General features: G+C 44.0%; 1 protein-coding gene across 3 annotated transcripts; it reads left to right on the plus strand.

The window, feature by feature from the left end:
* The first annotated feature begins 5,991 nt into the window (after positions 1-5,991).
* On the plus strand, positions 5,992-51,482 carry MRAS (muscle RAS oncogene homolog). Of its 3 annotated transcripts, none has more exons than XM_028742756.2 (6): positions 5,992-6,148; positions 32,836-33,046; positions 39,292-39,445; positions 40,847-40,946; positions 42,242-42,321; positions 50,565-51,482. In XM_028742756.2, the coding sequence occupies exons 2-6, from the start codon at positions 32,854-32,856 to the stop codon at positions 50,662-50,664; spliced, it is 627 nt and encodes a 208-aa protein (XP_028598589.2). In that variant the 5' UTR covers positions 5,992-6,148; positions 32,836-32,853; the 3' UTR covers positions 50,665-51,482. The 3 variants fall into 3 exon arrangements, with proteins under 3 accessions (XP_028598589.2, XP_028598608.1, XP_077790734.1); XM_077934608.1 differs by lacking the exon at positions 5,992-6,148 and adding an exon at positions 23,425-23,472; XM_028742775.2 differs by lacking the exon at positions 32,836-33,046 and having other exon boundaries at positions 6,029-6,148.
* The last annotated feature ends 20,607 nt before the right edge of the window (positions 51,483-72,089 follow it).

A 72,089-nucleotide genomic window follows, 5' to 3' on the forward strand; every position in this document is an offset into this window, starting at 1 on the left:
TGTCACGTTCTGTTCTTTGTGTGTTTCATTGTCATTTAACTCCAGCCTTTATACTTGTTGTCCCTTATACCCGTGCATTCAGAGCAATGCATCTTCATGCACTGACTCTAGACCTCGAAGGCTTTTGCCACAATAAATTTGTCCGTGTTTATGCTGCCACAAGACAGTTGGTTCTCCTCTTCTACAAGGAGCCTATCTAGGTGACCGACAGACTCTGTATGGACCTGAGAAGAACCTGCTGGATCAGGCTAATGGCCCATCTAGTCCAGAATCCTGTTCTCACAGCAGCCAACCAGATGCCTGTGGGAAACCAGCAAGCAGGATTCGAGCACAAGAGCAGCACTCTCCCCTCTTGTGGTCCACAGCAGCTGGTGTTCAGAAGCATTACTGCTTCTAACAATGGAGGCAGAACACAGCCATCATGTCTAGTATGCAAGAAACTCAAGCTCAGGTGCCTAACAGAGTGGTGAAATCTGTGTCTTCGCATTGGCCCCTTCATCATCAATGTGTTTCTGGTAGAAGAAAATGAGCCTGTCTGTCTATCATCCACCATTTCACTTGAAAGCACATTTCTGTGCTTAGAACTCCCCTATTGCCACAACAAGGGCTGCTGATGCTCCTGCCCATCCCATAATCTACATTAAAGGCATGTGCTGCCCACAATGTTCCAACATTGCTTGAACTCTACAGTGGTACCTCGGATTAGCTACTTAATTTGTTCTGGAGGTCCATTCTTAACCTGAAACTGTTCTTAACCTGAAGCACCACTTTAGCTAATGGGGCCTCCCACTGCTGCCGCGCTGCTGGAGCACAATTTCTGTTCTCATCCTGAAGCAAAGTTCTTAACCTGAAGCACTATTTCTGGGTTAGCGGAGTCTGTAACCTGAAGCGTATGTAACCCGAGGTATCACTGTATTTTATTCTTCATATCGCTGCTCCTTGTACAAGGCATTTTCTGTTACATCTGACGGCCACTAGGTGTCGCTGACTTCTTCTCCACTGGCTTTCACGACTCTCGATGGCAACACAAAAGGAGCGTTCGTGCTCGCCTTAATATTTCTATTCCACGTATGACACTGCGTAGGCCACGGTCAAATGCCACATCTAGTTGTTCAGCAACGTGCCAGGCTCAATCGTAAAGGCAAAAAGCAGGTTCGCTGTTCGTTTCCCCCTGGGACTGTTTGCGGAGGCAGTTTTTCTAAAATGAATCACGACATCCCCTTTTCACATGGGCATCTCTCTGTGTGTGTGACTGCTAATGTGATGCAGAGAAAAGAAAACCAGAAGTATTTGTGCAAAGCCATCCAAAGACAAGCACTGCGTAAAAATCGTGACTGTAATGCAGAGCTAAAGGTAAAGGGACCCCCGACCATTAGGTCCAGTCGCTGATGACTCTGGGGTTGCGGCACTCATCTCGCTTTATTGGACGAGGGAGCCGGCGTACAGCTTCCGGGTCATGTGGCCAGCATGACTAAGCTGCTTCTGGCGAACCAGAGCAGCGCATGGAAACGCCGTTTACCTTCCCGCCAGAGCAGTACCTATTTATCTACTTGCACTTTGACATGCTTTTGAACTGCTAGGTTGGCAGGAACAGGGACCGAGCAATGGGAGCTCACCCTGTCGCGGGGATTCGAACTGCCAACCTTCTAATCGGCAAGCCCTAGGCTCTGTGGTTTAACCCACAGCACCATCCGCGTCCCCTAATGCAGAGTTACATCGGCGTTAATAATCCTAAGCCAACCACCAGATCTGAGCAGATCTGATCCCTCCCCATGCAAGTACAGAGGGGCATGTGTAGAAGAAGTGATGCGGGGGTCAGAAGAAGCTCCCATTCTTCCCCCAGCACAATCATGGGCTGAAATGCTGCACACATCAAGGTGAATAGGAAGAACAGGACACCAAGTGAACCCTGTGTTGACTCATCCAGAAATGCTCCCAGACAGATTATATGCAAAGCTGAAAGAAATCCAATCAATGGGGCAAGACATTTAGAAAAGTCTAAATATCTAAGCTGTTAAATAAAATATACAGCAGTAAAGCTAGCCAGAATGAAGCAAGAAACTGGAAGAAGTCAGCTTCCACTTCTGTTAATGGCCAGTGTGACGCAACGGTTAGAGAGTCCGACTTGGAGTAGAAAACCCCGGGTACAAATCCCCACTTAGCTGTTAAGTTCACTTGGGCCAGTCACAATCTGTTAGCCTAACATACCTCCTCACAGGGTTGTTGCAAGGACAAACATGGTGTTATGTACTGAAGTTCTCACCCTGGGCCAGCAGGGGGATACTGTAGATAGTTATGCAAATAAGGGATTGAAAGTGACGTTCAGTGATTGGATAGTTTTAGAAAGTTGTTACAGTAACGTTGTATTGGAGCTCTATATAAGCAGGCTGACTGAACCCTTCAGTTCAGTTCTGTCCTGGCCTGTGAATAAACAAGAGCTGTTTGAAGAATTGCTGTGTCGTCTGATATGTTCACCCACAACTTAACACATGGGATGTTGCATTATTCCGCCAGTAACAAAGAATTCCCACTTCTGACATGGCTAGACTGAAGTTTTCCAAAATAGGGATTGTCATGGACATGAGCAACCAGCTGCCTGTCGAACATCATGATAAATCAGATATTATTTTGCACCAAAGTTTGGATACGTTTTCTTGATCCTTGTCCTTCTAGTCTTCTTACTATTTTTAATGTAATCAAGTATGAACTGAAGGAGTGAGTGAATGTTTAAATGGATGTTAGCCATCAATAGCTTTCAGCAGTTTAGCTATCTCAAATAAACAGGACTTTGCCTCTGAAAAGATGAGCTACTTTCCTTGCAAGTTACGAAACAGCAAGGCATGAATTGGTGTCAATCGAGGCAGTAGTCTTACAAAAGCATCCTGATAGGGCCAGAGAGCCCTGTAATCATGATGCCAACTTGTCTCATCAGAGTAAGCAGAGAAAGAGGCTTGGAGCAAATGGGGGGGGGGGTTGCTATCCCTGCCAAACATGTGTGCATGGATGAGAACTCTTGAACAGATAGAACTAAGAAATTATTGAAAACAGGTACCGTTGCCTGGGTCCCCTTCCAAACCCAGGCTACATTCATGACATGCCGAGAAGGACAGTGTTTTTGGTTTTTGTATGTGAAAGCACCTTTGCTATGGCTGCAAGTTGGTGTATAAGTTCAACAATGGATACAAGCATTGGAGCCCTGAAGGCATATTTACACTGCAAATGTACATCATATTGTACCATCGTAATTGTCATGGCTTCCCTCAAACAATTCCAAGATTGTGTTCCTTAATGATGGTGTTGAGAATTCTCTGTCACCATCCCTCCTGCACACCCGCAGAGAACTACAAGTTCCCAGATATTCCCCGCTGTGCAGATATGCCAAGTGGCAGGAAAGTGAGTTGGCGCAACATCTACTCATCCTGATGCCAAAGGCACAAGTTACGCAGCCAAGGAAAAGCATCCCGTTGGGAGGTTCCCATGTTGTGGTCCACAACATGTTTTGAAAAGTTAATTTTGGATAGAACAAGCACAGGATTTTTGCATTTAAATGAGTACAACTCTGTTAGCACATGACATCTCACGTTCCAAAGACTAACTTGACCCAACAATCTCTCCCTCCCCTCTCCATGCAAACAAATCTCACTGCAGCCAACTAAAGACAACCAACCATGCTTTGTCCACCCCGCCCCCGCCCCCCGCCAAGGAAATATGATGAATGAATAGAAAGAGAATCTACCTAAGTGACGCTCACTGACACAAAACCTCACACATACACTATGTAAAAGAATGCAAGTTTGCCACCCACCTCTCTTCTCCCCCAACCTTATACTGTATACAACATCAATGTCTCACATAGGACAAAACTGATTTGTAGAAAAGATACTATGACCTGAAAATAGACAATGCACACACTTTTGTAACCCCAAAAAACTTGAATAAAAATGTTGTGTGTGTGTGTGTGTGTGTGTGTGTGTGACTGTATTAACACTCCAACAGATCTCACCTCTCGATTAAGTTCCCGGGGTGCCCCACAAACCATAGCTTTGGATTCAGCCCACCAAGAAAGTCAGCTATGAGCTCCCAGCATCAGCAAAACTCACCCACATACGCTATCCCTCCTGGCTATGGCTCTCCTTCCTAGGGTGGTAAGGCATCCATCCAGGTGGGGTGGGAAAAGGCCCACCCCACTCCTCCTGGGAGCATCTCCTGTTAATCTCTATAACAACATGGTCATACCTCCAGTTACAGAGATAAGGATATTTAACTGGCCATCAATTTGACAAAGAAACTAGCTTAACCAGTTCAGCAGTTCCTCGATCCTATGACAATATTTTCTCATTTAAAGCTGGATTTACTTTTTCCATGGAAAATCTGGTATTTATTTTTTTAATAAAAAAAAAAACCCCAATAACTAGAAATCGTAAATCCAGATGAAGGATGCAATCCTAACCCTGGTTTCAACTAGCCAACAAGGAGGACATGAGCACAACTGGCTTCTCCATCTTGTGACCCCCAGCAACTGATAATGGTTCTGGAGATACTACATAGCCATCATAACTAGAAGCCACTAATGAGCTGGCCTCTGTGATAGATCTAGTAGTATTAATGCTCTGGGGGGTGGGCGCTGAGGCTGAGAATTCCTGGCCTAGTTAGGTCAACCTAATGATAATGTGGCAGAAACGGTATTTAAACCAGGTACCTTCTCAGTTTATTGTTTCAGTTGCTTTCAGCCAGGGCCGGATTTAGGTTTGATGAGGCCCTTTGTATGTCCAGCTGTCCTTTGTCAACAACCAATTGTCACTGTTTTACAATATATGCTATATGGTAATTTATGGACCTAATAGGTATCTAAAGCCATTTGCACATAACAAAATATGTACATCATAGGAGCCTACACAACACAAAACACTGTTGCTGTATGTAGGTTTTATTTTTGTTTTTTTATCTTATATTTTGGAAATGTACATCCATGTGTTTTTTTCCTTAATTTTTTTGTGGGGAGCCCCAAGAGAGTGGATCCCTAAGCTATAGCTTGTTTAGCTTATACATAAATCCAGCACTGCTTTCAGCCTATAGCAGTATCTCTGGCTTTCTTGTTTTTTAGTGCAAGGGCTATGTCCCCCCTCCACTCTCAGAGGCAGAGGCAGAATACGTCTGAATACCAGGTGCTGGGCCCTGCCAAGTGTCTTAGGCTTCCCAGCGGCATCTGGCCGGCCAGGTGTGAACAGGATGCTGCACTGACTAGGTGGGACCCGGCACGGCTCTTCTGGAGTCCTGACGCGCAATGCTAGCCCGCAACAAAGATGCACTAAAGGCAAGAAGCGTTAAGTGGGCGGAATGGATCTTTTCCTCCCATTAAGGAGGAAAAAAAGATGGAGCGAAGGGTGGCCAGGATCAAATAGCAGCGCGTACACAGGGCAGGGATCTGGAATGCGCCGAGCTGGGAGCGGCGCGTGCCGTTCTTTGGCACCGATGATGGCTAGGGAAGCGCTAGCTTGGCTTTATTTGCGGAATAAAACCGCCGCCCCTCCCTTCTCAACCGTTGCTGGACGATCCCTCCAGCAAGCCCACGTGCAAACGGCCAGAGATCCCAAGCGACTGAAGGAGCAGCGCGTCTAATGCTCCCTTAAGGTGCCGCCGCCGCCACCCCCCTCAACGCCTGCACCTTGTAAGTCCACCTTAAAAGCCAATTCATGGAGGGAAACTGGGGAAGGACCGGACCATTTTCCTGAAGGAGGTGGGTCCGAACTTGCTGACCCTGATGCCAAAAAGACCGTCTCCGTCTCTGTCAGTCTTAAGCAAACCCGTTCAGAAAAATAAAGCCTGCCAATCGCTTTCTTCCCTCCCCGCCGCCTTCCTGCGCGCGTTTGAGGCGATTGCATTTATAATCGTCCCGGTCGGCCTTTAAAGAACCCCACAGGGAGGTCGCTGTAGCTTTAAGGGGGTAGAGCTTGGCTGATTGGACGCGGACGGGGAGGGGGCAGGAGAAGGCGTGACTGACGGGGAGGGGGCGGTTTCATGACCATCTTCTCCTCGGAGTGCTTTTCCAAAGGGATGGCTTTACTTTGAAGAGAAAGAAGCGCCAACTGGAGCCAGAGAGCAGCTTGTCCTGGGACGGGCGAGGCTTGGGCCAAGCCGGGTGCTGGCGGTGAGTGACTTCTGGGCTGCATAAAGCGCAATCTTTTTTGTTTTGTTTTCCCCCACCGAGAGGCGATGCATGTGAATCTTGAGCAGAGTTCTGCTATCAAAGCTTGCGATTGTCAAACGCTGCACACCCTGTAACTTGGAGATCTCTCATTTCCAGAAATGTAGATCTCTCTTCGCATTAACTAGCCTGGCCAGAGTTATAATTCTACCCCTTCGAAGAGGTGCCAGTGAAGAACTTCGCCTGTGTAGTTCGCCTCTTTCCTGCAAACTATTTTCTGTTCTTTAAATGACTAAATATAGTTCTGTTCGGATGACCTAATTTGTTGGGCGATATAGGGAGAAGCCTCTTTTTTGGTAACTGTTTAGCAGTACAGTTATTCGTGAGCAATAATAATTTATGCAGCATACTTAGGAATGCTTCCCCCCCCCCCCGCGTCGGTTCTGTGTTTACTCAGAAGCATGTCCCATTGTACTAAGTGCGGTTTGTTTCCAAGCTAAATTTATACAGAACTGCAGCCTCAGTTGATCATAGTATATTTCACATGCCTGACCTTTATGCTTGGACTCTTCTCTGGCTGCTTTTGGAGATTCCTTTCAAGAATATACTTTTTTTTAAAAAAAGGAAAATGCATACACCTCTCTTTTCTAAAAGATCCGTTGGCTCAAAAACCGAAAGCCTCAGAACTGAAGCTACTGGCCTGAAAAGGTACATAATAAAGAGCTGGAAACAAAAACAAAAAGCTGCTTCACAGCAGGGGAAGATGAAGGAAATGAATGAATAGCAAGCTTATACCACAGTAGCATGCACGTTTACTCAGAAATAAGTCTCACTTTGTTCAATGGGACTTGTTCCCAAGTAAGTAGTTCTAGGGTTGCAGCCTTAACGAAGCTTTTTTTTTTTGTACACAAAGTATAACTAGCATACAGAATCTAATGTTCTGACTGAAAATCTGGTCTCTAGCTAGGTATGAAACAGATTTCATGTGGAAAAACCCAGTCAGTAGTTAAGCCAATTCATATAAGCAACATAAGGCTGATCTACCAGATTGATTCTGTGTTGTGTAGTGTTGGGTTTGTCCAGAATCTGGCACTGTGGACTTGGCTAAGTGAAAATATGAATAGTTGGAAAGTGGATTACCCCATCTTTGCCCAATTTCTTGTAGGAGTTTACAGCCGAAGCCTCTATTCTTCTACTCTTAAAGCAAGCCCCTGTCAGTCTTATTCTCAGGAAAGTATGCATAGGATTGCAGCCTTAAGAAAGTAACTGATACTGGTCATTGTTAAGAGTTCAGAAGGTGTATCTGTGCTTGACAATGTCAAAACAAGACAAGAATAGTTTTTCAGTGCATCAGATGGAATGGACTCTCATCCTCAGAAGCTTTTGTCACAGTAAACTTTTCAGCCTTTTTAAGGAGCTACTTCTTTTGTGTCACACACAAAGTAATAGACTAATATGGTTATCCCTCTGAGGGTCGAAATGTGAAATGGATGAGGTAAAATAACCTTGTGATGAACTGCTTCTCTCAAAAAGTTGCATGTGACTTGACTCTTTGGCATGTAGCCATGTGACAGCATTGCCACACAGCCAGCTTGCAACATTTAGGGCTTCTTTACACGTGATTTTCCTGCACAAATATGACTTGTAGGTGGGGGGCGGGGGGAATTAGCACAATGTGTTATGCCTAGTCTGTGCATTTGCGTCTCCTGCAGTGGCGTGCATGGAAACCGTCACCCCTTTGTCACAACAACGCTTCAGCCACATTGCAAGTGGAGCTGCAAACTTGAGCCTGTAAGAGGGGAAACTGTATGACTGCATATGCCACATCACAGGCATAGCCAGGATTTGAGGGGGGGGACAGAACCGAGTTATCTGCGACACAATATTTTATTTATTTACATGGTTTAGGGGAGCAGCTGCCCTCCCTGCACCCCCATTCACCACATGCCATGTTTCTGCCCGGATTCACTACTTCCATATTCTCAGCTGGATCAATTCAGAATGCAAATTATTGCTAGCCCATTTTGTCACAGGACTAAAAGGCACTTTTGAAACTCATATTTGTGCCTTGCATGAATGTTTCTGATGCATGATGGAATATAGAAGAGATATGGAAGGTTTGCAAGCATGTTTCCTTTTGTGAAAAGACTAGAGAGGAGATGGATGGGAGGAACTATAGCCACCTCATCAAACTTGCAGACAGTTCTTGGACCAGTCACTATCCTTAGTTCCACAGTAGCCACTGGTACCCTCCAGGTGTGAGCTCCACTCCCATCAGCTAGCATGGCCAATAGTTGGGAATGATAGAAGTTGCCATTGGCAACATCTGGAGGGCACCATGTTGCTTACCCTTGTTTTAGATTAATCTTTCTCACGCGACTATTGTAAAGTGGATTTGGATTTGGAAGAATGGCATAGAATAAGTAAATGAACTTTTAAACCAAGGCTTATTCATAATTTTAAATGCATTGCCTGTTTGTAGCTGGGGGTTTTTTGTGTTGTTGTTTTTTGTCTAGGAGTTTACATCACTTTCACAAGAAAGTAAAAGTATTATTTTGTGGTGGGGAGAGATTTCTCTGCAGTGATGTGGAATGCCCTCCACTAAGTGGAGCAACTTGAGCCAACACTGATTTAGTCCAAGGTTTTATGACATATTTGTCTGCTCTGAGTATTCAGTCCGGATTCTTTAACCTGCTCTGCGATTGGCAGATTTTAGCTGCCTTAATTTGCTGTTGCTACATTTAGTAACTCTGTTGTATGGTTGCCTTATTTGTTAACTTAGTATCCATTGAGAGGAATGTGGGTATAAGTATTTTCAATAAATAAAACGCAAAGACTTTAACACACTGGAGGATCAGAAGATACATATATCAAGTTGTTTGTATGCCACGTTTCCACAGTTTATCCATGTTCAGGGTGGCTTGTAACATGAAAATAATAATAATTACTGCAACATAACAAAAGCAGTCATAATCAGTAAACCAAACATCAAAAATACGCAGCCAAACTGAACAAGTTCCACATAACTCACAACAAGATCTAAAATAAAGATACAAGAAACCAACAAGAGTGCAACAGCCTCTGGTTTTGTCATTGGAGTCACTCAGGGCTCTGCCATCCCAGACCAGGTGGGGAAAGGCCTGCAAGGCAAGGAGCAGGTCTTCCCGGACTCACAGCCAAAATGCCTCACACATGCACACAAGAGTATCAAGTCTTGGTGAAGAGTCGATTGATACAACTAAATAGATGGTTCATTTTCCCCAAAGACAAGAGATGTATGAAGGAATCCATTGTGAATGCAGTGTGTGACAATCAAGTCAAGCGTGCTGTAGTGGATAGAGTGCTTGACTGCGTTCAACTGCTGATTCAGCCACTAAGCCATACAGTATTTCACTAACCTGGGTCCTCCCAATGTTTTGGACTACAGTGGTACCTCACGAGACGAATGCCTCGCAAGACAAAAAACTCGCTAGACGAAAGGGTTTTTTGTTTTTTGAGCTGCTTCGCAAGACGATTTTCCCTATGGGCTTGCTTCGCAAGACGGAAACGTCTTGCAAGTTTGTTTCCTTTTTCTTAACACCGTTAATACAGTTGCGACTTGACTTCGAGGAGCAACTCATAGAACGTGGTGTGGTAGCCTTTTTTGAGGTTTTTAAAGACTTTGGTATTTTTGAAGCTTTTCCAAAACTTTCCCGACACCGTCCTTCGCAAGACGAAAAAAATCGCAAGACGACAAAACTCGCGGAACGAATTAATTTCATCTTGCGAGGCACCACTGTACAACTCCCATCATCCTTAATCATTGCCCATGCTTCCTGGGACTGATGGGAGTTGTAGTCCAAAATACCTGGTGGTCGCGAAAGGTTGCACTAAACTCCTTGGACGGTCTTGGCCCATTTACTGTGTCCTAGCCTAACCAACTCACTGGGTTGCTGGGCGGATGAATGAGGATAACCTTCCATGGGCTGCCCTGATCTCCCTAAAGGTTAAATAGGACCATATGCCTCACATGAGTCTTTCTGTTCTAAGCTTCCTGTGTTCCTATTACACCCCCCCACACACACACACCTTTATCATTGGAACACTCTTGCATGGTAGGTTATTGTTAAGCAAGACCTCCTAGTGAGATTCATGACTTATATAGCTATTAGCTTTCTTGTTTTCACAGGCATTTATGCCTTCGTAGTATTGTATGGTGTGTGCTTTTATGTTTTCCTTTTTGGCAGCTTGTATTCTGCATGTTGCCACCTTTTATTGTTCATTGTGCTATGCCAAAAGCTGTAATCAAGTTTGTAATCTTCTAAGATCTATTGCACTGCCCCACCAAACCAGTTGGACAAAATGTTTCAGATTAAGATATGAGCCCACTTGCCAAATGAGGTCCCCTGATCTCCTCCTGCAGGGTTGGGGACCCTGTGAACCTCCAGATCTTGTTGGATCCTTACAAACTATGGATCTTCTTCCCTGAAGTTAGGACAACTCTTTGCTCTAAATATTTCCATCCTGCCTTTCTGTGAATTCTTTCCATCTGTTTGGAGGTGGTGTAAGACCCTCCTCATCCATTTAGCTCTGGATTTTTTAAAAAACTGTTTTCTATAGTTCTTTAAGAAATTCTGTAGTAATGTACTTATGTTGTTGTGTTTTCAGTTTTAATTGGGGTTTTTTTAAAGACATTCACTATGAACAACTCTGAATTGCTGTGAAAGTGGTATAGAAGTATTTTAATTTTTAAAAATGCATTAATGAAACGTATTTCCCTATTAGGAATCAGTCCCTTGATAATAATAATTTAAAAAATGCATGTGTAGTGTTAGGGGGACTCTGTCAGCATCAAAAAGAAGAATTTATACCCTAAATATATTCAATACAACATGAAAGGTCCTGACCCTGAAACTGAATCTTCCCATAACATTTGCTGGAAATCGATGGACATTTTAAATGGCTGCAAAAATCCATTTGTGCGGGGCTGGGTTTTAGGATGGATGCAATTAAGAGAAATTAGCAAGGGAAAAGTTAACTGGCAAAGAAGTCCAATTTGCCCACGGCAGTGAAATACTTCTGGCTGCCAGAACTCTCAGTATGGAATAAGGTGTGCTCTACAACTGCAGCATCTGCTTGGGACTAATGAGTCAGGCAACTAATGAATAGTTACCATGGGTACACGCACAAAAAGTTGCTGCCCCCTATTATAGGGGGTCATATCCATCAGCCCGGAGTTGAGACCAGGGAGGTGCCAGACCATTGTAATGGAGTGGATGAGGACCTATAAGCTGAAGCTGAATCTCAACAAGATGGAGATGCTGTGGCTAGGTGCTTCTCTGGTCTGGGAATTAGGTAGCCCGGCTCTGAACATGGTTACACACACATACACATACACATACACACACATATGTAGTTCAGGAGCACTTTAGATCCTGCTTTGACCCTGGGTGCCCAGTGGTTAGCCAGCTATGGCCACCACTCTGATAATCCACACTCTGGTAATCTCTTGGTTAGATTACTGCAATGCACTGTAGGTGGGGCTGCCCTTGAAAATGATTCAGCAGCTACTGCAGGTATGTTAGTATAGGAATGATCTCTCCATCTTCCTGTCAGATTCATGCCTCTTTTGTCCTGCCTGCTGACCTATGGAGAAAGAGCATCTCATCAGAATTGGCCCCCAGAACACTCTGCCTGCTGAAGGGGTGGCCTGCCAACCAATCTTAAATTTTGGAAAATACAGATAGGAGCTTATGAAATATATACTTTGTGGGTGTTCTAAATACTGAAGGTAGAATTCAACTCCATGCTGTTCCAGTCATTCATGCCTGCAGAAGCATTCCAGCTTGCCAGACAGAACAATGCTCCCCCCCCCCATGTGCTCTTCTGGGCTTCTCCCAACAGCTGCCCCCAGGGCCAATTGCAGGGGGGAGGAAAGCCCCATGATGCAAGTAGAGGTCATTGCACAGGGCTTCTGCTGATGGGGCTGGTTAGGTGAATCTTGCCCTCATATTCTTTAGATATTACTAATTTGCCTGTCTCCTAGCTTTGGGTATTTTATTTTTCAATTCTGCTAAAGCACACAAGAGTTGTCGGTTTTGCTATGTCTAGACAAAGAGGGTTGTGTCTTCAGCTTTGGCATGGTGTGACTTTTGCTGGTGGAGCTGCATTTGTTATAACCGTAAAAATGGAGAGGAACAGAAGGAAGTTCACTCCCTCAGATCTGGGTTCCGACCCACTGACTCATACTCTTAACAGCAAGGTCAGAGGTTATCATGCAGCCTATAGAAAGAAGATGGGAGTCTTGTATTACTAGGTTCACAAAGCAACCCTATGCATGCTTAGGTGGAACAAAGCTCTATAGCTACGGACTGGGGTGCTTGACTATGTGATTTGATCACCCCTGCTTGATCAAGGTAGGCCCTACCCTATCAAGACAAGTTTCGCCCCTCAAGTCTGCTTACACTCCAAGTCCTCCTCTGCCTGCTAGCCTAGGTCCCTTTCCCCAAAGAGGGATAACTCTGCACAGTTTTCCTCTCATTGCAAGTAGCAGGCATAAGGGAGGGCTGTATTTGGGATTACAGGACAGGGAGAGGGGGACAAAGGGTTAAAGCCCCCTACCCCAGTGCCATGCACCCCAATCTGCTCTGTGTGCAGGCTATAAACGATGCAAAGGCAAGCTACATGTAGTTTGACCTTAAGTAATAATGACTCTGATTGAACTTCCGTGTAATCTGTTGCAGAGTGAGATCTTGTCATTCTTATCATATCAAGAATAGCTTTGGTGACCACACACACACACTCACGACTTTATTTGTCCAGGAAGGATGTGAAACCCAATTTCTGTTTACTAGCAGACTTGCGGGCTGATTTCACTTACTCACAGTTTTACAGAGGAAGTGAACATTGCATAAATAAAAAGCCTTTCCCCTTTTTTTCCTTACGAGAGAGAGAGAGAGAGAGAGAGAGAGAGAGAGAGAGATATTCTTAAACTGGGTGGAACATCCCAAGAAAGTGAAAGGGGATAGATGAACAACTGATCTGCAATCTGAAACAGCAAAGGGGTTTTGCTTTTTGCTTCTTCTGCCTTTATCGGCCCGAGAAATGTTAACAGTGTGAGGGTGGGGCTGCCAAAGAGACACTAGAGAGACATGAACAAAAATCAAACCTGATGGGTTCCGTCTGCCCAAGCAGCTGGACGCCAGCCCCGGCCATACGCAGGCTTGTGCTTTTAATTGGCAGCAGTGCATCGTGATGTAAGTGGAGAGCATGGAGATGATGAATCACGCTCGTAACTGGCACAGCGCCTCGCGTGTGCTTCCTAGCAGAAGATGCAGCAACAGGAGGCTAGGACTGCATGGAGCAAGAACTGCTCTGTGTGTGCATCGGAAACTTTGTGCTATTCCGTGTGGAACAAATAAGTCATTATTGAGTGTGTTGATGGCTGAATGTGGGGGTAGGGTGGGGAATGAGGTGGTCAGCCATGTGACCACTCCCTACCTGAGTTCTTGCAAATAGAATTGAGGCAGGCAAGTATGTATGTATGTATGTGCATAATTATTTTCCATCTATATATGTAGTGCAAGAAGAAGCATCCATCACGCACCATATATCAAAGGGGGCATCCATTAATAATATGATCAACTCATTATTCTGAGTTCCTCAGTATTGTAGTTAAAATATGGAACTCACTTCCACAGGAGGCAGTGATGACCTCCAGTTTGGATGGTTTTATAAAAAAAAAGGCGAGACAAAATCGTGGAGGATAAGTCTATCAGTGGCTGCTAGCCATTCTGGAGACTGTGCTCCGCTTCCACGGCTGGAGGTGAAATCCTTCTGAACACCAGTTGCTGGAAATCATACTCTTGTTCTCAGGTGCTGCTTGCTGTTTTCCATTTGGGGCATCTGTGAAAACAGGAAGGGGCACGATGATGGGCCACTGGCTGATCCAGTAGACTCTTGTGTTCTTATCATTCCGTCTGTATATATCCTTACTCAGATTTTAATTCTAGACTACTGCATCTTAAGGGATGCAGGTGGCGCTGTGGGTTAAACCACAGAGCCTAGGGCTTGCCGATCAGAAGGTCAGCGGTTCGAATCCCCATGACGGGGTGAGCTCCCGTTGCTCGGTCCCTGCGTTCGAATCCCCATGACGGGGTGAGCTCCCGTTGCTCGGTCCCTGCTCCTGCCAACTTAGCAGTTCGAAAGCACGTCAAAGTGCAAGTAGATAAATAGGCACCGCTCCGGCGGGAAGGTAAACGGCGTTTCCGTGCGCTGCTCTGGTTCGCCAGAAGTGGTTTAGTCATACTGGCCACATGACCCGGAAGCTGTACGCCGGCTCCCTCAGCCAATAAAGTGAGATGAGCGCCGCAACCCCAGAATCGGTCATGACTGGACCTAATGGTCAGGGGTCCCTTTACCTTTACCTTACTGCATCTTAAAATACCATACCATAGCACCAAATACAATAAAGCCCTTCTCCTTATTTAAAATTGATTCATTTTTCAAAATTCAAATTCTGTCTGTACTGGAGGAGTTCCCTGCTGGATCAGACCCAAATCCCAAACTGGTCCCGCACAATCCTGTTTGTCTTTCACTTATATGGCAACATATAGAAAGCAGCTTATTAGACTCTAGAGTCTTCCTCTGAGTTGGTCATAGGCTGGATGGACCATAGGTATATTGCAAAGCTAGAAGGACCCCAAGATGTCATCTGGCCAACTCTCCATCCCAAGGCAGAAGTCTCCACATACCAGCCAGACGCATACTTCCCACAGTCCGGTATAACAAATCCAGCTTTCCAACATTTCAGACACAAGTATTTCCCATCCCTGTTATCTGAGATCCCTGCAGCAACACTGATAGTAATATGTCATGGCAGCAAAGTGCAGGATCTGCTCCACAATGGTGTTCAGTGGGGCTTACACAGGTTTGCAGACTGAAGGCGCTTGAGAAGGGTAGATGATTCCTGCTCTTCCAAAGCTGTGTAAAAATGACAAGCTGCCTTAGCGTGAATGCCCTTTCAAGTTACTTAAAACAGTCATTTGTGACATTTCGGTGTGACACAACTCTGTGGAAATCTAAATGAGAAAAAAGGAAAAGAAAAAAAAAGAACAGCTGAGTTTTCCTTGTGCAGAGTTTTGGAATCCAATGTATTTGTACTTGATTTCTGAAGATTGGTATGAGCTGTGGAAATAATAAGAGTAGAAGGGTAAGCGAAAGTGTTTTTCTAATCTGTGCTATAATAACACACGTGTGTGTGTGTGTGTGTGTGTGTGTGTGTGTAAGGCAAATCTGATAAGTAATTCACTTTCAAGGCTACAAGGGGATCATATTATCCACAAGCTTGAGAAGGAACTTGAAAGGTTAAGGAAACACCACTCAGAACTATTGCTTTAAAGATCAAAGAGGCCGGACTCCTGTGAAATGCTGAGAAAGTAATGAACACGAGGGACTGAGTCCCAATTTGAAACAGAACTTGTGCAAAAGCAAGAGATAAGAGAGCAGGCAAAAGCGGGATGGGTTTTGGGACAGCATTTGTTGCGGCGGTTTAGACTTGCTGTGGAAATCTGGCAGGCAATGGGAGAGGAGGGGGGAAAGATCAATCACGCAAAACATGTTCTGTGTCTTCCTTCCGGAGTATCTGCTATAGACTCTTGCAGAAAGACCAACATATCCAGGACCATATTTCAAGAAGTAAAAATGCGGACACGAAAAGTTGTTGAGATTTTTTTGGGCAATCACTGCCAGAGCCCGGGTTGCCAGAGCCTGAACCCAACCACCCATGCACACACAAACAAAAAAAATGGAAACCCAAAGTCCAGGGCATTTGCTTTAAAATGTAAAATTTCCTCCAAATTGGCACGTAGGACCCCCAAAAGAGGACATGTCCAGGAATTCCCAGACGTATGGCAACCCTACTTGGAGTCTTACCTATTTGTGACCTATCTATGCTGCCTGTTTTGTGGAAGGCAGCATGACAGTTGAGGCCTTCTAAGCTGGACACATTGCGTTCCTAAATATGACTGGTAGAGATGCTACCTCTGATATTACCAGCAGCTACTGGCCATGATAGCTATGTTTTACCTGCACTGTCAGAGGTATTATGTCTCTGAATACCAATTGCTGGGAATCTCAGGTGGGCAGAGTGCTGTTGTGCAGATTGCAGGCTTCTCACAGACATCTCATCAGCCACTGTGAGAATAGGATTCTGGACTTGATGGACCACTGGCCTGTTCCAGCAAGCTCTGTTTTCCCCTATTCAGCTCCTTAGAATCATTGAGTTGGAAGGGACCTCGGTGGTCATCTAGTCCAAATCCACCCCCCACACAATGCAGGATCTGCATTGCAGGATGGAATCAGAGCTTCCCTAGCAGATGGTTGCCTGCCTTTGCTTTAGTACTCCAGTAATGTGGAGCCTGCCACTCACTGAGCAGTCTGTCCCACTCTCTAACAGTTTTTACCATTAGAAATTTTCTCCTGATGTTTAGATGAAGTCTGTTTTCCTAGTATTGTTGTTGTTGTTGTTTAGTCGTTTAGTTGTCTCCGACTCTTCATGACCCCATGGACCAGAGCACGCCAGGCACTTCTGTCTTCCACTGCCTCCCGCAGTTTAGTCAAATTCATGCTGGTAGCTTCGAGAACACTGTCCAACCATCTCGTCCTCTGTCGTCCCCTTCTCCTTGTGCCCTCCATCTTTCCCAACATCAGGGTCTTTTCCAGGGAGTCTTCTCTTCTCATGAGGTGGCCAAAGTATTGGCGGCTCAGCTTCAGGATCTGTCCTTCCAGTGAGCACTCAGGGCTGATTTCCTTCAGAATGGAGAGGTTTGATCTTCTTGCAGTCCATGGAACTCTCAAGGGTTTCCTCCAGCACCATAATTCAAAAGCATCTATTCTTCGGCGATCAGCCTTCTTTATGGTCCAGCTCTCACTTCCATACATTCCATTCCTATTATTGATTGATTGATTGATTGATTGATTGATTGAATTTATATTCTGCTTATACCTGGAGGTCTCAGGACAGTTCACAGAAAAGATCAACATAAAACCCACAAGATATATAATCAAAATAAAAACAACAACCCAATAACCCCCCCCCCATTTTAAAAAGGAATAGGATGCCAATCAGATCAACCCAAGGCCTGGTTAAAAAGGAATGTTTTTGCCTGGCGCCTAAAGGTGTACAATGAAGGCACCAGGTGAACTTCCCTGGGGAGAGCATTCCACAGATGGGGAGCCACTGCAGAGAAGGCCCGTTCTTGTGTTGCCACCCTCCGGACCTCTCAAGGAGGAGGCACATCAAGGAGGGCCTCAGAAAATGATCTCAGGGTCCGAGTAGGTTCATATGGAAAGAGGCGGTCCTTGAGGTACTGTGGTCCTGAGCCATTTAAGACTTTATAGGTCAAAACCAGTACTTGAATTGGGCCCAGAAACTAATTGGTAGCCAGTGCAGTCCTGCTCTCTACAACATGGGTAGGCAAACTAAGGCCCGGGGGCTGGATCCGGCCAAATCGCCTTCTAAATCTGGCCCGAGGACGGTCAGGGAATCAACGTGTTTTTACATGAGTAGAATATGTCCTTTTATTTAAAATGCATCTCTGGGTTATTTGTGGGGCATAGGAATTTGTTCTTTTATTTTTTTTCCAAAATAGAGTCCTGCCCCCCACAAGGTCTGAGGGACAGACCTTGCTGAAAAAGGTTGCTGACCCCTGCTCTACAACATCTTAAGTCTGTTCCATCTTCTCCATTACAGCAGATCAGATATTTGAAGACTGTTGTCACATCTCCCGGCTAAGCCCGCCCAACTCTTTCAACCACTCCTCATTCAGCTGCTTCCAGAACCCTGCCCTGGTCTTCCTCTGGACATGCTCCCATGTCTGTAAGGATGTGGCTCCCAGATTTGAGCAAGGTGCGCCATATGCAGCAACATGCAGCATGAATCTGCAACCTCCTTTTCTTGGGATGCCCAGAGAGTTCAGCTGCAGCTGAACTGTTCAACATTCCCTGATATCCAGGCTTGAAACCCTGAGAGGTCTGGGTTTTTTAAAAAAATAAATAAATCCTAATAGTTGCGGTGTAACTCAATACAACATTGTAATACAATTTCTCCCTGCCCTCCCCATCAAACTGTGGCAGGATGGGGGTGGGATTTGCTGCAAATTCTTCACAGATGGCATACTTATGTGGGTGTCTGCATTTCAAATATGTTCATGTTCCAGGCTGTTTTAAAAAAAGAAATAGAAAAAAGTGGAGAGTTTTTCTCTCTGTGGAAAATAGATCTGACTTTAAAATGCCTCTTCTCTTCCCCCCACACCCACACCCATTCCAATTAAAACAACCATCCCCTTTAATTTCTTGCAATACTTAGCTCTAATCTATACTATAGCTATTCCGAAAGGCTGTGTTATAATGCCACTGCCAGATTCAGCTCAGAAATGGTACCTGGTGGAAGGCCAGTTCAAAAACCTTTTCGTGCTTCTTTCAAGAGGTCCAAGTGCACCCATGGGTGCTAGAATGGGGAGGGGTGCTGAAAGTGCTGCTAAGTTAGTCACTAGATGGACTCGGAAGTTTCTTCTTGCTCTTCTTGTTTAGGAGATACAATAATGTTCTTGTCTGTTTTCCCGAGTCGAGCATCCTCTAAGCCTTACATGACAGGAGGAAGGAACTTTGACTTGGTGTGCATCGTCTCCTCCCAGTAATGAAAATGCATTATTATTTTTATTCATTAAATTTGTGTACTGCCCTTCATCCGCGGATCTCAGGGCGGTTCACAACATAAAATTGCAATATAAAACCCACAAAATACATAGGAAAATTAAAAGCAACAGCAAACCAATAATTCCCCTCCCTCACAACGTATTTAATTTTTTTTTATATAAAATATTTATTGAGATTTTTTAAACAACCAAATAACAAAATAACAGATAGAAACAGAAAGAAAAAAGTCAGAATAAGATTATATAAAAGAAAAAGATAGAGAAATAGAAAGAAAGTAAGAATAGAGTACATATATTAATAAATCCACTTTCCATCAAACTTTGGACTTCCTCACATCACCCTTCCCTGCGTTCCCAACCAAACAGTTATGTGCAGCAATTTGTTACCTTACTTCCATTTCTTGTTTTATAAATCACCAATACTCAATTTCAACTTTAAAATCTGTTGGTCTTAAATTAAACTGCTTATAAAGAGCATAATATTACTTCAAGTTTCAACATTACCTTAAACATCACATATTCTCATATATCTTACAATAATTTTACTGCTGCCATGTTTCTTTCATTCGTGCATTCTCCTAACATTCATACAATTTGTAGTGTTTTTGTAAATAGTCATCACAACGTATTTAAAAGGGCATTGGATACCAATCATCCAAAGGTCTGGTTGAAGAGGAACAATTTTTCCTTGTGCCTAAAGTTCTATAATCTATAGCTGAACCTCCCTGAGGAGAGCATTCCAGAAATGGAGAGCCACTGCCACCCTCTGGACTTCATGTGGAGGAGGCACACAAAGAAGGGCCTCTGAGGATGATCTCAGGGCCTGAGTAGGTTCATATGGGGAGAGGTGGTCCTTGAGGTATTGCTGTCCTGAGCCATTTAAGGATTTATAGGTCAAAACCAGCACTTTGAATTGGGCCCGGAAACTAACTGGCAGCCACTGCAGTTGGGCCAGGATTGATGTAATATGCTCAAACTGTCTTGACCCGGTGAGCAACCTGGCTCCCGAATTCTGCCCTAGTTGAAGTTTCTGAACCATCTTCAGAGGCAGCCCTACATATAACACATTTCAGTAATCTAACCTAGAATATTAGAAGAGCCCTGCTGGATCAAGCCAGCATCCTATTCTCACAGTGGCCAGCCAGCTGTCTTCCCATCTCATCCTTTCAAACTCAGGGCTTTCTTTTTGTTGATGTTCATCGCCGTGTGTGTGTGAGAGTGTGTGTTTGCTGCCTGTGGTAGCTGTTTAGTTCTAGCATTCATTGCACTTTTATCAAGCTAGGAGTATCAGCACCTTCTCTTTTTTTCAACCAACCCTCCAACTCATACCCTTCACCAGAACTTCCCAGAGTAGGCTACAGAATAAGAAAACAATGCAGTAGAACACAACTCATAAACAGTCAAAAGCAGTTTCTGGAAAGGAGGAGAGTGCTATTGCCCTCATTTCCCATCTGTGGTCTTCCCAGAGACATCTGGGCTGCATAGACCTTTCCATCTGATCCCCCAGGAAACCACTTATGTGCTATTGGCCACACAACTCTTCTGTGAAATGTGCACTCTTGAGAGACTGTTCCATGAATGTCTATATAGTATATAATTTTAGATGCTGTTGTCTACAGTCAATAAGCCAAACTTATTAATGAGCAGCATATTGTGTAGAAGGCAGCATGGCAGACCCCAGACATTGGCCGTTTTCCAAGCTACCTGAAAGAATGGTGCAAATAGGCAACAAAGCAGCAGTAATCCTGTTCAAATTTATATTCTCCACAGGAAAAATAGGATGTGGGCTGGTGGAGAAGCAATTTACATTAATCATCATCCTAGAATTATTCTACTGAAGGGTCTTTACAGCTTATGCTATTCTGGCTGTGAATTTTAACTTGGCACCGTGTTGTCTGAAGTATAAACTAAGGGTGCAGAAAGGTGCCACAAGAATACCAAGTGAGGAGTATTTTATTACACTCTTATTTTCCCTGAGAGGCCCCCCACATTCCCTCTCCCCAAATAATGCTCTGTGTTGTGTTGTAAAAAGAGGGAGGCAACTCTTTGGTGCCAGTCAGCGGAGCCCATGAAGGAAGATGTGGTTTCTTACTCACTTTTTTCCCCATCTAGCAAAACTGTTTTTAATTAAGCATTTGGGATTTGAATTATTAAATAACAGAGCAGTTTCTGTCTGCTTTTGTTCCCTAGCTAATGCGCCTGCCAGACCATTATTGACCTATTTTTTAAGAGATTGGATAATGAAAGCAAAATGGGGATGTTTTACAAACATGTGGCAGAGCAACCCTATCCCATTCCGTATTTTAAAAAACTGCATGTGCCGGTTGTTTCAGTCAGACCTCCCCACTCCATCTCAATTTCAGCAGGGATATAAATTGCACACTACTCAAGGGACAGCTCTGGTTGCTATAATCTTTTGCCGTGACTATCAACAAGCTATTATCCCAAATTTCTGAGGAATATTTAAACCCCCGTTTTCTTTAGGAATTCGCTAGGATGTCACTTTAGAATGTTCAGATGTTCACTTCTTATGTGGGTTAAGGTCCCCATGAGATATTAAAGGTAAAGGTACCCCTGCCCATACGGGCCAGTCGTGTCCGACTCTAGGGTTGTGCGCCCATCTCGCTTGAGAGGCCGGGAGCCAGCGCTGTCCGAAGACACTTCCGGGTCACATGGCCAGCGTGACGAAGCTGCTCTGGCGAGCCAGCACCAGCGCAGCACACGGAAACGCCGTTTACCTTCCCGCTATAAAGCGGTATCTATTTATTTACTTGCACTTAGGGGTGCTTTCGAACTGCTAGGTGGGCAGGAGCTGGGACCGAATGATGGGAGCTCACCCCACCGCGGGGATTCGAACCGCCAACCATATGATCGGCAAGTCCTAGGCACTGAGGTTTTACCCACAGCGCCAGGAGATATCACTACATCACAAAACTTAATGTGGGAATAATGCCTTTAAATGGTTGAGATGGAGTTGAACGCTAGAACCTGTGTGATAGCTGCACCAATCAACATTGAATTTTTTGGGCTTTCCTCCAGATCAAAAGCAAGCTAAATCTTCTATAGTGCATGGCTTTGAGAAAAATCACACATTTGCCTCTGTTTTTCTAAGTTGTTCTACCAACTCTTATGGCTTTGCCAAATACTTGCCACTCACAGTGTGGTTGTGTTCTCTTTGTTTTGTGGGTCATTTCCCTCATATTGATGAGTCCATATTTGTAAGATGTATACACAGTGCATACCGCTTCCTAGTTCCTGTGTGCCAAATGTATCTTTTACATGCCAGCAAAATAACAGCTTAACTTCCAATCCAATAAAGATGAAAGGAATTAAATGAACTAATAAGATTGAATTAAATAAAACTGAGCTGTTTTTAATTGGGTTACTACACTCAGAGCCCAGCATTCCTCCAAGGGAGCTTAGGGTGATATATATACCACCACCACCATCATCATCCATGGTTCTTCCTTCAGCACCCATCCATTTAATCCATACAACAACCTGTGAGGTAGGATAAACTGGGATAGCATCTGGCCCAGTGTCACCTTGTGACAGAGTGGGGACTTGAACCTGGTGTCCCAAGTCTCTTTGCTGTATTCGCTACACTACCCTGTCATTACACCTCTTGTAACTGTCGTGTTACAAGAAGGGTTGAAAAGTACTTGCACAAGCAATTCCACTTTTCACACTTTTGTCTTCAAAATATATCAAAATGGTGTGTCTTTTATTACAGGAAATGCAGTTTCTCCTTAGTCACTGAAGGTCCATGTTGTGTTATGGAATGCCTTTTACTGTACCTTGGGTTTAAGTTAGGGATGGGCAAAGATGTCAATTTCCATTTCTCCCGGTTTTTCCAACCTTAAGTTCAGTTCTCCACATTTCCAAATCAGTTTGTGATTTTTCAAAAGTCCTTATGAAAATTCATCAGCATTTTGTTGAGAATTCATTCCTGACATACACATTTTTGCCTAATATACACAATTTTACAAAATAATTTCCACTAATACAATGCATTTCTGTATATTCTTTCCACCAATATATGTGTCTTTATGCATGCTCTGCCCTTCTATACACAGTTTTGTACACATTACTTGACTGGAGAAGTGCATTTCAAACTTTGGAGGAGGGATGTCCGTTTCAGTTTGCTTATTGTGTTGGAAAGTTCAACTTTTTGAATTTCTCCTCCACCCCTAGTAACTTTGGATCCTTTTCTTTTCTTTTCTTTTCTTTTCCTTCCCTTGTTTACTATATAATTTTCACAATCAGCCTCCAGGGACTGGAGTCCTTCCACAAATATAAAATTGTGTTTTTATTTCCATGGGTTAAAATAAATGTGTAGATAATGTTGTTCACTTGGTTTGACAGTGAATACTTGGAGGTACAAAAACTGCTGAATGTGACTAGTGGCTAAATGAAAACATGTTGTGGTAGGCCAAGAGCAATTCCTGTCTTAATCATCCCCCAAGGAGGTTTTGTATAATTTCATGTGTTTGTTTTAAAGGAACTCTGTTTTAAAAGCAGTGGCACGCGTCTCTGTTTCCTTTTGTGCTTTTTTTTCAGCAGAGAGGATTTTCTATCCAGGAGCTTGTCAAGAAAATGTCAAGAGTGGGCCTTCTTGGGTTGGTGGTCAAGGTAAAATACATTACACTGTCGACATCCATTAAGGCCGGGAGAAAATAAACCTCTGGAGGCAGATCTTAGCTGTGTTCTTGAAGTTTAGAAGTCTGCTGAAGCACAAAAAATTGAATATATGCAGTTTTAGAGTGGGAGGAGAAGTGGATGTCCTTTATACACCTTCATGTGTGCACAATTGTTGAAACAGTTCCACATGCTGGTCCTAAAGGAACCAAAGATTAGGATCTTTTGATGTGAAGAGTTGGCCCAAAACATTTGGCTGCCTGAAGTGGATGAACACACCCATTCCAAGTTTAGAAGCTGACTGGACTAGGAGTTGAGTTTGTTTTCCACGCTGGTACGATCAGCAAGTAGCACACCTGAGGATAGTAGGTTTGCTTAGGAGTTGGGTATGCTGCTTTAGACCAAATCAGACCACTGGTCCATCTAACTCAGTACCGTCCACACTGACTGGCAACAACTCCCCAGCGTTTCAGACAGGGAACATTCCCAGCCTAGATGTAGGGGACTGAACCTGGGCTTTTCTGCATACAAGGCAGGTGCTCTGGCTGTCAGCCTGGCTGTCAAGGTGGTGACCTGGCTGTCATCCTTCCCCATCCAGCTTTGGAGAGATGTAGGGCAGTCTGTGTGACACGCAAAGAATCAACACCTTGCTGCTGCCCCTCGTCTCTCTGCCAAATGGTGGCCCAGTCCTCTTTTAGCCCCAGAAGCTGCTAATGCTTGTCTGCTCAGGAACACACACACACACATTTTTGCAGCCTCAGATCGACAGCAAAACAGAAAGCAAAGGTTTATTGAGCTCTTGTGGGTCACAAGTTGCAGAGGCCTGCCTTCAGTACAGCAGTCTCTGCTTTCCCTTTAAATGATGGTTCTTAATATTTAATGTGACTCTCTGAGGGCATGTAAGCGGCCTGAAGCCACTTTTCTTTTGTGAACCAACCCCTCTTGCCAATTGGCAGAGGGACCTTGCATTCATAACAATAACAACTTACTGTTACAAAGTATATCCACTGGCAGTGTGCATGAACTTGTGATGCGAAAATGTTTTTCCTCTATACGGAACCTTCCGTGCTCATCCTCAACATGCTGCTTTGAGTCTAGATCCTTTCTACCACTGTGGTGGCTACATGACACTTATGTGAAAACCCACCACATACCGTATTTTTCTGTGTATAAGATTTTTTTACCAAAAAAAAAAAAAAAGGTTTAAAATTGTGGCTCATCTTATACATGGCTAGTGCTAAGGGGTGTTTTCTTAATTTGAAGTCCCCAAAAATAGGGGGCATCTTATACATGGGGGCGTCTTACACGCGGGAAAATATGGTAATTAGGTTATCCATGCCTTTTTTGTCCCTGCACATCCCCCAGGTGAATGAAGAAGGAGGAAAGTAATTGTGAACTTGAGGCAGGATTCAGCTCATGAGTCCCATCAGTGGAATCCCTCCATGGTGCGATTTCACCTTTCCTCCTCCATGCCCATCTGAAATTGACAATGTGGGGGTCAGGAAAACTGCCAGAGTTGGGGATCTGGTGAGCTAACATGCATGCCCAGACAGAACAATCAACAGCACGATGTTGAAGTTCTCCCTTGGTATTTGCACCCACCCACAACATGGGTGTGGGGATGCACCCCCCGTTGCTGGAAGCACATCTACCCCTTCAGACACAATGGATTGTAATGTAGAATCAACCTGCTCTGATATTTTATTTCTGGATTGAAACTAATTTCTGAAAAAGCTCTTTTTGGGGACGTAAAATATGCAGTAGCTCTAGATTGTTTGTGTGCGCGAAGCAACAAAATCAAGATGGCAGTGTACACTGAATGTTGAATATAATGTTGTGTGTGTGCAGCCCTGTGCTCCAACACCTAACAATAGAACAACAAGCAATCTGTAGTTCTGTTATCTGTGTTTACAGGTGGCTTTTGTTTTACGAAATGCAGCTGCTTAGATTGCAATTTCACAGGAAGGTGGCAATGGTGGACAAGTCCATATAGGCCTTTCTGACAACTTGGTGATTTGCTGTTTTTGTTTGCTTGTAGTCGACTAAAGCTAAAATGAATTGAAACTTCCTTTGCAAGAAGTGTGAGATGCCCTTGAGAGTCTGAGAACAGATGAAAGCAGGGAGTCTTGAGCTTAAATAAGAATTACTGCTCTCAGAGCTGAAGGCACCTTTCTCAGCTACAGTTTATGTAAGTGATCAAGCCCGGAGCTGTTGCTAGGCTTTGAAACCTTCCAAGCAGAGTACAGAATTTCAGAGCTTTAGGTGTATGCACATAAGGAGCTTTGCAGCGTTAAAAATGATTACGCCTTGTCCCAAAGTAGTGTCTAAATGTGCTCACCTACTATGTTAAAATCCATAATGCAGATCCCCTGCCAAACCACAAAGGGCTAATGAAAGTGTTAATAGATGCACATTTGAGAGCCTGAGTTCAGCTACCAGTCTGTCCGTGGGATCCTGGAGCCATTCCTGTGGAATGAAAGGGTAGCTTGGAGGAGGTGGGGAGGGAGTTTACATTTCTGAATCACCTTCCCCGCTTCACATCAAAAACTTCCTGCATGCAGTAAAGCTGGCACACCAGGGAAAGGCCTGTACTCAGCAATAATAAATAAAATAAAATAAATTCAAAAATACATTTTCCCTTCGCAGGTACAGCCTGGGGTGGGGGGATGAGTTCAGCAAAGTGGAATAGAAGTTGTCTGTGCATGGCACTGATTGGCTGGTGTCTGTGATGTCATTAATTTCCCCATCCGGGAAGAAGTTTGCATGGGGAAGGGAAGTTGTGTTATTCGGTGAATGCATGACAAGTTAATTGATAAGCCTTTGTGTGGCATTAAAAAATATGTGAAATAATAGATGCCTGAATCGTATGGGAGAAGCTCTTAGCCGCTGCTCAGTTTGCTTCTTTGGATGCCTGTCATTTTGGTTGTGACACCAGGTCTTGCTGCATGAGCTCTTTTTAAAATATTGCATCTTTACACCCTCCTCCCATAAAGTCCAATAGACATACTACACATATAAAGTCTTCTTTTTTGTGCAACATCCAAAAGAAATGTCCAAAATAGTGACATTTGTAACAGTGATCAAAGGCAATTAAGACGTTTCCCCTTGATTTCCTGGTGTTTTGAGGAAGTTTGATCTGGAACAGCCAAGGGTGGTGAACAGGAGGGATTACTAATTCATTTACTAGAAAGCTGTGATTTCCAAGAGGGAACTTGCCCATTTCCAGGGATTGTGCTAAAAGGAAGGGCAGGGGTATTTTGGAATTCCAAGCAATTTCCTCCTTGTGTGGATTAGCTTTCTTTCTGTTACGTCTACATAGGCAGGCATATGGACTTCTCGAGTATCTGATTTCTTTCTCCTGCCTAGTTAATTCAAATCCACTGTGTCGGTGATTACTACTGAAATGAGAATCGCTTCCTTGGCATTAAGTACTTTCATTGAAGGCGGTATCTTTTATTGTTTAAAAAAGGAACAATAATAATTTTCTCCAGGAGCAAAATGGAGAATAATATTTTTTTAAAAAATAATAATAATAAAGGAAGAAAGAATAGGGCACAGTGCAGCCAAAGTTAAGCCCTTTTATGTGTCATTTATTTCTGCTGGGGGAGGTCTAAGTGCAAATTTCACCGTCTCATTGAGATGTAAGGAGATTTAAAAAGTGCTTAATGAGAAAAGCAATGTGCTGCAATGGCCTGAGTTCTGGACCTGCACGCAGGGAACAGTGGGCGCCTTCAGGGAAGGACTTTGGGGCAGAGGTCTAGGGCCACACTCAACAGGTGGGCCCTGAAATAAGGCAGGGCTGCCTTTTGAAAGTTACCATCTAAAAGCTGGGGCAGTGTGGAGGGAATATAAATGCCTACAGGCAATTACCCATTTATTCATGTTTACATGTGACTGCGGGACGCGGGTGGCACTGTGGTCTAAACCACTGAGCCTAGGGCTTGCTGATCAGAAAGTCAGCGGTTCGAATCCCTGAGATGGGGTGAGCTCCTGTTGTTCGGTCCCTGCTCCTGCCAACCTAGCAGTTCTAAAGTACGTCAAAGTGCAAGTAGATAAATAGGTACCGCTCCGGCGGGAAGGTAAACGATGTTTCCGTGCGCTTCTCTGGTTTTGCCAAAAGCGGCTTAGTCTGCGGACAAACATTGGCTCCCTCGGCCAGTAAAGCAGAATGAGCGCCGCAACCCCAGAGTCGTTTGCGACTGGACTTAACTGTCAGGGGTCCTTTACCTTTACCTTTTTACATGCGACTGCACACATCACTGCAAAACTGGAAGTGGCATGAAAAAGGGAAAAGAAGAGCATGAAAATGGCATCTAGCCATCCCACAAGCTTTTGCAAGTGCAATCCCAGGAGCCTCTTCTGTCCTCACACTGCAGGTCTCCTGAGAAATCTACAGACACTTTTTAGTTTTGCTAATTAACCTGTAAGCAGGAGGGGTGTGTGAAATTGCACTCTCCACTCAGCCCTTTAGCTGCCTGTCTTCTTGGAAAGTTTGCAGCGCCGTGACACTCTGATTCTGCCTACCACAGTAATTTACAGTGACGTGGGTTTTATTGCCGAAGCTATAATTTTGTGTTTCCCGAAATAACTGTTAAATGTTCATCAAGGAGCAAAGGCCTTTGGCTGTTCCTTTGTGCAATTCCAGGACTGTGTTTCTTCTTAAACGCACTCCACATAGATGGCGAAGCAAGCAAGTGCTGCTCTTTCAGCAAAGATGGAAAGGGCATCAGGTGAGGAGCTCTGGTTCCCTTATGTGAGATTTGGGGGGTAGCGGGGAGAGAACAGCTGGCAACCGTAAAATGAGGTTAAGAATTGCCAGCATCATATGAATCAGCCTTGAAGGGTCATTCACTCTTCACAGGAAAATGTACAGAAGTGTTCTCATTTCAGCCACCAAGTTGACTTGTGAGGATTTTAGAAATGGCGGCAGTGAGAGAGTGGGGGCAGGAGTCATTGCCCTTGTTTTGAAAGTGGAAGGATAAACACATGCTCATTAGAGTTCTCCCCCCGCACCCTTTCCCTCATATGCACCCAGGGCTTTGGGGAAAACAAAAGAACAGATTTAGGGAGAAGAGAGGGGGGAAGTTTGGGCGCACAAGTGTAAATTCTTGCACTAATGGAATAGGGGACTTGGCACTGCTTTGGATATAAGCCATAGGTTTTTTTTAAAATAAACCAGCCGAACTTGAATAGTCATTCAAGCCATAGTTAGGGACGAACAGACCATGTCAGTTTTACACATGTTCACATGTCCATTCTGTCCCATTTTTGCAGTAATTTGTGATTACTTTTTTAAAAAAGTGAAAACTTGCAGTTAGATATATATTCCTCACAATCTTAAAAACATATTTTTCTCTCTCGATGTACACAATTAGAAACAGATGTAATCCTAAAATATGTGTTTTAATGCACTTTGCCACCTCTTTGAGCCAAGATCTGCATCTCAAAATTCAGAGGAATCCAAAGGATTGTTGCATTCCACCAATGTATTAGTCTAAGACATTTGAATTTGGTTGGTTCATTTAAATGCAGCCTGAACGAAGTTTTCCACTGTACTTAGCAATGGTTTTCAAACCTTTTGTCCTCCAGGTACATTTTCCACATAGATCTGTCTACCGTGGGTACCTTTATGTACTTACCTTGAAACCGCTATGGATTACACGGCAAGTTCTGGGGTGCATCTAGGACACATACTCAGTTAACAAATGGGTGTCATTGTCCATTCTTATTCTGAAAGGCAACTCTAAAGTGCCCATTTTCTTATTTCCCATTTATCACTGATATCATCCCTGTAGTTCCACTGATTGCTTTATCCTAGACATGTGTTGAGCTGCTGGCAATAACTATAGAAGTAGATAGAGACTGTGCCTCTAGGTCTAATGAACAGCTTTCTCATTCACTCCAGCATTCATCCCTGGGTCTGAAACCCTTCATTAATAAGGCTGAAACACCCAGGGAAGCAAAAACCAATATTGATAGTCCATCACTTGGCCTCCCCTTTGCCCACCAGTCTGCTGCAGATGCACATTGCAAGGGCAGATTGACAATGGGAGAGAGAGAGCAAGCTCCGTCTTTCGAGGAAGCTTGCCCCTCTCCATTATTTGTTGTTATTTATTTATTAAATGTATAGTTTAGCCTGACTTTTGTTGTATGATCCCAGGGAGAGTTTCAATGCAATTTAACAAAAAAATCAAAAAACATTCTAAACAATTAAGAACATTTTTTTTATAAAAAAAAATCCACTAACATTCATTCATATAAACTAGTGTTGTGCCAAAAAATAGCCCTTTTTTTAATAATAATTAAAAAAAACAATTTCCCATCTATTAATGAGAAACAAGATTTAATCTGAAAATTCTCAAAGGGTGCAGAGAAAATGCCAGTGACATTCTCATGGATGGGATGCAGAGCTGTGTTGAGCTGACCCTACTTTCAAGGTGGCTGAGGGAGGTCTCTGGGTGTTGTTTTGTTCTGCAAATAATCTCTCCAGGGGTCTGTACTCTGCAGCATTCTTAAGTGCTCACCTTCCCTGAAGACCTCAGCTGGATGGTACACCTGACAGCTTTTTGTTGGTTGTTTTAAAATGAAGTTGTTGGGGTTTTTTACTTTTAAAGAAATGCACGTGGAACATTTTTTTGGGTACGTAAAATGCAAAGGGAAAGACTTCCATTAAACAGTATTAGTGAGTGCACCAATCTTAGGCGTTTGGTAGCCATCCTCCTTGGCTTTCCACACTTCCATTAACGCTCAGGAGAAGATGCCACAAAGTAACTCCTCCCATGGTGATTTTTGAGATCAAGAAGGCTGCTGAAGTACACACACACACAAAAAAAAATCTCAAGTGGAGAGCATGCGCACCCCACCTTTGGCCACCGTGCAACAAGGCATAATAAAAAACCCTCATACCCAGTGAATTCTAAAGTACCACTAGAACGAGACCAAAAAACAGAAGCCACTTTTGAACTGAAATAAATCTTTTGATAAACTGGAGGGCAGGTTTCAGCCCAGCAACTAATAAAAATGCTCCTTACAGCTCCCAGTGGCAGCTGCAGCTAATGTCCCATAAATGCCCAGGCAAACAGGCAGGCCTTTTCCTGGTGCCAATATGTTGTAAGCTCTGGCACCAGAACTGCTTCCAGGAGAACAATCCACAATGGGGCACCACCACAGAGAAGACCCTACCCTGTGTCACCACCAGGCGAATCTCCATCAATGGTGTGATAACAAGAAAGGCCTCCCTCTGCCATACCAGCTATAAGGGGTAGGCTGTTATGGGGAGAGACACCTGTTCAGCCATCTGGGCCTCAAGTCATGACTGACCCTCACCAGTTTTGCTTCCATCTCTGAGTTCTCCTGATCTCCTCTGGAACTTCCTGCTCCTGTATAAGCTCCCAACCTGAGCTGGAGCAACAAGATTTCCTAGGGCTCCAAGCAAAGTTGCCTTGAGCTAGGGAAATGGGCAATGGCTGGTAGGTGAGAACCAACCAGAATACGCTGGAGACTACAGAATTGTGGACTAGACGAACGTAGGTCTCATTTAGGAAGGAGACCAGCCCCAGGGACCCTGGCAATTCCAAAACAGGGGCAGGAAGGTGATGGCTTCTCCTGATTGGTTTAACTCCGATGTTCAGAGGCTTAGTACAAACAAGGTTGCTCTAAATGGCTCACTGGTGATAATTTATCATTTCCATCTCCTGTGCAGTTGGGCTGGGACAGAGAGCAGGTTGGGAGACACAGGTTTGCAATGATTGGGTGCACTGGGTGAGCTCCATGTCCCTAAGGAAAGCCATGCGCAGACCCACCACCACTGTTGTATTGTTCAGGGATTTGGTGCCTAGTCTGTAACACTGGACATTTCTCTCTCTTTTTATTATCGGCTTCATAGCCACAATTAAACAGCAATAGCATCCTGTAGCTGTTGCTAAATATGAAAGCTACAGATTTTGAGAGAACCATCTGGAAGAGAGAAGGAGGAACACCGAGGCAGCTCCAGCTGCTGTTGTTGTATCTAAGTGTTCCCCCCCTTTGCAGGTTTCATAACAGGATTAGGCAATTTCAACGTCACACAGGTTACCATGGATACTGTAAATCATTGTCATGAGCAGTTTCTCGGCCGAGGAGTTTATACATACTCAGAAAGGCTCCCCCCCCCCCCCGATAACTTTTTATTTCTTTTTTCGGCAAGATGAGATGTTTTGGTTCTGAGCTTCATGCTCTCTTCTAAAAGGCATGGACTATGTATTGACTTTGACCAGAAGGGAAAAGAAGAATTGAGGTCTCCTGCCATCTTTTGTCTCCTGTCTCCCCCACTTACAGACCTTGAATCAGGCTTGTCTTTCAAATGAAGCCAGGCTAAACCAAACCTGGGTTAGACGCTGAAAATTTAGGGGTAGTGCTAAATCCTGGATGTGGTAATGGGTTCGTCCTGCCCCGAGTGAGTGGGGTTCCAGCTGTTCTGAAGGAGATTGTGGAGTTATACTTCCCTTATAAGGATCAGGTTTGGAGTTTGCAGATGACAATGAGACACATGTGGTCTCTCTGGAATGGAGAACTCTCTTAGCAACCTAGGATGGGGTGCCAACTATGACCTTTCCTGGCTTCAGTTGTGTATCCAAGTCCTGGTACCTCCAAGCTGGATTACAACAGTACATGATGCTGCATTGAAAAGGATCTGGAAACATCAGTTAGCCTAGAATGGAAGTGGCTAACCTGGTGTCTTCCAGATGTCCTTGGACTACAACTCCCATCAGGTGAAGTTGACGCATCCAGTGGCCAGGGATTATGGGAGTTGTGGTCAAAGAACTTCTGGAGAGAACCACATGGGCTACTCCTGGCCTAGAATAAGGCTGTGAGATCACTAACTGGGACTGGATGATACAATACAACCCTATTAACACCAGTGCTTTATCAGGCAGGTTACTACAACATGTACCTACTCAGACCTGAAGAGCATCTTGCCAGAGTCTTAAGACATAACATGGGAGGAGGTAACAGACATGTAAATGAGGCTTTGTAGGATGATAGGTGGGAGTGAATTGCACCATGGACTTTTGGAAAGAAGAAACATGTAGTGGCCATTTTCTCATCTCTGACTTTTACGCCATCCTTAGGGAGACATATGGCTTCCTTGATTCCTTCATAGTACCTGCAAAGTCTCATCTGCATGACTGCTACCTACTTCTGTGTTTCATATTAGGCTCTTATGAGAGCCAGGTCCATAGCTTTACTACCAGCTGCCTTTTTTCAATACTCACCCCCAAGTTTCTTTGTTTACCATCATCTTGACAAAGAGTTTTGGAGAACTCGAAAGCTTGCATGCTGTTTTGTTGTGACACAAGAATTCTCTCTCTTTTCCAGTTCTAACCTATCGGTACCATGGCTACAAGTGCTGTTCCAAGTGAAAACCTTCCCACATACAAGTTGGTGGTGGTCGGAGATGGGGGTGTGGGGAAGAGTGCCCTCACCATTCAGTTTTTCCAGAAGATCTTTGTGCCAGACTATGATCCAACTATTGAAGACTCTTACCTGAAGCATACGGAGATAGATGGGCAGTGGGCCATTCTAGATGGTGAGCCACCTATTTTGAATTGATGGGCTTTCATCTGACGCTGCTCAACTTTTGTGTGTGCATAAATTCCATATATCTTATTGATTGCATATGTTATATCTCAGTGTAGATAAATGAGATGCAAGAATCAAGTGGAGCTATTCCGATTTGCCCTTTATTCCATGCAGAGTAAATTTATCAAACTGCCTTGGTATTTCTTCTCCAAATGAAAGTTATTTTAATGATAATGATTTAAATCACTGAAGTTTTGGTTTGGGGGGTCATGGCCAGAACACACAGGCGTTTGGGTCTTTAATGGAGTGTTTTGCCCAGGTATTCAAAAATATGTTTATCTTGCTAGGCAGTGTGCTACAGAGAAAATATAAAAACCACTGAGAGAAAGAGAAAGCAATACAACAGACAAAAAGGCATTAGACAGAAGTCAAGCCAAGAACACACACAAAAAGAATGAAACACTTGGATAGAAGTAGATTTTGCTAGAGACACAGGGCGCAGTGGTGGCCACCAACTTTGATGACTTTAAATAAGGATTGGACAAATTCATGGAGGAGAAGGCTATCAATGGCTACTAGGCAAGATGGCTATGCTTTGCCTTCCTGGCTGGAAGCAGTGAAACTTCTGTGCTACACCCTCCCCTAGTTCAAATAAAGAAACTCAGAAGTTCTCTCCTACCTGTTGTTCCAGGAGCGAATTTCAGTACATTAGCACTGTACTGTATTTCTCTCAGTACTGGCTCCAAGACTGAGCAGTGGTATGAAGGTGAGATTGATGGTATTTATTTATTTGTTTGCCATGCTGAGTTCCTGGTTTTTCTTCAAGGACCTGAGAGGGGCATATATGGGATTCAGTTCTCACAACTATGCTATGGAACAGGTGAGGCGAAGAGAGAAGGAGAGAATGTGGCTTGTTCTAGGTTACTCCATGAGCTTTATGAAGTGAAGATTTGAACCCACGTCTCCTCAAACACCCTCTTTATCAATCCATTGCACCAGCCCTTCAAAGTGTTCCCAAATTTACACAAACAAACTGAAGCCATTCCTGAAATCGACTCAGCTACAGATTCACATTTTGCATTGTTGTTGTCATTGCTGTTTTTGCTTCAGATGGCATGTGCACTTGAAAAGCACTCTTATGGGTCTGAAAAGAAATCCGACCCCCTCTTGAACTTTTACTTTTACTAGAGAACAATGTAGGAAAATAAAGGTAACCAAGGCAGGCGCTATTCATAAACTTGTGAATTATTATGCAAGGGATGTTTTTTGATAACCGCTACCACTTTCTCTGCACGTAGCTATTTTCATCATTTCTCTCCTGGGGCTGCTTGTCCAGTTGCTCACAAACTCAGTGCATTTGTATACATGCAATGTTTATGCACACACGGCTGGAATCCAAGAATTAATCTTGCTACACTAAATTAATTCCACCTTTGTTCTGAGCAGTTTGGATGAAACAACTTGTTTTAGTCTCCTGTTTTCTCTCACCACTGCTGCAACCACCCAACATCTTCTGTCTATTTGCTGCTGAATCTGATGCTTACAGAGATTGATTGATTGATTGATTGATTGATTGATTGATTGATTGATTGCTAGAGGCCAGTCTGGTGCTGGTGCTCCAAATCTGAAGCCAAAGAAAAATGCTTTAACAAGGCAGGCGAACAGAAGTCTACTGAGCCTGTTGGCTCACAAGAACCTGAGCACTGGCCCCTCGCAGGCAACCTGTTCATTGAGCCTCCATCTTGATTTGCTTGCACAATGCTTAAACAGAAGTTAGGCTCCGGCCAGTCTTTATTGGGCATTCATTGTGATTTGTGTGCAAGGATGTTAGATGACAATGAGCATTCATCCTGGCTTGCTTGCAAGGTGTTTTATATGTCTTCCCATTAATCCTTCATTTGTTCCACACTTTTCACTTTCCTAACTGCAAAAAGTTTTGGGGGTGTTTTTTTGTTTGTTTTAAAAGGGGGCTGCAGCGTAGGATTTGTTGCACCAGGGTGACAAATCCATTTTATCAACTTCAACTGTGCAAATCTAAAGTTGCAGCCTGTACTTTGCATCCCTCCTTCAAACTACTTACCAAGTGTCAGCACCTTGGTAAGATAAAGGTAAAGGGACCCCTGACCCTTAGGTCTAGTCGTGACCGACTCTGGGGTTGCGGCGCTCATCTCGCTTTATTGGCCGAGAGAGCCGGCGTACAGCTTCCAGGTCATGTGGCTAGCATGACTAAGCCGCTTCTGGCGAACCAGAGCAGGTAAAAAAATGGGAAGGAAGAGGTGTGGATTTTATTTTGTTTTAAAGGATGCTTGGGAGGTACCTTCACAGTCTTTTGATTTCTGGCTGGCATTGTAAGCCTACTTGATTGGAAGCAAATTCCATCAAAATCCTTGAGACTTGAGCAAATCTAGTTAAGACAAGGCTCTATGCCCACAACGCCATAATCATCCAGGATATTTAGAATTACAACCTGATGCATTTATGCTCTGGTACTAACTGCACAAGTATGTCTGCTTCTGTTGGCTCAGAAGTGAATTCCACTTGGGTCAATTTAGCCTTCCCCTAAACAAGTACGTGTAAGCTGGTTGCCTAAATTCTTCCCATAAGTTCTGTCAGCGTTTCTCGCTGTGTTTGGCTTGGCCCACCTCCAGATGTGCTCTTGCTTCACACCAAGATCACGCTGGTTCGTCTGCCTCGCTTCTGCAAAGATCATAAAAACAGCTAGGGAATAATCTAACCAGAAGGTTAAAGGTCCGGCGATCATTCTGAAAGCATTCATGCTTGCAGAGTCGCTGTCACTGAGGAGCTGGTGCCTGGGTTTCTTGTTTTGTTTTAAAATCCAACTTCTAAATAAGCTAAACAGTTAAGGTTTTTGCCTCTATTCTGCAGGCCCTTTTTGCACCAGGGTCAGTGAACAGGTTCCTAGTTCTGCCATCTCTTCTTAGTACTCCAAATCCATGCTTCAGCAGAAGTGAAATTATTTCTTCCCTTACAGAGGAGAGGGATAGTTTTGAATCCTGATGTTTGCTTTTTTTGTATTAGAATCAATCCCTCCCCTCTCCCCAAAATAAGATCCCTTTCTCTCTTTCTTTGAAGGGGAAAAAGCGTTGGCTGTTTCACACCACCCTCACTGGTTATAAATCTTCTAAGGATTTCTCGTATCATGTGGTATGCCGTCACATCATGGCAAATGCAGAATCAGAGCAACAGATCACAAATTAGCATAGCAGCGATTCAGAAGTGTTGCATGCTGCTCTGATATTTTATGATACAGAAATTGCAAAGCCTTCCAAATTGGTTTTTTGTGTCTGAGTGTATTCCATAACATGTCTTTGACACAACCATAGTGCATTAGTGATGGATTTACACTGGACCGTCCACACATCATTTTGCTCTATTATTTGTTCTAAGATGCTTCCCCAATGCTGTGTCATTATTGCTGTCTTGAGGGACGAAAAGTAAACCAAGACATTTGTGGTACAAAAAAAAAATTGTGGGATTTCAATAGGATATTATGGGATATGCACTAATTAGAAATGGAACAGTATTTCCACTTTGAAATTTTGTAGCCACAGAAAGTATTGAAAGCAAGAACATATATAACCACCCCAATACCATCACGAGCACAAATCATCACGAATGCACAATAAAAATCATATCTGAGGGGCTCTAAATAGATAGTGTAAGCATATACCTTACATATTGCTTTTTTAATTTTTAATGGGGGGGGAGCTAATATCTAGGGGCCTGTATCTGCCTTTACGTTTCACCAAGCAATGAATACAGTGGACCAAATTCAACTAAGTAGTTGTCCTAGCAGAAGCAAGCGCAATGAGTTCCGCTAGCGCATCGGGACTTTTCCCGCTTTCCCCCTCATCCTCCCCAAATGCTATTGGGAGAATTGGGAAAACTCCCAGAACAGTATACAGTGGGAGGAAAAGGGAGGTCATTCTGTCTGGCAAGCAGAAATGCTTGCACTGACGGAACAATCACCTTAGCGCAACATGTTGAACTGTATATCAAGTCAGCAGAGGGCTTAACTTTGAAAAACAGAGGTGTAAACTTGCCTGGAGGCCACAGTCTTTGACCTGGAGCCTCTGTGCTCCCTAATCCCAAATATACAGAGGCTGGCTGTGGCTCCATAGTTTGTAGTGGGGGAAAATGCATTCTGTACATGCTCTGAGGCATAAGAACCTCTTTAAGGTTACCAGATCTTTTTCAGTGAATCTGGAGACACTTTCAACTTCAATGGATTTTGTATGGGGACTGGTTTGTAAATCCGGGGACTGTCCCCAGGAAACGGGGACGTCTGGTAACCTTAAGGAGAAAATGTGGTACACCCTTAAGTGTTGAGATTCCTGCATTGCGGGGAGTTGGACTAGATGACCCTCACAGTCCCTGCTAGCTCTGCAGTAATATGATTCTAACTGTTCCATTTGAAGCTTCAGGGGGCAGGTCAAGTGCTTCCATGTCAAAATCTCCCTGCATATGAAAAGCATTTCAGGATAAAGGCCAAGCTTGGTGCCTTCTCTGGTGTGCTAGCTTGACACGAGGCAGTTTCAAACAACTCCACTTGTATGCATTCTGAGATTGTCATTATTCCATGAGAAGACTGTACCACGTGCCATCCCTCGGCACTTAAATCCACTCACAAGGTCTGCCGGAGAAACAAGGGCACGATATTAAAAGAAAGCAATTATAGCATAATTCCTTTTTTTCCCCCTTTTCTTCCTGGGCTTTTGCTTTGCTTTTGCTTAATGGCTTTAGAACAGTCATTCAGGAGTAGCCTTGAGGTCATGCCTTTCTCCGTCTGGCAACAAAGAGTTATGGAAAATAACTTTTATAAGAAGGAAAGAATGTTCTCAACCATTCCCCCCCCCCCCCAAGGGTGCCTCAGAATTGGACCCACGCAGACTGCAAATATATGGAGCAGGGTTCGCCTCCTCTCCTCCAAGCCAAGGAGAGAAGCTAATGTTTCAGAAGGGGCAGGGAAAGAATACAAAGACGTTATAATTGTAACAGCAATATTTATTTCACCAAGCGTACACCAAGCATACAGTGGGACTGATGATTTAAAAAGCAACAACAACAACCACAGGCCCGTTGGGTTCGCTAGACCAGTATCCTGTTTCTAACAGTGAGTAGCTAAATACTTCTATAAGAACATGAAAGAGCCAAACCTCTGTTGGTTCCCAGGATGGAGGTAGGTAGAAGTGGCCTCTGCTCTGCTCTTCACTACAGGTGTTTGAACATAGTTTATTTTTCAGAAATATACCAGTGCATCTGCCAAAAGTGTACCATGTGAAGCTGCCCTGGGCTTGGACTCTATGGATTATTCCGTGGTCCAGGGACTCCTTTGCTGCCTATGCGTTTAACAAAATGCAGTTACACAACATACGATGTGACAAAATGCCCTGTCTAGCTTGGTTCTCAAATGCTGGGGTTTGAGTTTTAATATATACAGTCTTATCTTGGTGGTCGAACGCCCTGGAACTCGGACGTTTTGGCTTTCGAACACCGCAAAGCCAGAAGTGATTGTTCCAGTTTGCAAACATTCTTTGGGAACCCAAATGTATGACAGAGCTTCTGCAGTTTCTGATTGGCTGCAGGAGCTTCCTGCAGCCAATCAGAAGCTGTGATTTGGTTTTTTAATGTTTTAGAAGTAGAACGGACTTCCGGAACAGATTCCGTTCAACTTCCAAGGTACGGCTGTACATCTGTAATGCAAAGGGAGAAGAAGATTGTCAGAAGGGAATCTTACTGTTGCAAGGCTCAATCCCCCTTTCAGTCTAGTTCTTGGGTTACAATGGGGTGTTCATCATTGCTAAAACTTATAATCTGGGAGACATCGGCTGCCATCCTAAGCACATCTGCCACCCTCTTTGTGTGTGACTTCACACATGCACTGAACACATGTAGGGGAGAGCTGGACCCCACTGTCCTGGCTGCACCCTCCCAACATCCAAATGTTGAGCTGGGCATAGCCATAAGGAGCACCTACATGCATGCAGTCATGACACCCTTAAAATCTTTTTACCTTTCTTGGTCAGTGTGCAGCTTTAGGGAGGGCTGGAGGTGGGGCAGGGTTAGCCATGCACAGCCCCACCTTCCTCTAGCATAGACCTGGAAATGTATACAAAGGAGGCTTAGCTCTCAAGTAGATATGTTTAGGACAGGAGAGTCAGTATGGAAACACAATTTGGGTGCAGGCCAACTGAGCATCTTCTACTTTCTCTTTTCCCTTGCCATCCCTAGTTCTGGACACGGCAGGCCAAGAAGAATTCAGCGCAATGAGGGAGCAGTACATGAGGACGGGGGATGGATTCCTCATAGTCTACTCAGTCACAGATAAAGCCAGCTTCGAGCATGTGGACAGGTTCCACCAGCTCATCCTCCGAGTCAAAGACAGGTGAGTGCATTTGAGCTGCAAGTACTCTGAACTCCCATGGATTCTTTTGAGGAGTAAAAATGTCGGAGCCCTCCCTCCAGAGACTTAACTTTTTTGTATGGCTCTCGACTGAGTAGACATTGAATTGATTTGCATCCTTACATCCTACATTTTTTATGACTTTATATTTTTATGACCCATCCTTTAACCCATTAGTTATATTTAAAATATCTGCATGTTGCCAGAATATTTAAAATATCTGCATGTTGCCCTATGGAGATTTTTTTAATGAACAGCTTGGTGTTTCTGATGTGCCCATTCAAAACCAGATTCTCTCTAGCCCGGGTCTCTTGTAACAATAAGATGTCATACCCAGTTATAAAATCTTTGAAAGTGACATCCTCAGTTTTATGCTGCCAGCCTGTGTGTAAAGTATGCTTGTTCACATGTTACATTGAACACAGGTACATTTGGGGGTGTGGCAGAGCTGCTGGAGGGAGCAAGGGAGAGAAATGTTCCCTTCAGTGAGTTTCCTTAAGTTGCCCTCAAATTCGAATTCCCCAGTCTCCCAGCAGGCACATGCCTCATCCCACATTGTTCAGGAGTGCCTAGTCACCCTCCAGATAAGCTTTTGGGGGGTCACGGGTGACTGCAAGTGCAGGGAGGAAGAATGGAAACGATTTCCTCCTTGAATGTAAATTGCCGTCCCAGCCTCCAGTCCCCTGACTTGTTGTCCTATTTTCTGTGGATTGTTTTTATGTGTACCGCTTAGAAATTTGAATAATTAAGCGGCACAGTGGTACCTTGGGTTACATACGCTTCAGGTTACATACACTTCAGGTTACAGACTCCGCTTTCCCAGAAATAGTGCTTCAGGTTAAGAACTTTGCTTCAGGATGAGAACAGAAATCATGCTCTGGCAGCGCAGCAGGAGGCCCCATTAGCTAAAGTGGTGCTTCAGGATAAGAACAGTTTCAGGTTAAGAATGGACCTCCAGAACAAATTAAGTACTTAACCCAAGGTACCACTGTATATAAATGTCATCAATAAATAACATTTATAACCGAGCAGTCAGTCCATACATTCAGCTCCTAGTTGCTGACAATGAGCAAGAAGAGAAATTAAGCAGTGTCCTTGCATGTGTGAACCAGGCCAAAGCTCAGATTTCTAGACTGGTTTTAGGTGTCCACTGCAAGTACATTTGCTATTAACATTTGCTATTTAATGCACAAGCAAAAGATAAGAAAAGCTTTGGTAGATCACAACGGCATTCAGTCATGATTTGATCAAGCTCTGTTCTTCAATTAACCAGCAAGTGCTTTGGTTTGTGGTTTCTGTCTTCTTCAGATACTAGAAATAATGTGACACCCAAGAAGCCGCGAGTTTTTGTACTGATGTTCTCTCTTTATTCGCTTCTTCCAGGGAATCTTTTCCAATGATCCTGGTGGCCAACAAAGTAGACTTAATGCATTTGCGGAAAATCACCCGGGAGCAAGGAAAGGAAATGGCAGCAAAGCACAATGTAAGCATTTTGGTTTCTTTCCATGATGTTTTCTTTGACCATTCAATAGCCTGTAAGAGCCTATGGCCTATTGGAAGTACATAGGATGCTAGGTCTGTTCTTCCATCAGCAAAAAACCCACTATATTTTGTATGACTAGGTTGACTGTTTGCATGCACATGTGCCCATTTTTACACCAAACCCACCAAGTATATGTCTTTTCTGGAATATATGAATATATTTATTTCAGAAATTTCTATGGTGCCTTCACCAAAAATTTCCACACAGTGGCTTTAAAAAAATAAGGTACGGTGGTACCTCGGGTTACAAACTCCTCAGGTTACAAACACTTCGGGTTACAGATTCCTCTAACCCAGAAGTAGTACCTCAGGTTAAGAACTTTACCTCAGGATGAGAACAGAAATCGATTGCCAGCAGCTCGGCAGCAGCAGGAGGCCCCATTAGCTAAAGTGATACCTCAGGTCAAGAACGGTTTCAGGTTAAGAACGGACCTCTGGAACGAATTAAGTTCATAACCAGAGGTACCACTGTACTATAAAGACATTGTATGTATTCTAAAAATATACTACCATTGCTTGGGCTACATCAGCAGCAAATTTCTATATTTCATATGAATGCTTTTGAATATCCCTTTTCCATGGTCTGCTGTTCTGTTGTGTGCTACTGTATTTTATTTGTTGTGATCCACACTGGGATGTTACAGGATGAAGTGTGGTTTAAAAATGAAGTAGTAATAATAATAATAATATGGATCTCCTTGTAAGTACATATATATTTTGCAGACAGCCATTCCTTCTCCCCAGGAAACTCTGGGAACTGTAATTTTGAGCGTGGCGGCAAAGCTCTCTCCAAACTACCCATTCCCAAGTTTCTTTACATGAGACTATGTCAGTTAAACTGGTATAAAACTGATGCAAGGTTATAGTGCAACTATGCCACTAGAGAGCACCTTTATCAAGTCATTTTCTGCCATGGAATAGTGTACAAAATGTAGCAGCAGAAACCCTGGAACATGTAACCCACCCTCTTCTTGTCCTCATTATCAAGTATCAGTGTGACAAGCTCTATCTGTGAACAGCTCTTTAATCTTTCTGAGCTTCTAGTTATTCAAACTGTCTTCAGGCAGATTGGGGAAATAAAAATGAAACTCTGTATTCGGTGCAAGCTACCTTCCTTCTTTGTTATAATGGAATCCCTACTGTGTAATCAAATGTTTTCTTTCTCGTGAATCATTACATAAAACCATTTCCCCAATAGTATACATATTTAAGAGTTACTGGGCCTTTATTTTCCAGATTCCATATATAGAAACCAGTGCAAAGGATCCCCCATTGAATGTTGACAAAGCCTTCCATGATCTTGTTCGAGTAATCAGGTGAGCCATCATCCTGTTGAGTTCGCCAAATACTGACACGGTTTGCAAGGGTTTAATGAATCTATCATCCATGTGCTAGAAGCAAGAGCTAGTTCATATCTCACTGCTAAATGCCAGTTTTAATATAATGCACTGTTTACATATATATTTCAGCACACAAATGACCATCTTGGTAGCACAATACTTATCCCAGATCAGTTGTGGAACCATTTGATCTCTCTATCACAGATGGTCCACATGATCAACTCACATGGCTCATGTGAGCTTGGTCAGCCTTGAGTTCTGATGACATGATGTCATCTAAGCTCAACATGCCCCTTCCAGCTCACACCATTGTATCACCTGATCCTTGACGGTTGATGCCTTCTGAGATGGTCTACGGTGGTGACTTTCAAACTTTCTTCTCTTTGAAAACTGGGAGGGGGAAATTATCTTCTAGGTAATTTGGGGGAGGTCCTAAGATCCATGCTCAGTGTTCATTGGGTATCATCCAATCGTCTTAAGCCTCCAATCAAACTTACTGTGCTCCTGGAACATTCTTCTACAGCTGCACCCTGATCAGTAATGGTGGGCAAGGTGCCTTTCAAGGAAGAGGACTCTCTTATGCTGAAACCCTAAAGAAGTTTCAAATAAGCTCCAGGTTTTCTCAGAACCCTGCTTAGAACCACTAGCTCAGGGTAATTGTCCATTTCTAAGACGAGAGGTGCTGAGCTCCAATCTAGCCTGAAAGCTGTTGGACTGGGTGTGGGTGCTTAGCTGGGGGAATGAGAAACCAGCTAGGTAGTACAGCCCCAGAGAAGGTTCTCTGGAATAGAAGAGGCTCCTCAGAACTGGAAATACCTGCTTTAAACCATTGAATCTCATGTGCAACAGTGGCCCAATGTAACATGAACCCATATTCTGCCACATGCAAAATTAGGGAAAGTCCAGTTGGCTTTTATGTAAACAAAAGTCTAAAATATGGGCTGAATGTGCCTCTCCTCTCAACTTTGCCACTTAGCTTGGAAGTTTCCATTACTCTTACTTGTATTACAGTGTCTGGTTTTCCTCTATATCTTATTTTGGCAAAAGTCCAAAAGCACTGGATGTCTTTGTCCATTTATTTAGCTGCCGAGTTGTTTTATTCGCCCATCGAGTGGAAAAAGCACTGCCAGTTCAAGTTGAGAAGCCACAGTGGTGGAATGGATGAACCCTCAATCTGTCCTGTCTAAACTGGGATTATATTTCCAGTTCGGCTTCAGATTTTCTTCAAGGGGGTTTGTTTGCTGAATTTCTACACAACCTGCCTACTAAAGCTGCAATACTATAATGCTTACCTGGGTATAAGCCCCACTGAACTGGCATGAGTATGAATCTGCTGAAAAATAACTCCACCTGGAAAATGTGCTTCCATGGAAATGGTCACTTTTACTAGATTTCATGTACAAGAGAGTTGGAAAACATGTTGTGTGATGCCTCTCCCCCCCCCCCCCGACTCAGTTTAGCTGAGGATATAGGCCTGCAGAAACGCTACCGTTATCATGGCCAATATTTCCAAGCAGTGGAGAGAAAAGGAGAAATACGTGGTGCTTCCTTCTTCCTTGCAGTCATATCTTTTGCTGATTTATGCCTGTTTCTCAGGAAAGCAGGTGCCACTACCCACTCATCCTAGATCATCTCCTTTGGCAGCAGAAATAGGGAGTGGGTGGCGAGGAGAAGTCGCTTTGGGAGGACAGATGCAAGCTGGAATTGTGCCATGTTGTTTTCAAATCACTTTCCTCATTAGTAAAGCTGGCACTGAGAAGACTCCCTCAGAGCTGAGCTGGTGCAGCCCCCGTCGTCTAAATCTTGCGTCAAGGACAGGCGCACGCACGACACTGTGGCAAATTGGGCAACATCTGGTTCTGCCCAAAGAATCTTCATCATAAGGATGGCGAAGCATCTGGTTGCTCTGGTTTTCCATTTGCTAATTGCCTTCTAGGGGTCGGCAAACTTTTTCAGCAGGGGGCCAGTCCACTGTCCCTCAGACTTTGTGGGGGGCTGGACTATATTTGGGGGGGATGAATGAATTCCTATGCACACCAGGCAGGCCCCACAAATAACCCACAGGTGCATTTTAAAAGGACACATTCCATGCAAGAGCACCAGGCAGGCCAGGCAGTATTGTAGATGATAAAAATTAAAATTATTATTTTCCTTGCCTGCACTGATGATAGTCATTGTTTGGATGGGGCCTTCCCACAGTCCAGAGCCTTCCTGCTGGCAGCGGAGGCCAGATTGCCACCCCGCAGCCAGCAGGGCGAGCTCTGGACTGCCCACAGGAGCACCAGAGTGGCGGCGGGAAGATGAGCGGCGTGAAAGGGCTGGCTCCAGAGAGGGGCTGCTTAAAATGGCACCCAGCCAGCTCAACCCAGCCCCCTTCCTCCTCTAGGCAGGGCAGGGAGAAGCCAGGAGGAGGGAGGGAGGAGGCTCCACCGTGGTGGGGGGGGAATGGTGCAGGGGGGGAAATGGCGCAGCCCAAACAGAATCCTCACGGACAGTCCGCAAGCCGGATCCTGAAGGCAATTGGGCCTGATCCGGTCCTCGGACCTTAGTCTGCCGACCCCTGTTCTAGGGCATCTCTGCTGTTGGAGTTGATCTGGTGGAGAATGGATCCATGATGCATTTTCATGAGGATCTTTGAAAAAAATGGCAAACTGCTGAAGAAATTAAGATTGAATTTAAGACTGGAATAATGGTAAACTGAGAGAGACCGAAATGGACAGATTCATCCATCCCTAACTTGTGAGTGAGAATGCCATCAGTGCCAGATTTACATTCATATAGTAAACCATACCTGAAGCAAGCATCACTTTTGATCCCCTTGCATGAAAATACCTGTGACAGTTCTGCCCCATTTTGCCACAATGCTGTGTGTGTTTCTGTGTCTGATACAGAACTGAAAGCCTTCCTGTTTTACCATTCCATCTTTGTATTTTTACAGGTAGAATCCCCACTACTTAACCCTTATACAATGATGGTGCCTGCTTACCTTATTCCTTTGAATTCTGCTGCCACCATTAAATAAATTCTAAATACTCCCCTGTTCACATATCACTGCACACCCACACGCAGTAGCTGGGTCTAGGCACAGGACTGAGGGCACTTCCAGAGGACCTGCTTATTGAGCGATCAGCTTGATTTGCTAGCAGGGAGATTAGGCGACATTGCGTCAAAGCAAGTATTATCCCACACTTTCCACTTCATTTTCCCGACACTTTCTTTATTGCCAAAAGTCTGACATTCTGGGGAAGCAGGCATGTTGCACAAGACTTCTCAGTCAACTGTAACTTTGCAACAGGAATTTCTGCTATGGGCTTGAATCCTACCCAAAATGAGTAACAGTCTGGAAGCACCCTAACAGACTGGGAGACTTAGAATCATAGAATTTTAGAGTTGGAAGGGACCCCAATGGTCATCTAGTCCAACCCCCTGCAATGCAGGAATCTCAGCTAAAGCATCCATGACAGATGGCCACCCAACCTCTGCTTAAAAACCTCCAAGGAAGGAGAGTCTACCACCTCTCGTGGGAGTCTCTTCCACTGCTGAACAGCTCTTACTGTCAGAAAGTTTTTTCGAATGTTTAGTCCTGAATCTCCTTTCTTGCAACTTGAAGCCATTGGTTTGAGTCCTACCGTCCAGAATTTTAAATTTGAATTTAAAATTCAAACAATTTATTAAAACTTGTTTAGAATGTCATATAACAGGCTTGTCTGCAAGTTAGATGTTTAACGATACTTTGAAATTATCTTCAAAAGGAGAGTTACTTCTAAAGAAATCTGTTTCTTTGTCCTTTTTCCTGTTTTTTTTAACTAACACCCCTTTTGTTCACAGGCTTTCCAGAGGGTTTTAACCTAAAAGTCTTCCTTCTGGTTAGGGTTCTCTTATCTACACACACACACACACACACACACACACACCAAACTCACAAGACACAGTTACTAAAGAGGTGACTATGTGTCAGACAGTTTCTTTGCACACTGGGAACTCAAGATCACCTATACATTTTATTTCTCAGGCCTTGAGAGTAAACTGCAATTCTTTTCTTCTCATGCAGTTAACCAGTTAGAAGCCAAACCATTTTTATAGCAGCACAACATTAACTTGCTTAACTTGGGCATCATAAGGGCTGTGTACACACTATTCAAAGCATATGTCCTCCCCGCCTCGAAGAATTATTGTCATTGTGATTTGTGAATGGTTGCTAGGAGTTGTAACTCAGAAAACTACAGGGCCCATAATTCGGGGGTGGGGCAGAATGTGCTTCAAATGAGCTTTAAAGGTATAGTGTGTATACAGACAATGTTTCTGCAAAAAAGGACTGGGAGCCTCCCAGCCCATATGTGAATGATGTCATGCAGATGCATGGAATCAGAATGTTGGTGACCATTAATTCCATTCTGCACTGAAAATAAAATGCTATAAATATTATCTTCCTCATTTTCATTGTGACTCATAAGAAATTCTGCACATTCAATTGGAATTTCATAGGGATGATGTGGCACCTGTCACTAACATGCTCTGCCGTGTCCTTAAAGACAGGTAGCTGATTTTATCCAGTGAGGGGAAAACATGTTGACAAAGAAGTAAGTTCCATTGGGTCCAATAGAACATGCTTCCTAATAAGTATGTTTTAAATAGAAAGATCTGTTGCAAACTTAGGTAATAAGGAGAACTGCTATTCTTTGTTTATTTCTTTGCTTTCTGTGAAGCAATGCTGATTTGTAAGCCTCTCTCTTTCTTTGAATATCCTGAAGCTGGCATTCTCCCTAGCTGCCCATCAGAGCAGTTTAAAATGACAACCTTTCCTTTTTAATGCTGTGTTTTGCAGCGTCCTCAGCTCTGAGCTGGCAAAGTCACTTTGCACCCTATGTTCTGCATGACCCATTCCTCATTCATCTACGTAGCATTAGCTATAAAGTAAGATCCTTTCCCTCAGCTGTCTTCCTATCCATTAATCCAGGGGTGGCAAACTCCCAAGAGACTGCGATCTACTCACAGAATTAAAAACTGGCAGTGATCTACCCCCTTTTGGAGGGTTCAGGGCAAAGATGTTGAGCTTTTTTTAGGGAGAAAGGGGGACAGCCACCCACCAACAGATTGCTGGGGAAACAAACTCCGTCTTCAGTTCTGCAGAATTCTATTTTATGCTAAGGAAAGGGACCCAGCAATCGACCACGACCAACCAAAACCTCCCGAGGATCTACTAGTAGATTGTGATCGACCTGTTGGGCATCCCTGCATTAATCCATCTCAAAATGGATTTCTGTGCTGCCTTCCCGTCTTCATTAACTGTAGGCCTTTAACTGGAATGGGACATCTGGCATTTGTATATGTCCATTATGCCACACTGACCCATTCCGCCAGGAAAGATAACCCAGCCTTCCCTTGCAGTTGTGTTCTCTAGGAAGCTCTGCTAGAATGGAGGCTCTGTATGCCTGCCAGCCCCAGTTTTGCACAGAGGAGGCAGCATAGACTCTGCTTCTCCAGCATACAAGCTTTTCAGTCATTGCAAGACTCTTCCGGTTTTTTCTGGCTAGCAGAGAAGGGATGTGAGATAGGAGGAGGATTCAGTGGGAGGGAAAAGCTTGAGAAATGCTGCTTCTCTTGGTGTTACACCTAAACGACATGACACACACTTCAGAACCAGAGCTGCAGCCATGCCACACCATAGTGACATTTTGTTCTGCCCTTTCAACAAAATTCTATACAGAAAATACTTACGTTGGCACCTTTTTGCATTCACTGATTTGTACCAAGTCCTATGGGAGAAAATGGCAAAGGTCTACCTTGAGCTCGAAATAGAGGGGGCTATAGATCAGCGACAGAGGGCATCCTTGGAATGGGTGAAGCAAAGAAGGGAAACCTGTAGCCCTCCAGAGGCTGTTGAACTTCCATCAACCCCAGCCCAATGTTCAAGGATGAGGGGAGCAACATTCAGTCTCTTGTTCTTGAGACTAGGGCTGGGTAGAGGAGCCCATCTCTCAACTCACCACATTAGATGCTGTGGGCTTGCAGCCACTAGATGAAACTACCAGCTCCTTTATTATAAGAACACACCTTTTCTATGACATGAATTTTCTCGGCTGTCAAAGTTCAAGACTAGAGACAGAAAATAGTTTTTGAGGGAAATGAAAGTAGTGTGAGCGAGTTGCTGTTCTCCTTGGTTTCTTGCATGTTTCTTACACCTCTGCTCACAACAGGTTTCGAAAGAATAGCAGGAAGGGTGGTGCAGCATAACTATGGCAACCCCATAACTCCTGACCCCAGCGTAGCTGCAGCTTACCTGAATGGAGAGCTGCAGGCCATGAATGCCAGATTGGCTCTGTTGGTATGTCCATGCAGCCCCACCCAAACCACTGCTCTGCCCCACCCGAGTCCAGTTCAAGTAAGCTGTTGAGAGGGTTGCTCCTCCATTGGACAGTCACTATTGCATACAGGTCATGTGTCTCTTTCTACCAACTTTAAAATAAAAATAAAAATCCAAAGCCACTTCAGAAGGTTGTGAGATCTAGTGGAGAAACAGTGAAGGGGAAGAAGGGATTGATCCACCATCCTCTTCTTTTTTTCACTCTAAGAAATCCATCTCTCTTCCTTGGGAGAGGGAGAGTGAAATAGCTGGGGTCAGAAGGTGGTGCTCAAATACAAAGGATTAAGCAGATGCTATGACAATTTTTTTCTTTTTCAAGAGACCAAGTGCACAGAGCAAGCCATGCCCACTTTTCACACTGAGCGAATTTAGCCACAGCAAGTTCCCCAGTTCAGTCAGGCTCTAATTAGTAGAGCACTTAGCATAATGATTAAAATCTGCTCTCCCTTCAGGGCACAACTCTGTACCAGCTGTTAGGGAGGGAAGTCTGCTTCGCTCGAAGGGCCTCGGAATGCTGGAGACAGAGGAAAGAATTCAGCATCACACTCTTATGATCATTCCATCAGCTCAAGCATTTCTGCTTGCCAGATGGAAAGATCTCCCCCGCTGTGCAGTTCTGGGGGTTCTCCTTGTGGAGGTGGAAAATAGATCTGACCCACGTGTGGGTAATTAACAAAAAGAATCGGCTTGGAGTCTAGATTCAAAGCACAGGGCTTTGCACACTCTCCAGTGGGAGAGAGCCCCCAGCATAGTTAAAAACACTATTAGAATTAACCCACAACATAGTGTGGAATATAGGTCGTCAAACCCTTTTGCATATCCCATTTAGTCTCCCTTAAAATGCTTGCCCCCTCTCTCTACCACTCTAGCAATGAACACACCACACCCTGTTAAGTAAGTTTAAAAGCTTTACTTACTAAATCCAAAGGTCTGATTCAAGCATTGTTCCATGCTGCAGCAAGAAGAACACTGATAGATTGCTCTTGGGTGCAAAATACACAATATAGTTTCGGACATGTGGTCTGAACGTTGATTGATTACATGGTACAGAGAGAGAAGGAGAGTAAAGGAAGAGAAGCAGCTTTACTTCCTCCTTCATGGAGGTAAGGGGGCATGACCTAGTCGTGTCTAGGAAGAGGCTTCTCTTTGTTAACCGCTTCATGCACAAAATAGCACTTACGCATAGTTATGTTTGACTGCAATTACCCACACTCCTAACCCTCCAGAGTGGGTTTGGAGGAGGAGAAAAGTGCTATCGGACTAGTGTGAGCCCTACTGTTTTCACACCCTGTTAATTGACTCCAGCTCAGAAAGCTCAAGACCTAACTCAATGTACACACACATACAGGTATGCGTAGCGAAACCCTGTCAACCACTTTTTTTAAAGAGGGGGGGAAGCTTCAGCTGTGACCACACCATACATCTAAAGTGCATTCAAGGCACATTCTGCCCCTTCAAACAAAGAATCCCTGGGAGCTGTAGTTTACATCTCACAGAACTACAGCGCCCAGCATCTTTAGCAAACTACCATTCCCAGGATTCTTAGGGTGGGGGAGTTGGAAGTATTCGTTAAATATATGATCTGTATGTACCCTTCTTCAAGAGAGATCAGGGAAGCAGGAGGGATGTGTGAGTTGCTTATCTTTTTCTACATTCACCACTTCTTCTTCTTATCATCATCATCATTAGGACCAATGAGTCTTTTTGATCAACTGTAAACTCAAAGAAACTTACAATTCACTGATCTAAACCCACACCCAATTGCTATGCCAATGGCGCAGATCCAAACACATGTTACTTTTTGGGAAAGAAATCCTTATGTCCTGAAAGCCTGTTTCTTTTCTTTTCTGTCCAGGCAACAGGTCCCAGAGAAAAGTCAGAAGAAGAAGAGGAAGACCAAGTGGCGTGGGGACCGAGCAACCACCTCCCACAAACTGCAGTGTGTGATTTTGTGACTGTCTCTCCCATCTTTCTCTCAATCCATTCCAACTTGAACCTAATTTGAAACCCAAAAGGAGGAAGCAGGAGGGAAGAATCCAGCCTTGAAGCCCTGTGCCACCTAACTGCAACGTAATGTTTCGAGAACAGCAATCCTTGCACGGAAGGACTCGACAGGGAGCAGAACCTCAAAGGCATTTTTGAAGCTCAGCCAAAAGGCTGCTTGACAAACGGCACAGGGTGGTTTTATAAAAAAAAAGGAAAAGGAAGAAAAGAAAGTGCCCCCAAAGCAGGGGGCAAACTACTAGGACTTGGGAGTATTTGTGAATATTCACCATCTCAGCAATCTTTTGTTTTGTAATGGAGACACAGTGTTCTCGGTTATACTTGCACACATTTCTGGGCACAGCCCGTTTCTATACAGTCATGAATGATTCCATTTTGTACAGTTGTTTGGGGTGGGGGGAGGTGAGTGGCAGTCGGAACTTCCTTGCTCAGCAAGTGTGGAGTAAGGAAGAAAGAGCAGAGGGGTGTGTGTGTGTGTGTGTGTGTGTGTGTGTGTTCTTGCACTGTACACTCCCAGAAGTACTTGGCTATGCAGCCAAACTGTAGTTTCATATGAAATTGCATAGATTTGAAGGGAGAAAATGAATTCCAGCTGCTCTGGGGACTCCAGACATTGTGTCAGATCCTGGAGGGCAGCCAGCTCTCCGTCTGTAAAATGCCAGCGAAAGAGGACGGAGGGGTTTGTTTGTTTGTTGTCATTGTCCTTCTTGTTAATCCCAGTTTGGGGAGGGGAGCTGTATTTCTGTTAGCAAACTGCCATGAAGGGGGGGGGGGAGAGAAAAGCAGTCATTTTGCTAATCCTGACAATATTTAAATTAAAACATTATTTACAAAATAATAAGAGTACAATTGGTTTTAAGAGAGAAAATTTATACTGATTCAAATTGAATACAGTTGTGTGCCTATGCATTTTGGTGTTGAAAGGTGAGGGTGAGGCTCAGTTCAGATTATTAATTCCTTTGCCTTGCCTTTCATTTATGAAGTCAAATAGTTTTGAGTTTTATGACATTTAATGAATGTTTACATACCAGCGTTCCTCCAAGGAGGTCCGAGTAACACACAGGGTTCTTCTCCTTCCTATTTTTATCTTTCCAAGAACCCTGTAAGGTAAGAGAGAGACAGTGGCTTTGTTTACACTTCCATTAACTGCATTTCCAGTGCTGAGTTTCTAATCTGTGGTCACACAATGCTATCCCAAATGCATATGTATTTTGGTACAAAATACTGCTGTTCTGCACATTGTTTCTTATTCCAACTTCACACCAACTGGAGCCCTTTAAGCAGTTCCTAATTTGTCTTTAGCCAAGGTGTGAACAGCTTTGCATAGGATAGAGACATCCCTGTCCTTTCAACCCCCAAAGTGCAGAAGCGAACAGGAACAAATCTGAGAATGATGAGGGCCTGCTCGTGTGAACAATATATATATTACAAATATATATATATATATATTAATGTTTATTTGGCTATGTTCAGAGCAAGAGGAAGAACAAGCAAGTGGTAGGTGCTTTGTGTGGAGAAGACAGAGAAATGCTGTTGGGGTGGCAGGAAAAAAACAGTGAAACTGCTCAATACCTACTTTGCCTCTGTCTTCACCCAAAGGGAAAGCAATGCCCAACCTGGTGATAGCAGAATAAATGATGCAAGGAGGGAGCTGCTGGCCAATATAGGAAAAGAGATAGTAAGGGAATACCTAGCTACATTAAATAAATTCAAATCTCCAGGGCCTGATGAGCTACACCCAAGAGTACTATAGGAACTTAGAACCTCTGTCTAAAATCTTTGAGAATTCTTGGAGAACAGGTGAGGTCCCTGTGGATTGGAGGGGGGCAAATGTTGTCCCTATCTTCAAAAATGGGGGGGGGGAGACCCAGGTAGCTACTAGCCAGTCAGCTTGACAGCAGTACTAGGAAAGGTCCTAGAACAGATAATTAAACAGTCAATGAGCACTTAGAAAAGGATGCTGTGATTATGAAGACCCAGCATGGGTTTCTCAAAAACAATTCATGCCTGACTAGGCTCATTTCTTATTTTATAGAGTAACAAGCGTGGTGGATCAGGGGAATGCTGTGGACATAGTGTATCTTAATTTCAGTAAGACTTTTGACAAAGTCCCCAATGATATTCCTAGGTGGATTTGTAGCAGGTTGACATGACCCGAAGAATCCTGGGAACTGTTCAGGTTACTGGGAATTGTAGCTCAGTGGCAGATAAACTACAGTTCCCAAGAGGGAACCCATGTGCTTTAAAGGTGTGCAAAATATACGGTGTGGATGTGACCCATTCCAGGTTTCCTTCTCTCGCTGCCCAGTTAAAACCGCTAATCCTCCAGCCAAAAGAGCAATTAACATGCAGTGGCTGTATGTTTTTGGCCTTTAACAATTAGGGCAAGGCATTTCTAAGACAGAGTGAGGGTCTTCTGTGCCCATTTTGCATCTTAATAGCATGAGTGCCTTTTCTGCTCTCGGCAGCCCCAGCGCCTGAGCTGTGGGAACCAGCCAAAGAGTCTGGGCATACACTTCTGGCACAGCACACACTCTTTTCTTGCCTACTTTAGACTGAAAACTGACTTTTTCCAAACAAAGACAGCGTTAAGGATGCAACACAAGACCAGCAGCAACAAAAAAGCAGGAAATCCAAAAGGAGGGCCACTGCACCCTGTTCCAGCTCACACCATTGTGAAGAGGGAAGAAAACACACTGGTGTGAATTGGGCACCCAGCAGGATCCTCCCTTTCCTTTCTGAACTTCCTGCCTTCCATCACTGCTGACTTCCAAGACCTAGTTTCTGAGCTGAATGCTCCTCACTGCTATACATTCAAGGTTGATGCTCTCATATATATGCGCCCACAATTCCTGGTTTGACTTTGCCCCCAGAGGCACAATCCATTATCTTTGAGAAAGATGGATGCCAACAAAAATTCCTGGTAGAGGGTATTTTCATTTCTGACCATCCTCTTGTTCAGTTAAAAGAATCCTGAGTCCTGTGCAAAGATACTTTGTTGAGAGATAGACAGATCTGTAACAAATGGACTCTTTCTAGAATAAAATATAGGTAGGCATTTAATAACCTTATAGGCAAAGGAAGAGAGCAGAGGTGAGGAGCCTGCGATCCTTCAGATGGTGCTGGACTTCAGCTGCCACCAAACCCAGCACAGCCAAGAGTCAGGGATAATGAAAATTGTGTCAAACAGCATGTAGAGAGCCACAGGTTGCCCGTTCCTGAAAGGGTGTGTCTGTAGCAGCAATTTATTTACTGCTGATATTTATAATGGGGAAAGTAGTTTGTGCAGCATCCCAGGTAGAACTGGCTATTTCTTCATTCCCAGGTTTTCTTGCTGGAAAGTGATTCTCAGTATGTTTGCACACTAGGGGTGGGTAACTTTTATTATTATTATTATTACTACTACTACTATTATAATTGTTATTATTATTTATATTGTGCCATCCATGTGTATTGACAGCACAGAAAAGCATCCCTATTGTCGCCTGATTCCAGAATAAATCAGACTCTGTTGGCACATTTAGGGACTTGGTCAGATCAGCTGCCAGAGTCTGTGGCCTACCCAACAGCTGTATTGGTTGCTGTGGCCTACCCAATAGCTGTATTGGTTGCTGCTTGCAGAGTTCGGGGAAATGTGAGGACGTCAGATCTTGCTTCCCCTCAGTGGGAGTAGCATGAGGAGACCACAGGGGCAGTTGTCCTGGGTGCAGAATTTCAGCACCTAGTGTTGCGTGCTTCTGTCGCTGGCTCTGTTGAAAATGGCTTCTCCATGCAAGCCAGGAGGTGACCTCTCCAGACAATGGAATGACTCTTCTGCAGACACCATTAGGCAGTTGAATGTGCATGCGTGCTCTGTCCATTTCCCTCCCACCCCATGGCCCCGGGCACTGGCAACCCACACTACGCCACTGCTTCCCCCCTACCCATAAACTCCACACCTTCATGGCAGAGCAAATACAGGTCAGCAGCATCTGTGTGTCTCCACCTAGCATGAAGTTTGGGTCTGAGTGGATCAGGACTGGACTCTGAAACAGTGCATGTGTGATGTCCACAGTGAAACTGGGTATCCACTAGTATGCCTGGACTGTCCCTCCCTCATCCCCATATGCAGCAGAGCATGTTGGAATGCCCATGTTTCCTTTTGTGGTAGGATGGACAAGTGCCCCCTATTCAGCTCTAAGAACATGATCCATTTCTCCACTAGGAGCCGCATTAAATGTGCCCTGACATGGTATGGCACAAGCCTTTGGGATCCATAAGCTCCACAAATGCAAGGGCGAAGTTGTTCTGGCTCTAAGTTACTAAAGTAGTTGGGCAGTGTGTCCCTGTAAAACAGGCTTCCTCAAACTCTGCCCTCCAGATGTTTTGAGACTACAATTCCCATCATCCCTGACCACTGGTCCTGCTAGCTAGGGATCATGGGAGTTGTGGGCCAAAAACATCCGGCGGCCAAGTTTGAGGAAGCCTGCTGTAAAAGAATGGCATGTCTTCTGCCTAAATTGAGTTTGAATTCTAAATTGGAGTCAGCAGGCGAAAGAGAGAATGCCTTTTTGGCTGCTTGAGCCAAACATCATGTCAGAAAACGAAGTTCCTTTTATCACACGCCCCATTCTTCACTGAACATGATCTGGATGCAGGAAGCATTGACACACTCTGGAATTTCAAATAAGATGCTAACATTTTCTTTTAATTTTTGTCTGGAGATGGAAATATTGCTGGATGTGCTTTTTCACAGCAGCCCTGCTGAAAGAGTGGGTGTATTATCAAGAGCGGGTGTGGCACGTGACAAATCCTGCTGCAGCCATAAGAAAATTCCTCCTACAAGAACATTATGCACATATTGTTGACCTACATAGTCCTCTTTAGCTTTTTGCCATCTCTCTCTCTCTGTGCCTGCTCTTCTTCACCCACTTCAACTGCAATTATTAATTAATTAATTAATTAAATTCCTAGAGCACCCTTCATTCAAAGAGCACAGGGCAATTTACAATATAAAAGCACAAAAATACATAACGTAGCAACATGCCACAAACAACAACAACCCAACCCCAACCCCAGTTTAAAAGGTCATAGATGGTTTAATAAGCCTGGGAGAAGAGCAATGTTTGTGCCTGGCAACTAAATATATGTAATGAAGGCGCCAAGTGAGTCTCCCTGGTGAGAGCATTCCACAAATGGGGAGCCATAAAAGGCCCATTCTGAAAATTACAAAATAAGACTTGAAAGAAGGTGAAGTACTGCTGAATATAATTTTATAAATGGGAACGCAGGAAAGGGGGATGTGAGGAAGTCCTTTTCTTTTCTTTTTTTCTTTTTCTTTTTCTTTTTTTCATGTTGGTGATGGTGTTTTATGTGTTGGCTGATGTATTGTTTAAAATCTTTAATAAATATTTTTTATTTTTTTTAAAAAAGGCCCATTCCCGTGTTGCTGCCCTTCAGACCTCTCACATAGGAAGCACATGAAGAAGGGCTCAGATTAAGGTTGCAGGGTCTGGGTTGGTTCATACAGGGAGAGATGGTCCCTGAGGCAATGAGTGTGTCCTTCTCTTCTCTTCTCTTCTCTTCTCTTCTCTTCTCTTCTCTTCTCTTCTCTCCTCTCCTCTCCTCTCCTCTCCTCTCCTCTCCACCCAGCCAGATGAAAAGGCTCTAAAATGAGGGCTATGACATGTACCACAGCCAGCATCTATGGTTTTCTTTGTGCTGTGTGTGTGTGTTGCAGGCTATCTATTGCAGTGCTGGGCTTCTGTTGCATGAAGGCAAAAATGACCTAATGGAAAGGTTGCAAAGGTCACATTAACATTCTTGTAGATTGACTGAGAGTGCTGAGGTGCATCAGTCTTCTTGCTTTGGCTTTTATACACAAAAAGCCCACCTCTGCTGTTGTTGTTTTTTCTAGATGTTTCCTTCTGCTTTGTACTGTCTCCTCCAGCTCATCTATTTTTCCTCCCGAGTCTGCTTTTTAAGACTCCAGAAACTGTGCAGTCCCACCCCCAGTTTGCCCAAAGGGCACAAGAAAATTCAGTTCTGCTTTAATTCAGGGAGGAAAACAGGAGATTATCGGCTTGACCTCATGCCATAATAAAACCACTATATACGCAGGCACATCCTTCACATGCAGTTAAGTGTGCATTCATTTGTACTTAAGAGGATTAGTTGCTGGCATTAAATAAATAACCCATCATGAAGACCCAATACATGAAATGTTAAGCATGCATCAGCTTGACATTAGCAGCAAAATTAGCAGAAGAAGTATATACAAATAATATTTCAGTTAGGTTTTATGAACTCGTGAGCAGGAGGAACTTACACTGTACACAGTACTCAGCTCCAGGAGTCGTTTCCATTAGCATATGCTTGAAAGTGATTTTTTAAAAATACGTATACTCAAGAGGGCATCAAGGTTAAGTGCAAGCTGACACATACTCAGCCCTAATGACAGCCTGTGATGGCGTAATCGTATTTTTCCACTGGAAACAAAGGCTGCGATGCCAATGAAAAGGCCAAGTGGGATAACTTTGTGTCATTAAAAGCATGGGGGAGGCAGGAGAAGGTTCCTATATGCCATTTGCCTCCTGCTGAAACACAACAGGGAGGTTCTGCATTTATTCCCCATTTTCTCCATGGAAAGCAAAGGTGGAGAAAACTGTGAACCTTCAGATGTTGCTGGACTACAAATCCCATCATCCATAACATCTGGCCATGTTGGCTGGGGCTTGTGGGAATTAGAGTCTCATGATATCTGGAGGGGGCCACAGAGAAGGAGTCTCAGATATTTGGGGCCTGAGTCACTTAGATATTTAAACACTAATGTGCAGACTTTGAATCAGGCCCAGAAATGAACAAATGCAGCTGTTTTAAAACAGCGGCTAAATGGAACCCTGACCAGCAATCTGGCTGCTGCATTTGGGAACAACTGAAGTTTCTGAGTCATATTCAAGAGTAGCCCAAAGTAGTGCTTTTTTTCAGGGTACCAGCACCTCTTTTTTGTTGTTGTTAAAAGGTGCTACACTTACTGTAACAACTTCTTGGTGAGTACAGGCACCTGTTTTCCTAGGGAAAAAGCACTGGCCCTAAGCATGGTGCATTGTAATGATCCAATCTGGAAGTTACCAGAGCATGGACTACAATGGCCTGCTCATCTCTTTCCAGAAAGGGGCATAGCTAGTGAACCAGTTGTAGCTAGAGAAAGGCATTCCTAGCCACTGAGACCGCCTGACCGTGCTGAATCCAGAAGCAACCCCCAAGCTGTGAACCTTCTCCTTCCAGAGGAGTGCAAACTCACTATAAGAAGCCATCTCCCCACCTCCTGGATGTGAGACTGAGTTGTATGTTATAACACCTCTTCGTTTCACCACTTCCAAGCACTAACACCTCAATCAATCTCCCAGGTCAAAGCTGGGTGTTCTCTGCCTATTGATGACACTTTACTCCAGATCATGGGTAGGCAAACTAAGGCCCGGGGGCCAGATCTGGCCCAATCGCCTTCTCAATCCAGCCTGCAGACGGTCCGGGAATCAGTGTGTTTTTACACCAGTAGAATGTGTACTTTTATTTAAAATGCATCTTTGGGTTAGTTGTGGGGCATAGGAATTCATTCTTTTCCCCCCCAAAAAATGTAGTCCGGCCCCCCACATGGTCTGAGGGACAGTGGACCGGCCCCCTGCTGAAAAAGTTTCCTGACCCCTACTCCAGATCGACAGTTCCAGAGGCTTCATACAGCAAGGGGAACAAGACAGAACCCTGCGACAACTCCCATGGTGCCAAACAGTAGCCTTGCACAACTCCTTACCAGAAAAGGCCCCAGAGATGGATGTGGAAGCACAGAAGCACAGTGTTCCCGCCTCTCTGAGATGCTCCAGAATGATATTGTTGTCACCAGTATTGCAAGTCGCTGAGGTATCAAGGAGAATGAGCAGGCTCATGCTCCCCCTATCTCTTCTGGCAAATGTTATCAACCAGGACAACAACCAAGGCAGTTTCCATGTCATGGCCAGACCTGAAGCTGGACTGGAATGGATGCAAATAATCCGTTCCTCTGAGCATACCTAAAGCTCAACTTCTCAAGCACCTTGCGCATAAAAAAGTGGTATTTGCCACTGGGCAATAGTTGTTTAAGACCCCACCAACCTGCCCTTAGCCAGCCTCTGTATCTGCTTTCATATTGACAGCCAGTCCAATGGGTGGAATTGCCTGCCAGCTTCCTCAGTGTTGCTCTTGCATAGAACTCTGCCGGGGAGGAAGATAGGGCAAAACTAGAATTAGCTCTGGCTGTCATTGGCTCTGCTTACTGTCTGTCTCCTTGTCTTCCATCCTCCCAGTCCCAGTGGGCATTAGCCAACAGTGGGAGCCACTGTCAGAGAAGGACTTCCAGGTGGAACTTCACTGTGGTTTATAATTCAGAGAGATTCCTTTCTATGAGACACTAAATAACCTTGTTAAGTAAAGGGTAATGCAGGGAATCGCCTAAAGTCACATGAGACTGTTAGGAGGCAGGAAGGCTTGAGTCTTCTGGACCAATGTACAGATTACAGCTTTTCTTTTTTATCAGTCCTTGTTTATAGACACACCCCACAAAAACCCACACTCAGCAGTTTTCATTTTAGAAATTAAGGGTATCATACATAAACACACACCCACACAACCCTCAAGAGGACTTTGTGTTATCCATATGTAAATATGGAAAGAGAAAAAAGTGGACTGCATTCTGGCAAAGTCATGCTACAGATAACCAGAATGATAAGGTCAAACTGGGAGTTTTTCTGTTCCTGCCAGACGTTTTGTACAACTGGATCTTTTTGCTGGAACATTGGATTTGGCAGCCTCACCTCTCAGTCATGTACTCTCAAGCTGCGTGGACACACTGACCAAGGAAATTGCAGTCTCAAATTACCAAGAAAACACCTGCAGGACAAGCAAATCCCATCAAACGTCTCTGTAAGATTCATGGATCTGTATATGCCATTCAATAGTCCCATTAGCCACTCTGGGCCAAGAAGAACAGGGTAGAATACAAATCTGCATACGTGCACAAAAAGATCTGTGTAATGCCCAAGCATACACAAATCACTAAAAGGGAGGGAAAACCTCTCAGTGATTTTAAGTGGTTTATTACTAAATGAACACACCAAGACTGTTGTTGGTTTTTGTCCTTACTCAATGTCTGCCTGCCAGTTCATCTCCTTTACCCAGAAGTCATCATTCCACCAGCTCCTTACCCTGTATTGCCTCCAGGACCCTCTTCTAGTAGCCAGGTGTGCATCAACCTACCTTTGGCCGATTAATTGTGGCTACCCATCTTCCTGATCGATCACTGTCAATTGCCATGGGGTTCACCAGTCCTTTAGCTGTAGAGCCATCCCAGAGCCATGAATAATTCACACCGCTATAGAGCTAATTCAGCACAAAGTCTCCCCATTTCACGGGGTCTTTTCCTGCTTCTGCCAGCTAATAATGCTGGAGGGTTCAAATAAAGAGCAGGGACCGGGACGTAAATCAAAGAGGCCATTACAGGCAACGTATATCTCATCGTGATTAAGTGGTCCCCTGATTTCTAGAGAAAGATAAGGGCCAAAGAAAAGTAGGTCCCTTGACAGCACTGGGTAATTCTTAAAGATATTCCCCAGTAACTAAAGCATTACTCAGGATAAACCTGACGTACAGATTTTAGGAGCAAAGCCATAGATCCGCCTTTATAAATGAGCTCTGCACAGTGACATCTATTTACAGTGGTTATGAGTGATGAGCTGGAGTCCAAAGATCCATCTACAGAGTATCATATTGAAGCCAGGCCTCCCTATGGAAGCAAGGAGAGAGGGAGGATTGTTCTTCAAGTAAGCACAGGGCTGAGACTTGGACAATCTGCAGGCCCAGACTCAGCCTTGCTCTGCTTGATTTTCTGCAGCAGCCAAGCAAGAGGATGATGACTAAAGCTGACATTAAAAAAGTGTAAACACACACTGGAGGAGGATGTCTAGTGCCTCAATGGGACCAGCCTAATTATTTTCCAGTAATAGGCATTCCCTTAAATTACAACTTGTATTCCAAATAAGTATACAAAGCCCTCTCATTTCTTTCTTGAGTGTGTTCACGGCTTATTAGCAATGTAAAAGAGCTCTCTGGAGTACTCCTTTCTCTTTAAAAGAAAATGTAAGCAAACGCGAAATTCCGGAGGACAAAACTGCAAATAAAACACAGAGCAGCAGTATAGGAAAGTTATAACTTTACACCTGAAAACTGGTAGATATATACTAATCTACTATATAAGACTCTATCTTTGAACTTGATGGTGTTCGCTGTGCTGCAGGAACCTCAGAAACAATCTGAGACATGGAAAAATAGGAAGCCATTATTAGCTCATCAAGCTGAGGGTTGTCAACACTGACTGACAGGAGCTGTCCAGGGTTTCAGACAAGGGACTTCCCCAGCCCTGCCAGGAGATAACAGGGATTCTTCTCTGAAATGACCTGTCAAAAGGCCTTCCTCTGTGCTTTACAAAGAACTTGTTTCATTTCTTTCTTTAGAGCAATCTAAAACAGAAATTAAAAATTACTGTTAAAAAGAAACATGAAAAGCAAGTTAATGCAAATCTTTTAAATGTAAATAAAACCAGCAATTTCAAAACAGTTCCACATAATCAAATTATATACCAAAAATTCCATGCCTGGATAGGCTTGCCATAACAAAAACGTTTTTTAGCAGATGCCAAAGGCAGTATAGTAAAGGTACCTGCCTAATATTAATGCATAGGGCATTTCAGCGAGCAGGTGCTTTATATATTTATGTTCTAATGCATGTATCTGCCAACTGTAGAAAACACAAGATGCATATTGACAAAGTGTCCTCTAACCTACAGAGGTTTATGTCACAATAAATCTGCCTGTTTTTAAGTTGCCACAGTATTTTTGAAAATAACAATAATAATTAAAGGTAATGTTATATGCATACGAGCACTTTTTTCATACTCATTCTATATGGGTATCTTCTTTGGAACCCTTAGAGAAGATCCACTGGTCTTTTATGAATGCTGGTTTCATCGTTTAATAGTTTGACTACTTGGCTAATCAGTATCAAGTGTACAGCTTTTCTCAAGTGTTTATGCTTTCTCTTAAAGTTTCTCTTGCTGCATTGCATACAGTAACTAAAATATGCAGTGTGATTATCTAGGTTGTGGGTGTCAGAGGGGGGAAAATGTCAGCTGCCTGTATTGTACTATATATGAAACTGAACAAAAGCCCTTTTTCTCTTTCTGAATCTGCCAGCCTGTCAATCTGCAGTAAAGAAATAACTAACCACCCACTCTCCTCCACCTCCTCCTTACACATTGTCTTTTTCTTAAAGGAATACATTGTTCAGTTTAAATTTACAAAAGCTGATATATGTGGAAATGTGCAAGTTAGTGATCTGTATGTCTATATGTTGGGTTATTTACTGGTGCCCTTACACAGATGGCTGCAGGATCTAAGGAAGCCATGCAGTTTTGACAAAACATATGTCATGGTTTGTTTTTAAAGGTCTTTGAATTGTGCTCAGAAACATGTTGGGGGCCAGTGTAGATCTCTTAGGACCGGTGTTATATGATCTCGGCAGCCCCTCCCAGTCACCAGTCTGGCAGCTGCATTCTGGATTAGTTGAGGTTTCCAAGTCACCTTTAAAGTTAGCCCCATGTAGAGCACATTGCAGTAGTCTAAGCGGGAGGTAACCAAAGCCTTGGCGCAACCGTGTGCAGGCTCATAGGGTCTCAGCCGTTGTACCAGATGGAGCTGGTAGACAGCTGCCCTGCACACGGAATTGACCTGCGCCTCCATGGACAGCTGTGAGTCCAAAATTACTCCCAGGCTGCACACCTGATCTTTCAGGGGCACAGTTACCCCATTCAGGACCAGAGAATCCCCCACACCTGCCTACCACTTGTGCCCCAGAAATAGTACTTCTGTCTTGTCAGGATTCCACCTCAATCCATTGACTCCCATTCCCCCCAACCACTTCCAGACATAGGACATTCACATTTCACTGGTTCCGATTTAAACAAGAGCTAGAGCTGGGTATCATCTGCATATTGGTGAACACCCAACCCAAACCCGCTGATGATCTCTCCTGGTGCTTTCATATAGATGTTAAAAAGCAGAATTGAGTCCAAAATGGGCTCTTCATATCACAATAGAATGATGCGGATAGGCTGTGAGTATGTATGCATAAACATGTATGCATAAACAAACAAACAAATGAAAAGCTCTCAGTTGTCACAGATGCATCTCAAGCATGTTTTCCAAAGACACCAGGTTTTATTCAGGCTACTTTAAACAAAGTCAGGAAAATCTAGTGCATGAAACTGCCTCAGGTAGTATTTCACTTCAAGCAGGAGTGTTTGTACCAGCTGCCACTGTGCCCCTGGGTCTCTGTGAAGTGGGAGCATTGCTTAACTTGAAAGCTTTTCTCTTCCCCCCCACCCTCCTTAAATACATATTTCCTTTCATTTCAGAAACTGCCTTCTGGGCTCACATTTGCAGTGACAACGCTGTGCTCAGAGGGAATGTGTAGCAGCCGATCGTCTCTAGTAAGAGTTGGCAGATGGGAAGGTAGCAGTATTCTTTTGCTTGACAGAAAAGGGAGTTTAAGTAAAGGAAAACAGATAAATGGTGGGGTCTGGAGAGGGAGGAATCGAAGGCATCCTCTTTTCTAAATTCTCTGAGTTTGCTAGGCACGTGAGTAGCTGCCAGAACACAAGTGGGAGAACGCAATGAGATGAACACAAAGAAGCAGTTTAAAGCCCATATTTGTTATGCATACAGATGTACATAATTTCAGCAATGGAAAGCGCACGTCCTCCATTTTGTTCACATGACAAATCTTCCCTTTGTCCTTTCAAGACTTAGAGGGCACCTCTGCCAAAAAGTTAGACAGGAACTTTATTATCTCAAGAACAGAATAGCAACATGAAACTCACACAGGTACATTTCCAAACACACCCCAATAATCATGGGAACTGTAGTTTTCCTCACAGGGCTCTAGATATTTACATTCTTATCAAACTGCAGTTCCCAAAACTCAGTGAGCAGGGTGTGTGCTTTGGATGTGCTTTAAATGTGTAGTGCTTTAAAGAGGCATCGCAGGGGATCAATGACCCTTGGGACCCCTCTCAACTCTGCAATTCTATGACTCTTAAGTCAAGTGCCACCTAGTATACTATCAGTTTTATTCATTTAACTTTTACTCAGGGTGGACCTATTGAAAGTAATTACAATGACTAATGTAGGTTCATTCATTCCAATGGTGTATTCTTCATAAAAGTGAGTACAACGCTATTGTGAGCCTATCCATACAGAAGAGAACCTAGCTGTATCCCTAGCTGTATCCAGTGCAAAGCTGACTGGATAGTACAGTGGTACCTCGGGTTACAGACGCTTCAGGTTACAGACACTTCAGGTTACAGACTCCGCTAACCCAGAAATATTACCTCAGGTTAAGAACTTTGCTTCAGGATGAGAACAGAAATTGTGCTCCGGCGGCACGGTGGCAGCGGGAGGCCCCATTAGCTAAAGTGGTACCTCAGGTTAAGAACGGTTTCAGGTTAAGAATGGACCTCCAGAATGAATTAAGTTCTTAACCCGAGGTACCATTGTACTGGTAATATCATGAACCACCCTGGCAGTTTTTCAACATTCAAAAAACAAATTAGGCCTTTATTTTTCAAAAAAAGAAGGCAGGGGTGAATATATGTTTAATTGAATTAAGCATTCGGTGCTTTAAAACATTGTACAGCAAAGGTCCACAATCTTCCTGAGTCACGGGAACTGCAGCATTGTGAAGCTACAACATTCAGCAGCCTTAACAAATACAGTTCTCAGGATTCTTGGGGGGGGGGCATGACTGTTAAAGTGATAGGAGTGGTTTAAGTGGATTTGAGCTGGACCTTCAGCAGAAGGTTGCAGCATGGAATGATCCTGTTTTGTGCTCCACACAACCATGCCTTTTTCCGGGACAATCTGTCCCATCCCACCCCTCTAACAGTCAGCATTTTAACTGAGCGTGCACAGTCCTCATTGGGCTGGTTTGGATTTCTCACCACCACCCCTTTAAAGCCCCCCCCCCCCCATCTTTTGTACATCTGCAAATATTTGTGTTCCCCCAATCCTGCTGATCTCTTCCTCTTGTGCATGAATCATGCCTGTTCAGCTACCTAAGGATTGGCGTTCAGAGAATTGAGTTCGCTGATCGTTTATGATGGTCTTGTCAATATACCATACGTACACTTCTTTCTCAAAGAATCAATCAACAACCTTTAATAACTGTTCTCTGAGTTGATAGTTTGTCTCCTGCGAGCTTACTGGTATAATGTTAATATTTAACCTGAAAGATAATTTATGTATTCAATACCAGGATATTACCAATGCCAGAAGCACATAAACCTGTGCATCATCTTTCTCTATAATTATGTTGCCCAGTATATCTTCCTGAACTCCTTTGGGAGGAAGGGTGGTATTTACATTTAGCAAACAAATATATTAGTCAAATTTATCTGTACCATCTGAAATCTCAATGCATCTGTCTATATGTAGACCTTTCTTAAGGAGGAAACTTCATTGCTGAGCAGAGTAGCTGCTCATCCTTTTCTACCATGACCGAGTTCATGAAACTGGCTGGATACAGAGGAGTGGTGGGAGGCACCAGCTGGGGAATCCCCAAGGGAAATCCCAAGGCAAGAAGGCTCAGAGCCAGGAGATTGGAGGTGGGACAACGATAAGTGAACAGAGGAAGAAGAGGGAGCAGACTGGGAAGAGAAGCTGTGCTGGTCCCGGGGGGGGGGGGAGGTTACCATGCGGCGTAGTCTGAGGCTGAAGCGGGGTCCAAGGCAGGGAGTCGGGCGTGGTCAGGAACTCTGGCAGAAAGCAGGACAGGGTGTCGGCAGGAACAGGTAACCAACAATGTTGCTCCCGCAACCTGGGACTGGGCTGGCTGGCCTTTACCTCCTCTGAGGCATAGGGCGGCCCCGGTCCACAGGTGACTCGCCTCTCCTGGCCTGGAGGCAAGCACTCCTCCTACAAGAACTTAGTTCCCTCCGCCTCTCTGCCCTGAGCCTCTGCAGCTGAGGAGAGGCTGGAGGGTTACTGGACCCAGAGGCAACCTCATCTTCCCCTGACAGGGCTGGGAGAGGAGCACTTGCAGGCAATGTGTCCTCGATCACCTCCGGAGCCAGAGCGGATTCAGCTGGTGTCTGCTCCTGAGGATCCGGCACAGGTGAGGGCCCTTCAGGTTCAAGCCCCAGCCCCGGCTCAGCCGACCCTGGAGGCGGAGACTCCTGTGCAGGCTGGAATTCCTCAGGTTCATCCTCTGAATCAGATTCCCAGGCCACCACAGAAGGTGTTGGAAACTGAAGAGGTAGCAGAGTTTAGTGAGCAGGAAGAGACTGTGGCAGAGAGCAGTCCAGAGGCTGGAGAGGAGCGGGGCCGAGAGGCAGCAATGAGTCAGGCTGCCGAAGAAGCCAGGGAGTCTCCTGCTCCTGCTGTGACCAGCTCCCCTGCCCCCTGGTCTTCCAGAACCTGAAGAGGTACGAAAAGGGTGGAGCCACCAATTGGGGGGCAGCATTTTGGTCCCCCCCCCTTTGGAATGGCACCTGGGGCAAACCACCACTAACACCCCCGCCTCGGAACGCCCCTGCATACTCATAATCCCAAAAAATGGATTGAAAAATCCAGCAGTTGAAGAAAGGCTCTCTGCTCATGCTCTGAAGCATTCTCTTCTATATTTCCTATGTTCTAAGGCAAGCATTCAAAATAAATGCTGGAGCTGAGCTCTGGCTCATATTAACCTCTGGATGCCATCCATTTCAATCAGAAACATGCACATCTCTAGCAAATGCATCATGACTAAGAGATGCAAAGAAACTGAATCGTATTTGCATGTAAAGATAGGACTGTAATCTCATTTGCTGGTTCTGTTCTCCAGCACTATTAAGATAAAACGGCATAATCTCTGGCTCCACTTCTCCCTTCGCTACCCGCATCCATCTCTTTCTGAGCTATCCATAAATTAATTCTCTTCTGACTCCTTCTTTTCTTTATTGCAGCAATGAAATCATGCACACATGTGTCATGCCTCCAGACAGCCAGAATATGAATTTAAAAAACCAATATATGGCTCTTCATCAAAACCATTGCACAGACAGGCTAGAAAGGCATCAGCTTTGTATTAGACAACTTGTAGGGGCTCTGTTTTCAAGGATACTGCTTTACAGCAGAAGACTAGGCCATAGATTAATCTATGGGTATATTAGCACTACAGATTTAAAACAGTTTAATATAGTAATATATAGGAAGCTGCCTTATTCCATTGGTCATGTAGCTTAGTATGCTCAACACTGACTGACTGGGAGAGGCTCTCCATTGTTTCAGGCAGGAGGAGCTGAACCTGGAAACTTCTGCAAGCAAAGAATGAGCCTTCCTACTGAGCTATGGCCCTTTTGCTCTACTCTGCCTTCTCCTCGGGAAATATTATGAGTGGGGTAAAAAGGTAAAGGACTCCTGACAGTTAAGTCTAGTCGCAAACGACTCTGGGGTTGCAGTGCTCATCTCGCTTTACTGGCCAAGGGAGCAGACGTTTGTCCACAGACAGTTTTTCTGGGTCATGTGGCCAGCATGACTAAGCCACTTCTGGCAAAACCAGAGCAGCGCATGGAAACGGCGTTTACCTTCCCGCCACAGCGGTACCTATTTATCTACTTGCACTTTGACGTGCTTTCAAACTGCTAGATTGGCAAGAGCAGGGACCAAACAATGGGAGCTCACCCCATCACGGGGATTCGAAGCACCGACCTTCTGATCGGCAAGCCCAAGGCTCAGTGGTTTACACCACAGTGCCAATGAGTGGGGCAGAGATCACTAACAAACATTTTCAGAGATTTCAGTTTCATAAACATACATTTTGCATGTGAGTCAATTAATTTTTTTAAGGGAGTTTGGATTAGGAAGTGGGTTCAATTATTTCTTCCAATAAAAGCCAGAAATTCATCACTGATGTATTCTTCCTGCTGGTGAAAGTCAGGCGGTTTGTTGTGTCTGGTACTACTCAGTACTACTACTTTGAATCAGCTCAGGAAAATTGTCACTTTTGGATGCATTGGAGAGATAAAATTAAGGGAAAGGACTGTGCAGCTCTCCCACAAGTGCTTCTTTCAATGGATTTTCTCTGTAGTTATGTCCTACCCTAATGGAATTCAGAATTTGACCCTGGGAAGTGACAGTGATTACAGGCTGAATCCAGTGCCAAAGGGAGGGATTAGTCTTTCCCTTAGTATTTCAGACAGAGGGCCTGACTGATTGCTTTTCAAAGCTGAAAGATAACCAGCCCTAGTTCATTGTGTTTGGAAATTAAAATGGAAGGTTTGGGAGTGACTGATGAGTTACAGGCAGCCATTTTGCATTTGGAATGAATGGAAAAGGTGACCAGCAGATGACAGTAAAAGCTGATGGATGAGGTGAACACAAATGTCAGAAAGAACATAAAATGATAATGTCTTTTGGGGAACTGTCCCAAATTTATCTATCTATCTGTCAATCTATTTATCTATCTTTCATTCCATCCATCTATCCATGACAATAGGTAAATTAAACATTGGGTATGGGGTATAAGTACAGTGGTACCTCGGGTTAAGTACTTAATTGGTTCCGGAGGTCCGTTCTTAACCTGAAACTGTTCTTAACCTGAAGCACCACTTTAGCTAATGGGGCCTCCTGCTGCCGCCGCGCTGCCAGAGCATGATTTCTGTTTTCATCCTGAAGCAAAGTTCTTAACCTGAAGCACTATTTCTGGGTTAGCGGAGTCTGTAACCTGAAGCGTATGTAACCTGAGTTACCACTGTACTACTATATGCACTGATATTTTGTGTAATATTGATCTGTGAAGAGTTTTTTTGTTTTGTTTTTTGTTCTCTTCTGGATTTTGTGATATATTTTTAAATGATAAATAAAATCTATTTATTTTTATTTTTAAAAAATCCAGTGGTTTCTCTGCAAGATGGCATTTGGCAGACACTCTGGTACTACAAACTTGCTGAAGCTGTGTTGGTGCAAGAAGTGAATTGAATCTTGGAGCGCTTCCACACTGTCACTGTTTTTTCAGGTGGGATTCAGTCACACACTGGCAAATTCAAGTTGTGAAATTAACGTCAATTGGACGGCCCTGCACAACAAATCTGCTTCTCCAAAAGACTGGACATTTTGAGATAAGGAGACTAAAGGGGAAATGCACTGGAAAGTGTGAGGTAACACTTGCTGTGGTGCAACATCATTTAATCTCCCTGCAAACAAAACAAGTTGAATACACAATAAGAAGGTCATCTGGAAACACCCAATCAGATTAAAGCACAGAAGTGTTGGTGATAGAGCCAGTAGTTGTTAAACAAAGAAAGGGAAGGGATGCAAAACAAGTTAGGGTAAATAGCTCCCTGTGAACATTTTTTTAGCTAAGATTATATTTTCTTAAAGGATTTCTGAGGATTAACAGACAGATTCTGATTGATCTCATTTTAGGGTAGCTGGTGCACAATTTCCCCACACTGCTGATAGGGCATTCAGGCTTCATCCATGACCACCTGCTTCTCTCAGAGGTCTTCTTAAGGTGATCATGCGGCGTGTGAAATGTCACAAAACCAGGAGCTGTACCATTCAGCCAACCCCATAAAAACCTCCACAGTGCTGCAGCACAACTGTGCTCAGGTTTAGGGTTTGAAGTGGAAGGGTTTAAGCCAGGGGTGGGGAACCTGTGGCCCTCCAGGTGTTGCTGGGCTCCAGCTCCCATCTGCCCCAGCTAGCATGGCCAAGGGCAAGAAGTCCCCCAATTCTGGTTTAAATCCTTCCTCTTACACTGCACTGTTCAAGTTGAGGGCTACAATTCTCCACCAGATCTAACCATAACTTTAGATCCCTGTGGGCCCCTAGCTTGCGCCCACCTATAAAAGATTCCATTTTTGACCCAAGGGTCTATTCCACTTGGCTGCATGAATACCATTAACCTTATGAGACAATACCTCAGGAAAGCATCCTCACTCCCAAAGCACGGGGTGTGGGTGTGTAGGCCTAAGAGACGCTTCTTTCCACCGTATACTGAATCCACCAGTGTTTGCCATAGTGTGGAGAGGGAAATTTCCTCACACATAATGGGCACGCCAATAGGGAGATGCATGTGATTGTTTTCTTATGCACAGCTGTCGCAGGATATTTGGGAAAGGATGCTTCCTCCTCCCTCAGGAAACAAGTGTCAGAACACTGGTAGACTCAGACTGCCATGAGAAATGTGTATGAGATCAATACCATGTGAGGGTCAGGACTGCTGCTGATGGTGTTACAATGACTCATAACAGCATGGTGAACTGCAGATGGCAAGCGGCGCAGCACATTGGGGACTGTAATACCCATGGCTTGCATCACAAGTGACCTGTATTCAGGAAGCATTACAGGTCCTCGCTCTTGTCCGTGTACATACATTATTCCTGGGAAAGGTTGAACGAAAGGGTCTTTTCTTTAATTCTTTACTGGCGTTTATTACAACTGCCACTTTACTAGATGGGCTCCTGTAGTGGCAAATGGTACATCTACAAATTAAAAGTATTTATGTGCTCCAACGTAGTGTTATTTCGGATTTTTATGGGCATTAATTCATTCTCTGAAAACCAGCTGGAATGAGAAACAGGAATAAGCAGTTTCTTAATTTAGACTCAGGGCTGTTTTTCTTCTAATACTTAACGCATAATACTCAAAACAACAGCTTTATTATACGTGCTGCATTTCAGGAAGGCCTATGGAATCAAATAAAACATAAGCCGGGGGTGGAAGAGGAATGCCATCTTAGAAGGAAAAAGACAGCTAAGCTTATGCTGCCAAGGCAGGAATTTGCAATGGGTTCTACACTGCTGAGGCATAATGAAATGTATACTCTATTTGAAGTATGTGACTTCCCCTAAACTGTGGTTTGTTAAGGTGCAGGGAACTGTAGTTCTGTGAGGGGGGTAGGCTATGGGTCCCAATATTTTCTCCCATGCACTTTAAATGTATGGTGTGTTCACAGCCTAAACAGTGCTGCAGATCAGTTGCCTAATCCCTGAAGGCAGATGTGCAACTGCAGGGTACTGTACATGAACTGCAAGAAGCTGACACACTTGCTAATTCAGTAGGTTTGCCAGCCATTGCATTGCATTTCTGATTTTAAAACCTTTCTGCATTGTCCTGGAGTGCCACCACCAGTCAGTGTAGACGATACTAAATGGACCAGGTGTCTGACAGCTTTCTATGTTCCCATGTTCAGACCCTTGTGATATGTGGACAGCCATCACAAGGATCATTGAGCTTTATGACAAATAGGCATGCATGACGTTTTGACTTGTCTTACAATAGCATGCTAGCATTTGCAACTTGCTATTCATAAGCAAATGAAACTTGTCACCTAGTGATTGTTTTACACTACAACCTCCCTACACAAAGCATCTCCATGTATGAAAAATAAGCGTTTACCATATTGGGTGAATGACAGGACAAATTTCTCTTCATATTTTGGGTACATTGGTCTGGCTTCGTGCTAGCAATGACCCTGAAATCTTCCATCAAACAGCCAATGCATTACAGCAGCTGCTCAATCTATAGATTTGTCGGTTTTCAAACATCAAGGTTTGGCACAGGTGGTTTTTATTCCTTAGTAAATAGGGAAGGTGGGAAGAAAAGAACCATGTGGGGAGGTGTTTGGGGGTACGTTCAAAAAATAGAACAAATAAATGTCTCCATAAAGAGCACCAAGTGCTTGACAATTAAAACTATTCCAAACAAACAAATGGCGTTCACTATCCAAAAAGGGACTCATGCAGCCAGAGTTTTCCTACCTCATCATTCATAAGAGCCAACACCTTAATTAATGTGGCAGCAGTCAACAAAGCCTTATGCAGAATAGTGTAGACAGAAGATCAGGCATAATCCTACACGGATTTGCTTTCAGTTAATACATCAATATATATACCGGTATATATTTCCACACTAAATGACTAGCTTAGAGCATGTCCTCTAGCACCACCTAGCAGACTGACTGAAAAAGTTACGCCAGTCTGAACAAAAATCAGTACAGTACCATTAAGAAGCACTGTTAGATTTAACATATCACAGTTTGTTTATGTAAATCTATGGTACAGCTGCATGTGGAAGACTGTGCATAGTTTATTTATTTCATTTCAGTGATTACCTCACTTTTCCATCCAAATGGAAGTCCAAAGCAGCTGGCAACAGCAAATAATATCAAGCTGCAATCCAACAGTATGAAATAACCTATAAAGTTTAAAATCAGTACCTATGTTTTTATCAGCCCATCTAAAAAGAGAGCTAAAAAAAAAAGTGATACTGCT

Source organism: Podarcis muralis, chromosome 1 (genome assembly GCF_964188315.1).
Source record: "Podarcis muralis chromosome 1, rPodMur119.hap1.1, whole genome shotgun sequence".
NCBI classification, from domain to species: domain Eukaryota; kingdom Metazoa; phylum Chordata; class Lepidosauria; order Squamata; family Lacertidae; genus Podarcis; species Podarcis muralis.

What these genes read in the sequence shown, in the direction of transcription:
- MRAS (XM_028742756.2), top strand. Translation starts at nt 32,854, where the DNA reads ATGGCTACAAGTGCTGTTCCAAGTGAAAACCTTCCCACATACAAGTTG. An exon ending in GCAGTGGGCCATTCTAGATG is followed by an intron (nt 33,047 to 39,291) that starts GTGAGCCACCTA and finishes TGCCATCCCTAG; the next exon opens with TTCTGGACACGGCAGGCCAA. An exon ending in ATCCTCCGAGTCAAAGACAG is followed by an intron (nt 39,446 to 40,846) that starts GTGAGTGCATTT and finishes CGCTTCTTCCAG; the next exon opens with GGAATCTTTTCCAATGATCC.